This window comes from Ochotona curzoniae, unplaced genomic scaffold (genome assembly GCF_017591425.1).
Source record: "Ochotona curzoniae isolate NIBS_2020 unplaced genomic scaffold, NIBS_Ocur_1.0 scaffold_2587, whole genome shotgun sequence".
NCBI lineage: Eukaryota > Metazoa > Chordata > Mammalia > Lagomorpha > Ochotonidae > Ochotona > Ochotona curzoniae.
The window spans coordinates 29,056,073-29,127,822 of record NW_024467096.1 but is presented as its reverse complement, the minus strand read 5'-3'; the positions used below and the strand labels follow the sequence as shown (position 1 = coordinate 29,127,822).

Below are 71,750 nucleotides of genomic sequence, written 5' to 3'. Positions count from 1 at the left end.
CTTTTTAAAAGTCTAGGTGTATGTTTATTTAACTATTTATATAAATGTACCACTGTAACAAAATATGTACAAAAGATTAAGAGACTAAAATAAAATAGCATTAAGCATTTTTATTTATTTTGCTTACTAATGATACAAACTCTTCAGTCATCCTATATTTATCATAGTACTTTATTCAGAGCAATGAGTTTCAACCCATTTCATTGTTTATATCTAGGATAAAAACATTCCAGACTCTGATTCCAGCTAATTTTATTTGTTTGGTTTATTGACCCTTGGGGCTCAAAAAAATATGTGAACACATAGGAGAAAGATAGCACTACATCATTGTACTGCTGGTCAACCTTCTCCACCATTCTCCCAGAAGGTTTGGTGAGAGGTTATCCATCTGCTTTCCTTGATGTTTCTTAATTATTTTTGCACACTAACCAGAAAATGCTACGTAGATTCCTAAAGCTTTATTTGTTTCCTCTTGTTGATTTAAAGGGGGAGACAGAGGAAGAGAGAGGGACAGTTATTTCCCATGTGCTGGTTCATTCCCCAAATGCTTGCAATAGTCCATTCTGGGCCAGGTGAAGCTGGGGATGTAAAGCTCAATGATCCAAGCATCCCAAGCGGGTGAGAGGAATCTGCGTACTTGAACCTCCACCTGCAGCCTGGAAGGGTGAACATTAACAGCAAGCTGAATTCAGGAGCAGAGCCAGGACTCTAAGCCAGTCACTTCAACATGGGGTGTGGGTATCCTAACCACTAGGCTAGATGCTGTCCCCAAGAGGGCAGCTTCTATCAATGGTGTCTGCTTGGGGAGAGGTGCTAGGATGCCCCCTTAATTTATTGTTTAGGAAGTGTCAAATATCTGAAAAGTCTGTATGTCTAAGGAACTAAAGGTTAATTACATTATATTTCTGATCTGAAATGTATATTATGCTTTGAAGAATATCTGAAAAATCGAACAAAGCTTATGGAAGATAATGCAGAACTATCCAAGTCAGATTTCTCAGGAGTAATCATGCAGACGACAATCTATTCGTCTCCCTCTAGGGATTGTTCTATGTCGTAATAAGACACATGCATTTTGAAAATTAAAGTCATGTATTATTTTTTGCATCCTACTTAAAAATTAACATAATCATTAAAATTATTCATATCATTAAGCATCTTTTAAAAGAGTTGTTTATTTTTCATTTGAGATGCTGAGTTGCAGAGATCTTCCATCCACAAGCTTATTTTAGATAAGAGATATTAGTGGCTTTTGATATCTACAGGAGATATTGGAACAAATTCCCTGGGGAAGGAATTCCCTGTAAGGAAGGCTGTATTGAGTGCTTTTTTTTTTTTAATGTGTACTGTAATTAATTTAAACAGGTTCCGATTTTAGGCATTATGTGGGTAACAACATGTGATGTAAACTTTTGATTCTATTTTGGATTATTTTCTTTCTTAGGATCAATCAATTTCTCTTTGTAAAAGAATTTATTTTATTTTTATTTGAAAGGCAGATTTACAGAGAGAAGGAGAGAAAGAGAGAAGCAACTTATATCCTCTGGTTCATCCTTTAATGGCTGCAATTGCCAGAGCTGTGCTGATCTGAAAGTAGGAGCCAGGAGTTCCTTCTAGGTCTCCCACGCAGGTGCAGGGTCCCAAGGCTTTTGGGCTGTCCTCGACTGCTTTCCCAGGACACAAGCAAGGAACTGAATGGGAAGCAGAGCAGCTGGGACACGAACTGACAGCCACAGTGGGATGTAAGGTGGAGGATTAGTTTACTGAGCCATTATGCTGAGTCAATTTTTAAAGGTGATTTAACGAATCTGGAATCTGTCAGAGAGGTGAACAATTCAATATTGATGTAAAGAAACTGAAACTGAGATTTAATTTCTGTTCATTCTCTTCAACAAATGCTGTGGTTTTTTTTGCTTGTTTGTTATTATTTTATTCTATTTTTAACGTTATTAACATAGTTGAGAGGGATGTATGTCCATGTGGGTCTCCAACTGCGTAGGGAGAGTTGATGTATAGAGGAAGGTGAGTGGGAAAAATGTTTCAATTTTTTTTCTCCTGTGTCTGCCACTCCTTGCTGTGAAATTGCATCAGCACCTGGGGATGGGGAGCAGTCATTTGAAGATGCCTTAGAGACCCTGATGTGGGAAAGAGTGTCCCAAGCGTGTTACTTGAGTGGTTTTGATGGTTATAAGACATGTTTGGCTTCGCTGTATTGGGGTTGGGAAGATCTGCTAAGTCCACCTTAGTGTATTGACCAGGACACTTGTCAAGTTCTGCTTCCTATCCTCTGATGAGGCATCCCCTGCTGGCCTAGATGAGCTGGCTGACGTCCCCCATGTGCATCGGGACGTGCTGTCCACTGCACAGGCATCAGTAACTGAGGAGGCCCAGTCCCGACACATGGCATTCAAAGGTCAGACTACATATCCTGTAAGTTTTCCTGTGACCAGGATCTGAGTCTTGTTGGGGAGTTCCCCAAGAAACATCATCTAGGATGACCTCAGACTTGGCTCCTGTGGCCGCCAGCCAGTGCAAGGTCATGTTTGGTCTGTCACCTGTTTCAGCCAGTGCATGTACTGGTGGATATGGCTGCTTGGTCAGTTCTGCCCTAGCCCCATACCTCACATGTACCAATGGTACTGCTGCCCAGACCATCCAGCCCACCACAGACCTAATCCTCACCCATACCGGGGGTGTCATGGCCGACTTGAGGTAACCCCCAATAACCCTCAGCAGGTCTGCCCCCAGCCCTGGTTTTTGCACATACATGCCTCTGCTTCTGTTTAGCGCAGTCTGTCCTGCATCACGTCTGGCTTTTGTACACACCCGTGGGTGCTGCAGCTTAGTTTAGCCCAACCTGCCTGCAGACCCAGCCCACACATATGCCAACGGGTGCTGCTGCCTTGACCAGCCTGGTCCATCAACTGTGGATCTACAGCCTAGCAGAGGAATGCCCAGTTTCCTTACCAGATCTGCTCCCAGAGCTGGATCTGTGCTTGCCTGAAGGTACTGTATTCTAGTCTGGCATGACTTTCATTCAGTTTGGGACTTCCCAGCAGGTGCTGCGATGTAGCCCAGCTGGTCCATACCCATTCTAGCTTTTTTGTACTCCTAGCCTGCCTCCAGACTGGCCTGCAGTCTAGCTCTCCTATTCAACAGTGGAAGCAGGGGTCCAGCAAAGGTGTCCTCAAAGTTCCTCTACCTGATCCACTCCTAGCCCCTGGTACTGCAATGTCTAGCATTGGTAGTAGGTCCAATAGCCCAGCTCAGCCCAGCCTGCCTCCAGTCCACTCTTGCTAGTGAGTGCAGCAGCCTAGCCCAGCCTGACCCATTCCGAACACCATCATTTTTTGTGAACTAGTGGGTGATCTGTCCAAGTTGGCCTGATCTATGCCTCATCTTTGTTCTCGTTTGGACCAGTGTGTGCTGTGGACTGGCTCAGCCCGGCCTGCCCCCAGAGCCAGCTCACACATATGCTGACCCTAGTCCCGGCTATCACACTTCCTAGTGGGAGTTGCAGTCCAGGAGGGGAGTCCCCAAAGTCTTCCTATTAGGCCTGCTCACAGTTTCAGATTTTGTGCATGCTGGCAGGTGCTTCAACTAAGCCTAGCATGGCCCACTTGCAGTGTCAGCTCTTGCTGGTGGGTGTTGCAGCCCAGCCCAGCCCAGCCAGGCTCTCCTGCATGCCAGCAGGAGCTGAAACCTGGCCCAGCCTGGCTTTCTCCCAGCCCCAGCTCCTGCAAGTATCAGGTGGGTTCCTGTCAGGTGAGTTCCATGGTTCAGCCTGGCTTGGCCTGTCACCATCTCTGGGTGTCCATGCAAACTGGTGGGTGCTGCATTCCCATTAAGGTAAGCATATAAGCTCCCTGCAGAATCTGCCCCACATTTGGTTCTCTCGTGTTCTGGTGGGTGTTGCTGCACAGCCTGACATGAACGCCCCATGGTATGATACTCACAGGTAGGTATTGCAGCCTAGCCCAGCTAGGCATACCTCCTCAGCCCCAGCTTTTGCATGTACCAGTGAGTGGTGAGCAATGCTATTTAGCCCAGCCCAGGTCTTACATGTGAGTGGGTGCTGTGGCCTGATCCAGACATGCCCTCTGCTTTCCCACCTCCAAACCACTCTATCTCAGCTTCTTTGCGTACCTGCAAGTGTGGTGACTAGGCCCATGGAAGCCCACAGAAATCATTCCTCCCCTGTAAAACATACTCTCAGCAGCTCCCAGTCTAACACATCCCCATACCCTCCTCCCAGGTGATCTGCAATCCTTTCTCCTGGGACCTGGGTGGTGCATCCCAGCCTGGCATTCATCACCTTCCCCATATATATTTTAAAAAGAAAAATAGAATGGAATAGCAACTCTGCTGGCACACTAGTATGGTTAATACAGATTTGATATTATCCAGGCTTAGAATGTCTGCCAGCTACTGGCTGCTTTTCTCCCAGCTGTGTAGGTACAAGGCAACCTAGGTAGTTGCTATAGCTGGGGTTCAACAAATGTGTACTGCATGCCTTTCATATCCCAGGCTCTATACCTGGTGTGAGTGCACACTGGCAGCCAGGGAGGGTGCACACCACCTTCCTGGCAATAGCCTGGGAAGTTAAAGATCGTGTGACACTTGCTTATTTCCAGATGAGAAACAGGAAGTGGCTTGCTTGTGCTGACATAGCCAGCTGCGGAGCCCGGTCTCTCTTGCAGTCTTTGGGGCTTCCCTTCAGGAGTCCTCCCTTCTCAGGCAGTCAGGGACCTTATCACCTTTGCCCACGGTGTGTGAAAACTCATTTTCTGGGAAGCAGCCCATGACATCAGTCTTTCAGATCTCAGCACTGGGGAGTGAAGATGTAGCATTTCTCTGTGCAAGGGGGTTAAGTGTGATGGCAGCTGAAGCTCCCCTTTCTGCTGGGGAAATGCCAGCATCAGTGGCCAGTGAAGGAGCTGCAGCATCAGGTAGCACACCAGGCAGAGCTGCTTCCTTCCGCTGGTGCCCGAGGCTCACAGCTGCCCTGGCCTTGTGGGAGAATCCTGTGTAGAATGCCTCCTCCTTGCCTTTCTCTCTTTAGCCCAGTCTCCACATTCTGATAGTTGATACAAGAGTACAAAGAACAAGGTTAGGGGAGGTACAAGACAGGGTAAGGAAGTTGAAAGCATTGGATCCATACCTTGAACCAACTGAATCCCCATACATGCAAGGGGCTGCTTTGGAAATAAAACTTCATAGGCCTGGGAAACCCCATTGCCAGGCAACCGCCTTCCTCATCCCACCCTGTTAGGGGTGTCTGTACTCAGGAAATTCAATCACAGTCTCTCAGCCACCAGAATTGAATTTGGATGGGCTGTTTCCTTTTTGGATTCTGTTCCAAATTGCATTCCTGTTGCTGTGTTTGAAGTTAATTAGACTCACAAATCATTTGTAGTTCCCTTCTCTGAAGGAAAGGCTGCCCCATTACTTATCTCATGAGTTAATTGACTTACAGAAGGCTCATTCTTTCCCGAAAACACTCTAACGGTCTCTGACGGTAAGCAGCAGGCTTACAAAAATTTGGTAGGAAAGCTTGGAGAATCTGAACTTCTATACCAAGAAATTGGGATTTATGGTTTTCTCTCTGAGTCTCATGGCGATCATTTAAAAAAATTTTTTATTTTGATTATTATTATTACGATTGTATTTGAAAGATGTGAGAGACTGGGAGAGAGTGAGAGAGCTCTCATGGGGCTACAGGGGCCCAAGAAGAATTACGGCATCTGCTGCCACTTTCCCAGGCCACAAGCAGGGTGTTGGTTGGGAAGTGGAGCCAATGTCCATTTGGGTTGCTGGCATTGCAGGCAGAAGCTTAGCCTACTAAGTCACAGAGCCAACCCTACTACATTTTGCTGCCCTGCACACGAAAGAAACCAACACGAGACTGGAAGGATCAATTCCAGGTCGTTCCCAGGTGAAGCATGTGGGCAAAGCACTGGAAGGGAATTGGGCTCAGAAAGGATCTGCCTGTAGAACCAGAGTGAACTATTGCTAGGTGGGGCCCTACTGCTGCAGAGCTGTTGGTTGGATGTGCAGTTGTATGGGGATCCCTCACATTTCTCACGGAGTTCTTCATTTTACAATGGTTTGAAGTTAGGGCCCAAGAGGAAGATGACTCTACAGCAGCTCTGATCCCCAAATAACCCCGACGCAGCTTGTCATTATGACGTGGTCTGCTCCAAGTACTTCCTGTAGAATAATTCCTGTGGAATTACACAATGTTACTGTTTTTGTGACTGGGTAACTTTCATCTAATGTAATTTCCTCATAGTTCACCGGCACTGTAGTCCATGCACAGTGTCCTCTCCTTGAAGGCCGAGCACTCTGTCGTATAGACTCTAGCTTGCTTATCCGTTCATCTGCTGACAGATACTTGGGCTGCATCCATGGTTTAGCTGTTGTGAAATGCTGCAAAGACCTGGGATGTACATACATCTCTTCGAAACCTTGCTTTTAATTCTGTCTGAACACACAGAAGTGAGATTGCTGGATCCTATAGTCATTTCCTCTGGAGTATTTTGAGAAACTGCCAAACATTTTTTTTTAATAGCAGCTATAATATACATTCCCATCAAACAGTCTACAAGTGTTCAAATTTCTTCAGATCCTCTCCAATGCTTATTATTGATTGAATTTTTAATTCTTTGGTTTGTATAAGGGGGAATGTATTTTGGGAAATTGATCCATATATTTTTGACTCTGATAATCGCTAGTTCCAGACTGTCCTATGATTCCTCTTGGTCACCAACTGTAGTGCCTTGATGATGCTGCAATCCTCAAGAGGAAGGATGACATGTAGCAGGTGTCTCTGTCAGAAAGTGGAGTGCAAATCTAGCCCCTTCTGTTTTTGCAAAATGATGCACAGAGGAAGAGAAATAGAAATATGTTAGAAGGGAAAAACGTTTGTTCAGGCTTTTCCCTCTCCGGGTAGCGGTGTGGAAGGAGTGAGAGTCTACAAAAACTGGGTGGGTTAATGATGCACTGACATCACAGCGGGCAGGAGCAGTGAGTGATGTGCTTGTGAAGGTTTAGAGTGAGCTCCCCTGATTTTGTACCATCTGCCAGTTTCCCACCAAGACTGAGTTTCAGCATGAACTTAGTATAATTGATGTTGAGAGATGTGCAGTGATTCATAATCACATAATGTTTCTCCCATTTTAATGTAATAGTTGTGAATAACCTCAAAGGCAGATAAAATAGTAAAATGTAGTATAACCGTTAGTTTTGAGTATTGCTTACCTTTGTTTTCAGTAGAGTTAAAGGTAGGTGTGTAGAATCTAAGTTTAATAATGGTTTGCTGAGTTTGCAAATATATTTAATGAAATAATCAAGGAAAATTTCCCTCATCTAGAGAAAGAATTGGGAAACAACATCCAGGAGGGGCACAGAACTCCCAACAGGCTTGACCAAAAACGATCTTCACCAAGAACATGATTGTCAAGCTCTCCTCAATCGAACATAAGGAAAAGAAACTTAAATGTGCACGTGAAAAAAATCAATTGACATATAAAGGAATGTTAATTAAACTCACAGGAGATCTCTCATCCGAAACTCTACAGGCAAGAAGAGAATGGAGTGACATATTCCAGATTCTAACAGCAAAAAATTGTCGGCCTAGGACAACATATCCAGCAAAGCTTGGTTTTTTCTTTGAAAATGAAGTAAAACTCTTCCACAGTAAAGAAAAGTTAAAAGAATTTGCCTCTTTCAAACCTGCCCTACAAATGATATTTCAAGATGTTCTCTTGACAGAGAAGAGGAATAGCACCTACCAAAACCAAAGGCAAACGGGAAGAACATCCCAGTAAAATGACAACAGAAGACTAACCAATGAACAACCCATTCCTAAAATGACAGGACCAAAGTATCACCCATACATGTTAAACTCTGAATGTAAATGCTTAAGCTCAGTCAAATGTCATAGATTAGTAGACTGGATTAAAAACAAAACCCATCTATTTATTGTCTAGAAGAGACAAACTTCACCAACAAAAATCAGCGGAAACTATATCGCATGGGTTTTGTTGTTTTCTGTTAGTTTCATCTCTCCAAAACACTTTCTTCTGATTAAATCATTCAATGACTCGTAGATCATACAGCAGCATCATTTTCTTCAAGAAGGTTCTTGATTTTCATCTCTTCAGCTACACGTTAGGCATTTTGTAACATGTTATTTAACTTCATGGTGTTGTTAATTTCTTTTTTCTCCCTGACATTGATTTTGTTTTGTGGCTTTTCATTGAAGAGGATGTATAGTAACTGTGTCATGGAGATTGTCATATCTAGTAACATGTCATTTAACTTCATGGCATTGTAAATTTCTATTTTTCTTTTTATTGTCAATTTTTTATTATAATTTTTCATTTAAGGGGATGTACAGTAGCTGTAAAATGGAGACTAACATCCAGATGTAAGGATACAATATAGTATGTATTTCTACTTCCAGACAAAGATGGACTTGCAATGAAACTGTGTACTATATCTTGACAATAGGATGCTGGACTCGCTGCCATTGTCCATGGACGCAATGATGGACATATGACTGTGTATGAAGAACTGTATGTTAGTAATGATATAGAGGAACTAGGTGAGGGAGGAAGAAATCGGGGAGGGGGTAAGGAAAATCCCAGGGGCCTATGGAACTGTATCATAAAATGATAATAATGATAGTGAAATGTCAGAAAAAAGAACATATATAAACTACTTTGGCAACAAAATTCTGATCAAATTAAAAAGCAACTTTGAACTTCAGTTAGAATCTAATGTACTATGTAGATGAATTCATAAATAGAGATCACGTTAAAAAAAATAATGGTTATGTTTAGCAATGAACACTCCAGATTCCCATGAAGTTCATGGTCTTTCTCACCAGCAGGCTGCCACAATGGCTCTAGGCTTCAAAGAGGAAAGCTTCCAAGTGGCAATGCTGGAATCGTAAAGGACATGCCTGGATACTCAAACCTCAGGTTGTGGTTTCCCAGTTTAGGGGCCATGTACAACAGGTTCTGAAGTGACCAGTAAAGACCAGTAGGAACCACACAAGTTCAATGCCAGATCCACATGGCGGAATGGACAAGTCCCTATTCGCGGGTCACTAGTCCTGGGATTCGACAGGAGCCTCTGTTTAAGGGCCAGACCCCCCCCCCCAGGTCTTAAGTGTTCTCCTTCCTCACCCCACGTGTGAGCTCAGAGTTGCAAGCGGCCTGTTTCTAGGTGCTCGTTTTGGGAAGCAGTGAGATGGAGGGAGGGTAGACTGGGAAGGCTGAGAATTTATCCCAAAGAAATCCAGTCATCTGTAAGAGGTGACACAGGAAGAAGACTGTGATATGTGAGTTAATACATTTGAGGTTCTCCTCCCTGGAGCCCAGGCAGGTGGACCTTTGGTAAGCAGATCAGTGAGGCAGAGGGAATGAAGCTGCCGCTGGTCCTTTGAGTCTCACATGCGTGTGTCAGCCTGCCACACCCCCTCTGCCTCTTGTCTGGATGTCCTTATCTGGATCATCAGAAAATCATAAGTCACCACTAATGCTGTGTAATTAGGTTTGGACCTGCAAGCAGGTAACATTCCATCAATCTATCCTGAAAGTGAATGAAGGCAACCCATGGGATGTTCCCCATTAAATGCAGGATGGTACTGAGGGTGGAGGGCGCTATGGTTGGCGTAGTGGTCCTGGTGGGAGGGGCTGATTGGAGCAGTGGTGTGCTACACAGGCACCAGCAACAACCCTGTATCTTCCCAAAGAAAATGGTATGTGGGAGATGGAAACACTTGTGTTTTCCTGGGTTTACCCAAGTGGAATTTTTATGCTCACCTCAGGGAAATCAAATGCTTTTTAAAAAGGTGGGATGGCACTGACTTCCTTCAAGCTTCAATGTTATTAGTCGACTAGCTGTAAGTTTTAAAATAGTTTTTATTCTGAAAATGAATTTTCCACAATAATGCAGTTAGTTTCAAAATGAGCTCATTTTTCTGGCTTGTCTACAAACGAAGATTGGAACACTTAAGGCAAGATTCACTTGGTCAGCTCCATTTTAGAATGGAAACAAAGTTAACAGACTTCAGGTACTGGTTAAGGGTAACAGAATGTGGGAACCCTCCCCACTTTTTTCTTGCTTTCTCTTCCTTGATAGTCTTCTGGAGGCTATCTTGTTTAGTTTTACATCACTATGTATATTTTATAGTAAGACACAGTTGTTACTTTCTTTATAAGCCCATTTTAAAATTTAAAGGCACACAATAAAGCTTTATGCATTTATTAAAATATACACATTTTGGTAAATTTAGAATTTTCCTTTAGTATCTTGATAAATTAATATATTGTCAACATCACAGTCATTTGAAAATAAAGCACACTCCATAACATATCTGCATATTATTTCTTTCCTCATGATACACTACAACACCCCATTGTACAGTGCACCAATGGGGATTAATAACCACAAAACGAAGAAACTTCAACAAATACAGCAATTTCATACCAAAAAAAAAAAATAGCAGAGAACGACACCAGAAATTACCATCTTAAGATGCAAGTTGTACTTTTCAAGGACCAAACAGAAACGAAATACGTTAGGAAAGTGTACAAGCTGTATATTTATAACTTTGGGTAGGACATACACAGTAGCATTTCTTTTCCACAGTGAGAAAAGCTAGAGTCCTGGTGTCAGAGGGTGTGACTACATGGAATGAGACATAGCTGCTCTCTTAGGAACCTGCAGCCCCTTCTCTCAGTCCAGACAGTTGAGGTATTTATGCGCTATCATAACAATAACAGTGCCTTTGCTTTGGAAAGTGTGGGTTTATGATGTCCAGTGTAAATTCTCAACTTTGGAACTGTGCATCAGTAACTGCCAAGACCGACAAAGGGATGTTCAGGGAGCAATCCCGTTATCCCCGCATCCGAATGAACACAATCCTTCAACGTCTGCACTTGCAGAGAAATGCATGTGACCCACAACTTCTGTTAACCAATGCCACCATTGTCAATGTCAGGGAAGTTTCAGAGAAAAAACATTTACAAAGCACAGAGGAACATAACATAAAAATTCAGGCTATCCCTGTTTCCTGGTTCGAAAACAAGCCATCTCCATTCCTTATGTGAACCAAACATGCACTAATGCTCTCAAAGAGGAAGGGATCAGGGGCAGCCAACGGGCGGAGGACTTGAAGCCCCCAAGCCAATTTTGTGAAAGTCCTGTCCGGGTTTTGTAATTCCATGCATGTGGAGTGCTGCTTGGTGATGTCTAACACTATTCTAGTTGATGCTGTAGAACACATGTTCACTTTTGATGAGCTTCAGAGCTCCCACTAATCCTAAAGAGAGGAACATTTTCCCTTCTTTAGCAAAAACGTTTTGGCAAAAGGCAGCTGCTGAGGTGGTTCAGAAAGGGTGATTGCAACTGAAGCCGAGTGAAAGAGAACGTGGGCGAAAGGAAGTTGCTCCTGACCGGAAAGGCCAACAGCCTCTCCGCTGGACAGTTCTGTGTGGAGAAGTGCTTTTTAAAATCACTCACACCATTGCAACTGAGAACTAAAATGTAGCATGCCCTGGGCACAGCATTGTGGTGATGTTGCTGTTCGGGAGGCTTCCTCTTGTGTTTAATTACAAGCACTGGCTCTTGCATGGCCAGCCATCAAGGTTGACCTCTCTCTCCTGGAGTTATCCAAAGGGCTCTGGGGACAGGTGGTCTCTAGTGCTAGGCAGCACAGAAACTCTATGCTAAGTTAGGATAGACAACCACTTTGACAAGTCTTGTTCCAGATGGGCTGCAGTCACCAGCGGTCATTTTAGGAGTGGGTTTCCTCTGCTCTCTTCCACCCCGTCTCACAAGAAGGAAATGAAGGCCATCTCTGAATGGACCTGAGGCTTCATTCTGAGTGGATTACTCCTTGCTACTGGGGCTCCTTGAGCAAAGCCTGGCTCTGGCTTTGGACCCCGTTCCTAATTTCTGACTTCCTATTTTCTGATCTGAGATTCAAAATTAAGCGAATCTGTGGCTGATTTGCTGCGGTTTTCTCACTGACTCCGTGCCCCTGACTTAAGCAGTGAGTGGGAAGAGGGGCAGCCGTTGCCTGTCTTCCAGGTGAATTCTCAAACAGATGCAGTTTCTGTTTCTGCTGCAGTGGAGGTATTCCTTGGCACGGTGGACTTCCACCAAGCACGATTTAAAAGCTGCCAGGTTGATCAACTCTTGTCACTAGAATTAACACATTTCTTAAAAGGAGTTTGTGTTTTTATTACCAATAAATTCCTGGGCTTATACGGATATATCCTCTCTGATCTTTATCTTCTGGAGACGGATGGAATGCTAAATTCAATACTTTTTGCTCCCTGTTTAATTAGATAGCTTACTATAACCACTATGTAGGCAGGAATTTGATTCAGCTGTTGTAAGAATTTTGGTTATTTTCTTAATTCTATCTATCAGCTCCTTTTGCTAGCCCAAGGGGCCCAACCTGACTAAAACCCAGAGCAGAGGTTTTACTGTGTAAATTGCACAGATAGAAAAGTTGAGAAGTTTGGGTGTCTGTGAATAACTGAGTGCCTATTCAGATGTTAGATGCGTCCGTTTCTCCTAGGCTGGTGGTGGAACCCCACATAGAAGAATCAGACACTGCTTTCCATGTGAGCTTTCTCTCCCTTTTGTTTGTTATATCAGCCCGAGCATGTGATTTGCTAAGTCTTTGAATATGCACATACAATATGCTGCCTCAGTTTCCTTAAAGTCCAAATGGCCCTCCTTTCTACTGTCATCATGTCCCCAAATCTTATCCCACCCAAGGAAAGCTAGCTAGCTCAGTCTGACATTCAAGTCTGTGAGTGAACCCAAGGTTGCTTTCCTCATATTTCTCATTGTTCCACATACAAATCATGTATAAATCATTAATTCCAGTCTAGCTAGCTTTTTGGGTTCCCTTGAAGGAGGCAAAATGCAATCACCAGTCAGGGGATGGCTGTCAGTCACAGTGGTCCCCAGACTCACCAGGACCCTCTACTGGGTAGATCTCTCTCCCATTCCTAGCTGGAAAGGCCCTGCCCGTTCTGTCTGCTCATTCCATACAACACAAGTGCCGCATCCTTCATGAGCTCCCCAGTGGAAGCAGCCCTTGTCCAAATCTGAACTGTACCCCACAGTGCAATGCCTTCATCTCACAGGAACCCTCACTGCTGATTCTTGCTCTAATTCTGAAGGGCTGGGTTTCTATCTTTCTATCATGATTGATCTCTAAACAATTCATTGTCCTTCCCACTTACTTTTCCTCCAGCCATTAGGTACTGATTGAGTAACCACTATATGCCAGGCATGTAGCACTAGGAAATCCTAGCTCAGAGCTCAGCTGTGGAGTTTAGTGATCTATTCAATTCTCTGTTCTCATGGAAAAAGATTTATTTCTTCATATTGGAAGAGTACTTCTTGTTTTTACTACCAGTTCTTGATTTTTTTAGGTGCTTCCTCATTGGCAAATTCAGCAATGCATAGCTTATATCCAGGGATATATTTCACGGGCCAGGCACTATACCTTTAGTTTAAATAAAACACAGCATTGTCAAACACTACATTAATACGACAAAATGACTTTGGGAAACCACATCTTAAACAAATATGGAGGATGAAAAAAGATGTAGAAAATTTCAGTTAGAATTAAATGGTATGCACTGGTTATGTATATAATACGTGATTTATTTAAAAGCATATATATTTTTTAAAAAACTAGACGTAATCAATCTTTGTGTGTTGTATTAAAGCCAAGGGCATCAGTCAGGAGAACTGGTCAAGTTTGATTGTTTTACCTGCATTTGTCAATCTACACTGCTCCTCAGTGGGTCCCAAGAGGAGAGGCAACACATTTTTCTTTTCCGTCACTGAGAAGTTGATATTTTCTCAATCAGTGTTTGGTGAATAATAATAATAATAATAATTAAAGATCTTGGTTTCCTCTGCAGAATATAATACATGCCAAGATGGCATGGGTATAAGGTCTAAGAAGGATAGACTTGAATGTCATGGGTGTGTTCTGGAAGTTTCTGGCATAAATGGAAATCAGTAGAGAAGAGGGAAGGCAAGGAATGTGCTATTTTGTCTCCCAATATTTCAGCTTAACCCATATTGTCCCTTCACATCCACGTGTCCGTGTTTCCGGTCAGCCACAGGTATCCCTTGGAGAATTCCCAGGCCATGTGCTTTTTTTTCTGGCAGCAAATTCTTATCCATCTTGTTTCTTTGAAAACCCTTTTAAAAACCTTTGTATAGATCAAATCTAGACCTTACCAGATAGATCTTTCTTCAAGCTTCAGTAGAACTGCTCTGGGAGATCACAGAAAAAAAAAAAAAAAAAAAAAGACTCCTTCAAGTGAGCAACCCCAGAGGAGAAAGGCGCAGAAGTGAAATGGGATCTTGAGGAATGCAATTACCTAAGCAGCTGTGCTTCAAAGATTTTTTGTTTGGTTTTGCTTTCAGAGTAGCACCCATCAATCAAGGGGTTGCGTATCTCTAAAAGCGACCCAATTTATGACTTTAGAAATATGGATTAGGATTTGCAACGTGATCTCTGAGGCTAGGTCACCTTGCCTAGTGGAGATTTTTATCTGGGTAGAGAACAAACAACCCACTGCTTCCAGCATACTGGGGCCATGAAATCATGCACCATTGACTTCTATCATCGAATCAGTGGGCCTTTAGAGTCTGGCTGCAGAGAAGGCCTGACCGGGGCTTAATTTTTACCCATGCCCTTCCGGCCTTCACTGCCAGAGAGGCCTGTTGAGCCTTTCCTGGGCATTGAGGTCGGCTTGTTCCTTACCAAGTGTGGGACAGCATGACTATCCATCACACCTTGTAGGATGTGGTCTCAGAGTGGCAGACCTTTAGTGGATCTTGCAATTATAATTTGGAGACAATGAGAACACTGGTGAGTAAAAAGCAGAGTCGTGTATCTTCACATGACCTTTGTTGTGGGTGACCTATCAGGACAAAGCGTGGCTCACTGAGGAATTACCAGCAGCCACTTGCCCAGCGGGGCCCGGAGGAGGCGCACTCCAGCCTGCCAACGCTCAGAACAGGACTTTACCCCGGGGGGTCTCAGCTGGCTGAGGTGCCACGTGAGCCACACCCACCTGTTTGGCACTGCTGCCTCAGTGGGGTCCAACAAGGGTAGTCCTTCCTTAGGGTCTCAATGACAGCCCCGAAGAAGCAACCATCAAAATGTTTGCCAGCATCAGCTCTGATGGTTGCACTTTAAGTGGAATTTTCACGTTGCCTCCTATTTAGTATATTATTATTATTATTATCAAACCAGAGGATCAGCTATGGAACCTGGGTGAAACCTTGCAACAGAACAATCCCAAACAGTAAACAGTAGCAAATGACAGGCTATGACTGGGGACCGATTTCGGGAGAGGCTGGGTTTGTGAAATGAGAGCCAAAAAAAGTTTTCGCCTTCAAAGCCCACAGGTTAAGTTACTACAAAACAACCACCATCATTTCCACCCTCGTGTGTGTTTCCCCTCATTCTGGAGAGTAATCTAACTCGTCATTTGCAATCAGGGCCTCTGAGTTCTGTTTGTGCTTGCTTTTGCTCTTCGCTTTGCTACTGGTCCGGCTGCTGGCCTTCGCATCTGACATCTGTTGGTAATAGAAGCCTTTGTCCTCGGTCGGCCCTCCCCAGTCCTCCTGGCTCTCACCCTCTGTGGCATAGGAGAACCCCTCCTCCACGGAGAAGGGATCATCCACGGCGTAGCTGTGGTACGTGCTTTGGTGCAGGGCCTCTTCTCGCGCGCTGATCTCCAAGGTGCTGTTCCAGATGCCATACCCAAAATAGATGAGCATACCTGCGGTGGGAGAAGGATTGTGGGAGGGAGGAAGAGCAGGTGAATGAGCAGTTGCTTTGGAGTTCAGGAGACCCGTGGGGGGACTAGATGATGTGTTTGGAAAAACAATGGTTAACATGCTATTTGAAAGCCCTAGGGGATCCTCCAAGCAGTAACCTATAGTTACAACTTTTCCTGCACACTCCGTCTATGGCAGTGTTTGGCTGTGGGTGAGACTGAGCTGAGGATGGGCTCTGCTGGCCACCGCCATGCTCACGTTCCCTGCAGGCATCCAGGGTGTTATTTGCACAGCCATCAGTCAGTACTGCACATTTTTCTACCCTGAGTTAAATGCTTACTGACCACTGACAAAGGACCACTCCCAACCTTTTTGTAACATTTTGTGACACCCTGCCTCTACTGAGGAGCTCAAGCTGTGGGTTCACCATGTAGCAACAGGCCTGCATTATTCCATGATTCATACTGTCATTCTTTGCTCACCAAGGGTACCCCATGTTGTTGCCCCTGAGCTGCCTGCTGTCTTCCCTGGGTCCTCAGAGTGTCTGCAGTGTGCATTGTTACGGCCCTTGGAGCACCTGCCATGTGATCATCTGCACAGGGTGGCTATAGAGAGCTGCAGAAAGCTGCGTGGTGGCTTGGGGAGGGCATGCCGATTCCACATGAACATGAAATGTCCACTGCAACCTCCCTGTGTCGAGGTCCTTTGTAACCAAGGGAAAGAAATTTATCTCCCCAAGTCGCAGGAATACACAGCATTAAAAAGGGCTAATATTTAATTTCTATGGCTATTTTTTGGTTTGAGAGGGGCTGGCACAATGGCTTAATTGGATAATCCTCTGCTGCAAGTGCTGGCATCTCATATGGGTGCCAGTTCATGTCCTGGCTGTTTCACTTCTCATCCAGCTCCCTGCCTGTGGGCTGGGAAAAACATTACAGGATGGTCAAAAACCTTGAGACCCTGCACCCACATGGAAGACCCAGAAGAAGCTATTGGCTTTGGATCAACTCAGCTCTGACCATTGTGGCCATTTGGGGAGTGAACCAGTGCATGGAAGATCTTTCCTTCTCTCTGTAAATCTGCCTCTCCAATAAAAATAAGTAGTGAATCTTGAAAAACAAAATAAATTTGAGAGAGAGATTCCATCTACCTGCTCATTCTTACAATGCCTGCAACAGGCTTGGGTGGGACTGAAGCAGTGCAGCACGAAGCAAAGGAACTTAATCCATGTCCTCAGTACGGGTGGCAAGGATTCAGCCATTCAGCTTGCTACCTGCTGTCTCCCAGTGTACACACTAGTAGGGATTCAGAACTTAGAGTGGAGCCAGATCTTCAGTGCAGACAGCCTAACACAGAATGTGGGTATCCCAACTGGTGCCTTAGCCACTATGTCAACCATCTGTCTCTTTATGAATTTTTGAATAACACATGAAAATTGTTTGAGAGTTGGGTCCACTGGTATAGTAGGCTAATCCTCTACCTGTGACAGTGGCATCTCAAATGGTTTGTGTCCTAGCCACTCTGCTTCCCATCCAGTTTCCTGCTAATGTGCCTAAGAAAGCAGTAGATGATGGCCCAAGTCTATGCACCTCTGCACCCATGTGGGAGATCTGGAAGAAGCTTCTGGCTCCTGGCTTCAGATTGGCCCAGCTCTGGCCTTTGTGGCTATTTGGGGAATGAAACAGCAGGTGGAAAATCTCTTTCTCTTGTTCCCTCTGTCTTATCCCCTTTCTCTGTAACTCTGACTTTCAAAGTAAAGCAAAAACAAACAAACAAACAAACAAACAAACAAAAAAACCCTTAAACAAACAGCTAGTGTGAGAGTCTTAATTTCTTAGTCTGGAGAACACTCAAACAACTCAAAATCTGCATACCATATGACCCAGCAATAGCACTCCTAGGAATATATCCAAAACACCCGTTTCACAACAAACCAACATGCATCCCTATGTTCACAGCAGCACAATCAGTAATTGCAAAAACATGGAAGCAACCGAAATGCCCATCAGCAGAAGATTGGATAAGAAAGCTTTGGTTCATCTACTCCATGGAATACTACTCAGCTATTAAAAAAAACAAAATGCAGTTCTTTGTGGCTAAATGGGCCCAACTGGAAACTATAATGCTAAGGGAAATGAGCGAATCCCAAAAGGTTAGATACCACATGTTTGCCTTGATTTAACCTGTAATTTTTGTTTGGTTGTTTGTTATTTTTTGAACCTGTCATTGATACTGTCTCAACCCAGATGTTTTGAAGAATTGAACTTGCATTATTTTTAACATATTGTTTACTCAATACTATGTCAATTAATTCCATAACGTTGTATATTGATGCTGATGCTTTGTTGGGGATTTTAACTGACCGGAACTTTACTCTGTTAGCTCTACCTTCAGACCAGAGAAGGTCTCCCCAAGGGGCCACTGAACTTATCTGGACAATAAGATGCTGGACTTTATGCTAGGTATATGCTTCATGGTATATATATACCATGAAGGAATCTCAACTGAACTTGAACTGTGGTTATGCAGCAAGGTGGAGGAATCCACTATGGGGGAAGGGGTGTCGGAGGGGTGGGGGGAATCCTCAGTGCCTATAAAACTGTATCACATAATACAATGTTAATAACAATAAAAAAAAAAAGTCTGTGAAAGCTCAGGGCCTGGAAAGGTGAGAACTGTAGTCTTGGAGTCATGGGGTATGATGAGCAGGACTATGGGCCCTGAGTCCGAATCTTGTCTCTGGCACTTGTAGCAGTTCAACCTTTATATCTTACTTAGCTTCTCTGAGAGTGAGAACACTTCTGAAACATGTGGAAGCCTAACAATGAAGTAAGCGATAGTTCTTGAACTTGGTTGCACTTAGGAATTACCTGACATGCTGTACTCCCATCCCTGGATTGCTCCTTAACTGTTGGAAGCTGGGAGATGGGAGCTCAACCTGGGTCTCCCCCATGGGTGGCAGGGCTGCTGTCTCCCCCATGGGTGGCAGGGCTGCCTTTCAGACAGACTAGGAAGGGATGCAAATTTGGGAATGGAGCTAAGATACTCTGAGGTGGTATGCCTGTGTCTAAACCCCTGGGCTACTTACCCACCCCACCATGGGCCACTGGTGCCCAGGCTCCAGTCATGAAGTCTCTGATTTAATAAGTCAGCAATGTGACTCAAGCTTAGAGATGCCATTTAAACCTTCACAGGCAGTTGCAATGATCCACCAAAATGGAGGCTCTCCTGAGATAAGGAACTGTGTCAGATCTAGCAGTTCTCTGCCTAGTGAGGCCGTGCCAGGGCCAGGTCACTGGGCTCTTCCTTCTGGGTCCCTAGCCTTTGTCTTTGCTGATGCTATGGGCATTTGTGCAGCTTGCAGCTCCTCTGTTGTACCTGTTTGCTTGGAGCTGCAAGTCAAGCTTGCTCCTCTGCTGCCTGAATAATCCTGCTCACTTTTGAACTTGAAGTGTGTGTCTTTTTAAACTTGGGTTTCTCCCCCCTTGTCTCAAATGACTTTCTCTCCTTCCCTCTTCAAGGACTCCCTCCTGCCACCACTCCCCCATGAAATCAACTCAGGAGCCAAAGTAAGCAGAGATTTACAGTTCTAATTGGTCATGAATGTTTGAGAAAATCATTTGCAGATGTAGCCATTGCTTCTCAAATAGCAACCTTATCCTTTCCAGTGTAAGTTTTTACTCTTTCTTGACGGGCAGCAGGGGGTGGTCATGGAGGGGAGAGTACCCTCATGGTGAACAGCACACCCCTATAAGGCTTCCTCTGAAAGGACCACCGTGCTGACCCTGTTTGGAGCTTCTTTGGAATTTGATCCATGCTGATCCTGTTGGGAGCTTTTTTGGGACTTGAGTAGGAACCTCAGGTGACAAAGCACACACTTTCCTTTGCTCAGAGTTACTCTTTAGAAAGTCTTTGTCCTAAACATCCAGGCAGGTGTCAATCATGCTGCCTGCTCCTGCACTGTGTCTACTAACCCAGTTCTTTCCTTTCTGATCCCCTTCTCTGACTATTCATAGCGAGTCATTTCCTCACTGAAGAGAGCATTCCTCTTTGTTTTCCTCGGGTCCCTAACTTCTCTCTCTTGCCACTAACCACTAACAAGGCCATTGTTTGAACACTGGATTGATTTCAATTCTTAAAATGTATTTTTAATTTATATATTCCTTTGAAAGCCATAGTCATAGTCACACACACACACACACACACACACACACACACACACACACACGGAAAGAGAGGAAAAAAAAGAGAGAGACCTTCCACCTGCTGATTTACTTGTCAAATGGCTACAATGGCCAGATTTCTGTTTGGCTGAAACCTGGAGCCACCTTGTGGGTGGCAGGAGCCTAATCACTTGGAGCCATCTTTTACTGCCTTCCAGGTGCATTAGCAGGAAGCTAGATCAGAAGCAGAGCAGTGGGGACTCACATCAGTGCTCCATGATGGGATGCTGTTGTTGAAAGCCGTGGCTAAATCCATTGTACCACCGTGCAAGCTCCTGACTTATTCCAACAGAATTTGCCCTATTCTTGCCAAACCATTTGGGTATTTTCCAGATATCCCCTTATCTTAAGGGGAATTTTCTAAAATCCTGGTTTGACTGATCATAGAATCATAAATATATAAAGCTGGCAAAGGCTCAGGAGGTTATCTGTCTGTGTGTTCGAATAGCTACCTCTTTCAGAAGAAGAAATCAAGGCTGGGAAAGACAGAGGGCTCTTGTGCAGTGGGAGCAGTGTTGTCTCTGGGTAGCAAAGTCTGGCAAACTCAGTCCTCCACAGCCTGGTTTATCAGCAATATTTAGTGCAGCAAATAGTCAGAGGCTAGATCCACAGCTGTTTTTTTTGGGAGTGGCCAGTCTGACAAGGAGCATGTGTGTGTGTGTGTGTGTGTGTGTGTGTGTGTGTGTGTGTGTGTGTGTGTGTGTTGCGTTGCATACTGACTATGCTTATTTTGGAAAAGCACTCATGAATACCCAACACACACTGGAGAGTGGTGGTCATGGGCTAAAGCACTGTCCCAGTCCTGGCCTGCCGTCTGCCTTCATGCTTGCTGTCCCTCAAAAGACAGTTCAGGAATAGCTGCTTGGGGGGGGGTGTGGAGGAGGGGACAAAGAAACAGAGAGGAACAAATGAATGGTGGGAGGGAAGGAGGGAGAGAGAAGAGGAGAGAAGCACGCACCATCTGCCGCACATAACGAGGGCTTTGTGTCGCGGGCGTAAACAGAGCCCCAGCTAAGCAGGGCGTTTGTTTCTGCTCCCGTTTAGCCTTTGCTGCAGTTGGCGGGGAGAAGCGAACATGAGGTAGTTGCCGGGAACTCTGGGGATGTCTGGGAATGTGGATCCACCTGGATCCGACTGCCCTCGACTCCTGCAGGAGGAGGTCTTGTGATAAAGTGTCACTTCTGTTGTACTTTGCAACCAATGAGCATAGCACATCACACGCATACTGTCTTGATTACAGCCCATGGAGCCTGTTCGCTAGTGTGTGTACCATAGAATGGAAAAACTTCCTTTCAATGCAAAAATAGTGGAAATTTCTGCAAATTTTTTCATTACGTGTATTTTCATGAACTATCTTGAAGACTCTTTGTACATACAGATTTCAAAAATTTTTGTACTCAAATACACTTATTTTTGATTCTACATTTCCATGGGTGTTTTGATGCACTCATGTAGCTCCTGCACTTGTGTGTGTGTGGTGGGAAGATTGTGCATTTCACAGACAGAAAGGAAGCAGCTCAGAGAAAGGCAGGGATCATTTACAACAAGCAGCAAGTGGGCAGAGCCCTCTACACCAATGAGCATCGAGGCTGCTGCTCACTCTCGTATGTCTCCCGTCCATCAGGAGTTGGCTATGAGGTGTGACTAGATGGATAGCAATTCATTTTATCCTTTTCTTTTGAAGAATCTCAGACATATCCAAAAATGGAGTGAACTGCAAAATGGAGTCTGAGAGCCTGTTACTAGCTCCCTCTGCACTTCCCAGCCACTGCCCTTTCAATTTTTTTGAAGGAAATCTCTCCTATTGAAGGTTTCATTTGTTAATATCCTGTGGGATTTTTTTCTAAAGTAGAATCCTCTGAAAACTACACTCAATGTCTTTATCAGGGGTAAACATTAATAATTTCTTGCATTTTACTTGATAGTTGATGACACTAAAATTTTCCTATATTTTTATATACCTGTAGAGAAGGAACACTCCACCTTATGAGTTTGTACATTGATTCTGATGCTGATATCATTGCTTGAAATAGTCTTGGGTCATTGTTATTTAGCATTGTCACTGGGACCGGCATCATGTTCTTTTGGAAGCCATTATGGCAACGTTTCATCTTTGGTGGTGGGTTTGACTTCGGCACAAGCCAGATGTCATTTGGAACAAAGCAATAAGAATAAAATGACTAATTAATACATATTATGATTCATTCCAGTTGGACATGTAATTCTGTTGTTTATTTTAAAACACTTGAACTATTGCTCTGTAGTTCCACATGTTATGTCTGTAATAGACTAATTAATTAAGGACACGATGAAAGTGAAGGCAGTGCTTGGGCTGCAGCAGGATTTAGGAGGCTGCCCTGCGGGGTGGGAGCTGTTTCTTGGTTGCTAGGTCGTGGTGGGGCTGTATGGTGTGGCCAGGGCAGGGCCCGCCAATTGTCAGCCAGAAGTGTATTGGTGTTTTAATAAGAGCCACAGCTGTAACAGGACAGCTGCGCTGAATGCCAGGCCCGGTCAGAGGTGAAAGTCTGTTCATGGCAAAGGAAGATTTGGCTTCTTTTACGACAGAGCTCCCTGGTGGAAAACTTGGCCGGTTAGACTAGACAAGAGGAAGAACCATGCTCCTAGTCACTGAATTGCTTTCCTTCCGGAATCAAGCACTTTGTAACAAGAAAGCCTTTTAGGAAAAAAAAAAATATCTAAACCTGTCATTTCAGAGAAGTTAAGACTGCACAATAAACCAGGAACTGAAATAGAACTGGAGAGCTGGCAGGACGTGGGAAGGCCAAGTCCACTTCCAGGTGCACAGCACCTTCAGCATCAATGCCAGAGCACCTACTCGCCTGCTTCTATCCTGGCAAGAAGATGACCTTCTATACCAATGAAGGGGACAGGAGAGACAAGTCTCCATCTCACGGGAGAAAACTTAAAACAGAAACCCAGCTCTGCAAAGGCAATGAGCGCCATGGGCAGAGGCAGCTGGCTTCCTGCTCTGAGGGCACCAAGGTGGGCTGAAGAGGAGAGCCCTGGTCCGCAGAGCCCCCAGAGCTCTGGCTTCTCTGGCTTCTCAGGCCGGCCGGGGCTGCTCTTTTGAGTGTACTTTGAGGCAGGAAGCCCTGCCCACTGCCCAAAAGGGTTTTGATTTTGACTGCTCTGAGATGAACTTTGCAAAACAGCAAGCCTGGTGGAGACGGTGTCTTCCCGATCCACTGCTGTCCCCACCAACTGCCATTCGTCCCCCCACACCTTTTTTTAAAAATATCATCCAGAGTTCACAATCACAAAGAGGTTGTTTCAGTATGGTGTGGCCAGGAAGGGTGGGTTTAAGATACAGCCATGTTCTCTGCTTGGCTCTGATCTAATGTGAAGTTGGGTTACTTTATGCTTCAGGTTCCCATGTGCAAGTGGTGACGAGGACTGTTATCTTTCCTTTTTTAAAGTAAATTTTATTTTTTAAAATAATGATTACATGGTTGGTCAGGGTGGGAAGGATTGAGGTTTAGGGAAAACTGGGTGAATCCATTGCTTCCAAATTTGCTATTTCTTCTTGTTGTTCCTGGGGGAAGCGGAGAAACAAAGGGGGAAACCACTCATAACTTTCCACCGTCCCAGTACCCAGGGATGAGGAACTGACAGCTCATATCAACCCAGAGTCTCAATGTATACATGCTCTGAGGGTTGAGGACCATTATTCTATGTAAGATGCATAATGGCCATAACAGGTAATGCCAATATGTTGCACAATATGAAAACAACCCCAGTCATGTGAGCCAGCACTTCAAGTTGGACTCAACAGCAGCCTAACAGAAATGTGTCCATATGTCCCACAGAATCACACCCAAGAATATTCACAGCAGCTCTGTCCATAACAACACAGATACTGAACAGATACTGGACAGGACAGACACGTTGTGGTGCAGGACATAGTGAGGGGTGGACAGTGAGGAGAATGAATGAGCTAAAACAGTGAGCAGATCTTACAGACATGGTGTTGTGGCAAAAAGAAGCCCAGTGCCCTGTCCCAGCTGGCTAGCTGGCTGTGGCAGCTTCACGGTATACCCCAGCCCAGGCTTCCTACCTCAGCTGTGATCCTCTCTCCATTCTTGTGATGCATAAGAGATCTTGCATTCCCTGGCTGCTTCTATGGCTGCCCTGCTCCTTCCTTCCTGTGTTTCTGCTGTGCCTCTTGGGGCACCCTTTGCCAGCAGGCAGCCTGGGCTGCTATGCGCCTCTGCTCCACACTCACTCTGGGAACCACAGCAATGCTGTTACCGTGCTCAGTCTGTCTCTCCTGATGTGTTTAACTTTTCTGAGCACGCTCTTGATGTTGAAAGGACCAACTGTTTTCTCCTCTGCCTCCCGTAGAACCTCAAATCCTAATTTATGGGATATAGCATCACGAATTTTGGGACCCTTTCCAGTCCCACTTCATGACCCTTTTCCTTGCCTCTTCTTCCCTGCCTGGCGTTTAATAGGATTTCAGGTGACGTTCAGGTTAAGACCATAGGGTGTGTCTGCCCCTGGGTATGTTCATAATTTGGTATAGATTCACAAGGTCCACTTCCAATAGCGCAAATCTTATCTGTTCTCTAAACCGAGACAATTCCAAATGAACATTGGGTAGTTGCCAGGCTAAGGCGGAGGGGGCAGCGAGGTAGTCTACCAACTGATTATTTGTAATCCAGGCCCACAAAGAACAGTAGCCTGAAAGATGCCCTGGAAGTTGCCAATGGGTGTTGTTGTCCTGGAGCACCTGCTGGTTTCATGTTTCTGGAGACAGAGCCAACCCCTGGAGATGTTCCCTTAAGAAAACTGTGTCAGCCACGAGAGAAGGAACACAAAGGCAGCTGTTTTACCTCGTTGTGATTTATGATCATCGATTGCTTTTATTATCTGCTTATCTGAAGGAGGAACACGTGCTGGGTCATCTCCTTGGAGCTTTTGCCTCATTTCTTCTTTGAGTTATATTATTTTCAAGGTCATAAGCTTAGCAAAACACAGTTACAAAAAGGCTGTAAGGAAGATTCATTTAGAGATGGCTGGGTAAAAATGTATCTAGGAAGATTGTGAAGTTATGACTCAGACTAACCTTGCAACTCTTTGAAAAGTAGCTGACGTTTCCCAAAAAGTTTCATTTTCAAACATCTTAACTGTTCTTCCCAGGGGGAGTGAAGCCAGCCACAGAGATTAGGAAGAAACATCTGATGGAGGTGAAAGATTTGTCCAAGAAGAACATGAAGTTTGTTATTAGCCAATTTGGGCTTGTGACGAGGGCATATTTTACATACGCTTTTGGAAAATGGAATTTTTGTAATCCCATCCCATGTCCTGCTTGATAATCTTTTCTCCTTTTCTCAAGAGCAGTGGTTGGCAAACCTGAACCTGTCTGAGAATCCCTTAGAAGGCTTGTTGAACCCTGCATTGCTTTCATTGCCTTCTGAGACTCCGACTGCTAACGGCTCGGATGCTGAGGATCTGAGAACCACTGGTTTAGAACAGTAGAAACCCAGCTGAGCATTGAAATGGCCCTTGTGATTGTTAAGCAATTCTCAGTGCCCAGCCATGTCAGACAACCAGATCAGAAACATCTCGGTGGGGGGAGGGAAAATTCCCAAACCACATAAGTTGGTACTAATGCTCAGCCACGGACTGACAATCCTTGCTGTGGGTGAACCTGCATTGCATGGCAGCTAGCCTTCAGCAGTCCTTATCCTGGTGTGGCTAGAAGCAGGTGCCCACCTGGTGGGTAGGAACTGTGTGTGGTTATTACCAGGGACTTTCCTGACCCACAGATGTCTGTGTTCTCTGGGTGGCATCCTCCCAAGTGAGGGTGCACCCGTTTCTCGAGATGGTGCTCCCAACAAGATTACAACATGTTCTTAGGGAGTTCTCTGCCTGATAATCACGAGTGAGCGCAGGCTCACAGTGTACTTTGGGATGGTAGCTATGCAGGCCATGCTGAGGCACACTGTAGTACTTTTTTTTCCCCAAAGGCAGGAAATAAATATTCCTTACTGCTTTCCCTGATGTTTTCTTCCTTAAGTTCCCAAGAGCAGCCAGTTCAATGCTGACATAACTACTTGATTTTTTCAGATGAGTCGGCTGAGGCTACAAGGAGATAACTGAGTTTCCCAGAGTCACAAGCCAAGGAGTGGCAAACTGTGATGTCAACTTTCTGTTGTTTGGTTCCAAAAGCAAGGGCTCTTACAGCTTATAGTTTTGTGCAAAAATGCCTCTTGTGGTGTTGGGTGTAATTAGCTAGAAAATGCACTGAGCTTCAGTGAAAACAGGAGCTTTCTTATTCAGCAAGTACTAAGGGTTCAACAGAACATTGAGCCATGCCTGGGACCTAGTGCTGAGATTCTGTGCCCAAGCAGCTGGTTCTAACTTCTGTGTTAGTTAATCCCCACCAAGTATTCTGATCTGATGAGAAAGACTCTGCAAGGCACCCTGGGGATGTGGTGGGAGCCCTTGACCTGAGCATGGGTGTACTGAATAGTTCTTTAAGGAGCTTGGTTTCGACCTTGAGCACATAGTTTAATTTTTTGGAGGTTTAGGCTATATCTCTGTAGAACAGAGAGGGAGAGGTGTGGAGTTGATGAACTATGTTATCATTCCTATCTCCAGCTCTTTACGTGCCGTTATGTTTGGTGGAGTGGTTACCACTGAGGACTCTGGAATCACGCTCTTTTGAGTTTCAAGCTTGGCTCTGTTATATGCTAGCTCAGGGAGTGGAGCCAAATGCCTCTGATTCCTCATCTGTAAATTGGAGATGGTTTTGAGGATTAAATAAGCAAATAAGTAAAGCTTTGAGAATAATGACTGATATGTACCAAGTACAGTAGAAGCATTATGTATCATCATAGTCAAATTACACTTTTACTATACTAGTGCTTCTTCTTTGATATGACTAACTTTTAAAATAGAAAACTGCAGTCTTCAATAGTATTTATGAAGTCACCTGATTCATGTGCATGGCTAGGGTTTCTTATAATGCACAAAAATGTAAGACAACTAAAAAATATAAAACAACTATAAAGTATTTTTTTTAAAGTGTGCCCATATGCTCTCTCAAATCAGTTGAAACATTAGCAACGAAATGGGCCCCATGCCATGAACAACAACGTATGAGCTACTAAAGGCCCCCTCAATCTTTAATAGTCCATGGATGAATAAAGTTCACACATGTTTATGTCTAAACCTTCGTTCATTTGACAAATGCATGACTAAAACAACTCTACTCACTTCAATTACATCCACCCAGAACAGATTCTCTCTACTGGTTAGCTGTATGATCCAGTGGAACAAGTCTAAACAGAGATGGTGAGAGATTATGAATAAATATTATTGAGTCAGTGGAGCCCGCTCAAAAAATCCTCATAAAATCTAAAACGTGGCAAGGCTTAGAATAGAAAATTGGGACAGCACCCTCACCAAGGAATCTGCTGGAAACCAGATGCCCTTTCCTTTGAGGCTCGTTTCCCCTTCTCTCCATCTGAATCTTACCTTACTGTCCAGTTGACATTCCACCTCCTCAAAACCTTTTCTGATTAGCTGGCTGCAAGTTTTCTTTCTGCTTCTAGAAGAGGACTTAGTCACGACTTAAGAAGTATTGCCTGAGCACACACTGTGGGTTCTTTGTTGCAGGCACAGAGGACATGCCTTGAATACCCATGCTCTTGACCTTGAGTAGACAGACTACTCATCAGTAAAAGTCTTGGTCCTCTCAGCCGCTTGGTCCAGGGATAGCTGTCTTGCCTCTCCTTTAAGCAGGAGTCACTTGTTATATTACTTTTCTATTTGTCAAACCTTGGCAAGATACTCCTTAGCTATGTATTTAATGCCAGGGACCCTAGGGTTTGCCAAGCTGGGAGACATAAAGATAATCACTATGAAACTTTAAAATTAGTCTTCACTTAAACATACCTCTCAGGCTATCACTAGCCTCAATCTCCAGCCATCTTGTAAACACTGGTAATTGTATGATAAGCCTATCATACAGATGCAAGATAAGTTGACCACAAAGTAAAATTAGAAAGGTATAGGATTCCTTAAAGTCAATGGGAATGAGTTTGGAGAGAACAACTTGAATGGCCACCCAAAGTTCTGGACACTATAGGATCTAATGGAGTGACACTGGCTATTGACAACAGAAGAAAGCAAATCCCAAAGAGAATGGCTATTTTCAGAGAAAATGATTAGAACAAAAAGGATGACGAAAGGCCTTTGAGATGAAGAGCCGTTGTGTATGTCACAAAAGTCTGTATGAAAAGTGGGATGTTAAATGATGCCATGATTTGATTTTAAGAGAAAAATAACGCCAATAAATCCATATTTAATTATGAAAAACTTGGCATACTTAAAAAGTTAGAACATGATTATTATTTTAATTTTGTCGTATGTAAGAGTTCGTATGAATAATTCTTGCTTTACAGGTTTTAGTTCTAAGATAAACTCAACCTATCCCTCTCTTTTATGACGATACTTCTGTCCTTTCTTAAAAAACGGATTCACTTTTAATGGGCATTTCCTTGCATTGATTACCCTCTTATAAGAACTGTGAAGTGATGGTTTGACTAGTATCTTCCTGAACCACAACAGTAGAAAGGGGACACTGGCTTTACCAACTCTAACGCACAGATCAAGCTGGATTTCATGAGAGATGAAAATGCCTAGCCCAGTGGGGAGGTCATTTTTGGACAAACCTTTTCAAGCCCTTAAAAGGGAGCTCCCGAGGCTCCAGAGGAGGCTACTTACCCACAAAGCACCAGACTGCAAACCGGATCCATGTGATAGTGGAGAGCTTTAGCATGAGATAGATGTTCACCAGCATGGCAAAGGCAGGCACGAAGGGCAGGCACGGGGCCATGTAGGGCAACTTCTTGGGGTTCTCTGGCTGCTGCAGTATCACAAACACCAGGGCGCTGATCAGTAGCACCATCAGAACAACCAGAAGGATGGCCCACCAGCTCTGCTCTGCAATGTAGTCAGAACCAAAGATGATGAAGGAGCAGAAGATGAACATGAGGATGAAGAGCAGGAGCACGCAGATGGTGACCGTGTGCCCTGTGGCGGCCGTGGGCCGGTCCATTTTGCCTGGAAGGCCCAGTCGAATTCTCATGGTATAGTAACGGGGCCCAATCAGCTTCTTCAATTTGATCAAATAAATGTTTTCCGATTCATCAGCTTCTATGCCTGTGGTCATGTCCACAGTACCGTAATTGGGGTGGTTGACATTATAGGTTGACTTGTCTGATTTCCCTATGAGCATTTCATTGTCTCCCAAGGATGGTAAGTTCTTGGCCCCACACGTGTTGGTGGCTGGGCCAGAAAACTCATCCCCTTCACTCATAGGAGAACATACTTCCTTCTCACATTCAGCCAGAACACCCTCCTTCTTCTTGGTGTGCTCCTGAGACAGGAACTTGACAAAACCATCAATATCACTCTCAGGTTGGTATCGGAGGAGCAAGACACATACAGAAACCAGCGTGTAGGCGAGGAGTGTGCCAATGGACATCATCTCTATCAGATCCCTCAGGCTGACCAACAGCGAGAGCAGAGCTGCCAGGAACCCCGACACGATGCAGGCCACCACGGGAGTCTCTGTGTAGGAGCTGACATGAGCCAGGAACCTGAAGGACAGGTGCAAACAGAGTAATGGTGAGCTGCCAATGTTTCCTGCATCAATATGGTCAAAGTAGGAACTAGAAATGTCAGCTGATAGGTTTATATGGTTAACTCCTAATCATCCTGACTCCCAATTAACTTTGTATTGGTTGCTTTTATTTTATGTTTTTCTTCTTTTTTAAATAATTATTTTTTAAAATTCATGAGTTCATGGTTTTAATGGAGCATGTCCATCCTCTGGAAAACAGAGAATTGTATTGAATTCTTCCCTATTGAGAGAGAGACAAATGTTCCTATCTGCTGGTTCACATTATTCTGCCTTTTATTTTTTAAAAAAATTGCTTGTTTATTTAAAAGGCAGAGTTGCAGAAAGATGGGGTGGGAGAGGGGAGAGAGAAAGGAAGAGAGTGATTCAAAGCTAGGAATCAGAAGCTTCTTCCAGTTCTCCCATGTGGGTGCAAAGGTCCAAGTACCTGTGCCATCATGCAGGGCTTTCCCAGGCTATTAGTAGGGAGGTGAATCAGAAGTGGAATAGCTGGGACTTGAACTGGCACCCATATGAGATGCTGGTAAGCTACAGTGCTGGCCACTTGTTGGTTTATATTCTAACTACTTGTGATGGGCCTGGGATGGGCTGAAGCCAGGAGCTAGTGCCTTACTTCAGCTCTCCCACGTGGTTGGCATAAACCCAATCACTTGAACCATAATTTAAAGAGAACTGATTTGAATTCTTGGTACTAAGGAAAGCTTTATTGTTTCTGACTTGTTTATGTCACAGAAAGAGCTGACTGACTGTAGGTCTTTGAGAAAGGTCTGAGTTGAGGTCCAGGCCTCACTGTGAAAAGAAGACAATTGGAGGAAGTCATGGGTTGCTCGGGCTGTAGACCTGTGGATTACCAGCATCACAGCATGTCAGAGGCAGTTCAGGATTTCACCCAAGATCTGCATCTCAATCAGGGTGGGGTGGATAGGGCTCAGCAGACTGAGCTTCAACAGATCTCCAGAGGATTCTGGTGTGTGCTAAAACCCAAGCAACACTGCCTGACAACAAAGGTCCAGGGCAAAAGAGTTGGTAAAATAGGTAACAATCAAGGGCCCAGTCCAACCTGCTGCTAGAACCTCCCAGGGCAGCTACATTGGACCAGCTGTTTAATCCCCCAGTGGCCACAATGGTCAGAGCTGGGCTGGAGCCAAGCTGGGAGCTGGGATCTCAATCAAGGTCTCCCAGGTGGGAGGCTGAAATCCAATGACTAGAGCCATTAGCGTTGCTTCACAAGGTCTGTATTGACGGGAAGCTGGAGTCACGAATTGAATCCATGAACTGAACCCAGGCACTCTGATGCAAGAAGTGCCACCTGAAGTGCTGAGTTCAATGTACATTCCCAGATCAACTGTTACAGATGCCATACCTGAGTGAGATCACATAGCATATATTCCTCTTAATCTTTCTTTCGCAACCTTTAGATGAATGTGTTTATCATGCCTCCCTCACCATAGCCCCTTCTTGATCAGTTCAGCACTCCAAACATAGCACCCATGATATGGAAATGGCTTCAGGGGGTTGCAGAGGAAATGCGAAGATGACAGCTGACAGGGAGACAAAATCCCTGAGCTAGTTCCCTCTGCAGCGCCAAGAGTTGGCATGGGGTCGTGTGGTGGGCAATGCGAGCCAAGAGTTGGGGCCACCTTCTTTCTGCGGGCTGCTTCATGGTCAATGCAGAGGGTGAGGATTAACAATATACTGACTGAAAGTCTGATTCGGGCAGTCAGTTCTGCTCTCAAATTCTAGACCCCAGCAGTAGGGGGTTAGAAGCAAGCTTTTTCCCAACCTCCTTTCAAATCCTGACCTGTTCTCATTTGTGAAAGAAAGTAACTATGAGGGCCGAATGGGCCACTAACCACAAAGCACCAGCTACGCAAATGTTCAATAAATGGCAGTTTTTGTTGCTACAGTTATTAGGTTCTGTGCAGAGGTCTTGTCCTTTCTTTGCCAATTTTAATTTTTTTTTCAGCCTCAGAGTGGCTGTGGAGAGAGGTGGGAGCAGGCTGGCCTAAGGTGTCCTTCCTCCTGACACCTGCTGTCTTCACAAAAGAGCATCCAAAATCAAGCAGGTTTGGGGGAAGGAGCTGGGGAACACAACAGTTTTTACTGAATTCACTGGTTTCAGGGACCCGGGGAGCCTGAGCTCTCTTCACTTGATCTCCTCTCCAGGATGTGGCATGGTCCATAGTCCTCGGGAAAAGTGCTCATATCCAGTTTATGGTCAGAGTGACAGCAGAGGACATCCTCCATGGACAGGGCAGAGTAGGATAAGTCTCATGGCGCACAGCCCCTACCTGAAAAGGAGTCCATCACCAGCCATGGCATAAATGACCCTGGGCATAGGAAAGAGGGAGCCCAGTAGGCTGACCGTCAGTCCTGCAACCGACCCAATGGCCACCACGAATTTCGCAGCGTAGAAACCATGAGCCACAAACATCTCCATGAGTGGGGACTCCGTGTCAATGGCATAATACGGCACCATCAGTGTTAGGATCATGCTCACCTGTTCAAACAAGAGAAGACATGGCCAGCCATTAGAGGGGACTGAGGACATGGAAGGATGCTTCATTGGAGAGGAAAGTGAACTGGACCTGCGGGCAGAGGTCCATGCAGTAGTCTGAAAATGCCATTTCCCAGCATATGGTTTTATTTAGGCCAGTCATTTGGCCTCTACAGCTCTGGGTTTTCATATTTCTCCTCTCATGTGAATATAGTAGATTCAGCCAGAAGGTCTCCTGGTGGTCGTTTCAGATGTGAGGTCTACAGGTATCTTAGCTCTATGTACAATTTACAGTGACAATTTAATGGGAGGGAGGGGCAGATCCTACCAGATGAAAGGAGCTGTAGCTCCTGGCATTGAAGCCATGGCCTGGCAGTGACCGTGAGCACTTTCTTGATGTGGACAAGGCTCTTACTTCTTTTATACTTTCAGGGTCTCGAACACAAGAGATCAAAATATCACAGGTAGCTGTTTAGGAAATCCATGGTCAATTCCTTAATGGGACCCAAACAAAACTCATATTTCTACTTTCTACCACTGGCTTTATCCCCCAAGCCAGGCAGGCCAGCAAACAAATGATGGCATCTAAACAAAAATCAGTATGCCTCTTGAGTCAGGAGTCAGCTGGCTGGTCACCAGGACCAGGCTTCTTCCACATGTCATAGATCTGCCACACATCCCTCCTTTCAACGTTGGTCAGCTGGCTGGAGACAGGGCTCCCAGGTGTGCGGAAGCCAATCAAGGAAAGGAGAGGTGGTCAGATGCAGAGCTCTGCTTTGTTATTCTTCATGAACCAGATCCTGCAATGAAGCTTTGGGCACTGGGCAGGATGTGCCACCACAGCTCAGCACCTGGCCCCTCACATGGTAGTGGAGTGGCAGTCTGCTGACGACATGAGAGCAAATAGCCCAGCTGTCCACACAGCCTAACAAAGAGTGTGTGCCAGGATCATGAGCACTGGCAGCACCCACTGTTGGGATGGGGTGGGGCTGGCTGGAAGAGAGGGAACCAATTCTTAGGGAAGCACACAGGGAGGCTTCCGGCCCCAGTGGATGAGATGGTTATGAAGTTGGTGGATGCACGGAAGCAAGCCACAGCCTATAAGGCGCTTTCAGAGGGAGGGAGGCCACGATGATTGACTTTGCTGTGTGGGGGCCCAGGAGCTGTCCCTGGATGAAGGGAGATGTGAGAGAAGAGTTGGTGGAGAAACTGAGCAGTGTGTCTGCTGCCCCCATCCCTCGTCTGTCTCCCTCAACTTGTTGCCCACAGGGATAACTGGGTAAGGATAGGATGCATCCACATGCAGCTGTGCACATAATGGGAGATGACAAAACACCTGACTTTCTAGAAACCACACCCACAGCTACTGGCTGTGTTGCTCTGGCTTTCAGGGCAAGCCTCTTCTGTAGCTTGTCTTGGCTGTCAGGTGGTATGGATTCCTTAGAGAGATGTTAGAGAAACCTTTTTGGTAAAGACAGACAACCGGGCTGACAGGCTTTACCCACAGCTGGTCTCTCCTAATGGGATGAGCCAAGGAAGCAGGGCCTTTAGTACCTGGGAATGTTTTTGTAGCCACACCTGATAGCCTGCCAGCTGGGCAGGGTCTGCTGGGGAACAACAGCTGTTGGATGTAGGTGAGCAGTCTCTGTGCTCTGACTGCTGGAACAGGGACTGAGAGATGGTAAGTGTGAGGGGATGCTTGAGTATGACCCTGAGCAGACATGGATGAAGGCTTTCTTCTGAGGCCTGTCCTGGACAGGGAAACCCAGAGGCTGGGTTGGAGTTGAGAGTAAAACAAGGGAGCCACAGCTGAGTGAGAGGCTGCCTCTTCCTGCCTGGATGCAGAGGAAAGCAAGTCTCTCGAGGACAATGTCTTCTGTCTCCTCGCTCCGCCTAGCCTCTTTGCTGCCGGGAAGCTCCCAGAAGACAGAAGAGCAATTGACAGATGTGCACAGAGACCCACAATGCCTGTGCTTGCACACGCCCGTTACTGCCAGCCTATGACCTGAGCTGCTTGGACGGCGGCCCATTCCCTGCACACCATGCCCTGGGGTGGGGGCAGGCACCCCTGGCCTGTGCACAGGGAGCAGTGAAGATGGAGACTCAGAGACTGAGGCCAGAGTCATGGCTTGGGGCTTCTCTTCTTCTCCACTTTGGGTCCCAACTTCTTCCTTGAAATGGGTTTATGGGTTATACGGCAATCCCAACACTAAGAAAGCACAGATAGGGCTCCTTTGTGATGGAGAAGGGAACAAAGTGCCAGAGCCACATTTTAAGGACAAGCATCAACAGGACACCAGCATTTGATACTTACAGACACATAAGCTGTCAGACAGATGACCAGGGAGGCTGTGATTGCATAAGGAATAGACGTGTTGGGATTCTTGGCTTCCTCTCCAGTGGTGGCGATGATATCAAAGCCAATGAAAGCGTAGAAACACGTGGCTGCTCCCTGCAGCACCTGTATGGATGATGGCATTTGTCAGAAGCAGAAGGACAAGGCAGTACCTGGGTGTTAAGTTCGGTACCCACAAGTGCCCCACATCCTGCAGGCAGTACAGAGTGGAAATGTGCTAGAGCTACTGCTGAACACCTGAGATCACTGAGTGACACTGGCTAATTATGTCAGCTATCACATGGAGAGAAGAATTATATCCAGGGATGGTTACTGTGACACAGCGAGTTAAGTTCCCATCCTGTATGGGAGCGCTTGGATTGAGTCCTGACTATCCTGTGCTTCTGAGTCAGCTTCCTGCTAATACACCTGGGAGGCAGCGGATTATGGTCACCCACGTGGGAGAGCTGGATGGAGTTCCTGGTCCCTGACTTCAGGGGGGCCTAGCACTAGCCATATCTTTTGTACAAAGAATTACTCTTTCCAAAGTAGTGTTAGTGGCCCCTCAGATCACCTCTGTTGATTGGAAACAATATTAAAAATGTTTAGAAGGTCAGATAGTCCACCGATTTCATCAGGGAGAGAGGTGACGGTTTGCTTTTAGGCTCCTCTTGGAAGCAGGTGTGACCTTGTTAGCTGAGGTAGGAGGGCAGAGGGAAGCTGGGGAGGTGGCGCCCAGGAACGTCTTGGACAGCCGTCTGACAGATCCCAGGAGCACCAGGAACAACAGGGACTTCCTAAGCTGAGATGTGACGGTCAGCCTTTCGTGGACCCACGTGCTACCTTCTTCTGGAGAATTTATTGCAGTTTACACGGAGTTTGTCATTTTAGGAAAAAGTAAGAGGTTTTTTTTTTTTTTTTTTTTTTTGACTTACATGTATGGTTGAGGGAACAAATGCAAACTCTAACTTAAGGGCCTTTTCCCCTTTCCCTATATTCAGTTTATATGATGGAGTTCAAAGTATGTGCCAAGGAGACACTTGTTCAAAACTCTAACTCTTATCTTCCCCATGGACTTCTCATCAAGAAGACACAATACAGAATGTTAGAACCTGTAGAGTTGGAGATCTTCCCAAACTTATACAAGGAACCTTTGCTCCTCTGTGGCAATGGTTTGTCCCATCCAGCTCCTTCCCAGCTGGAACTCTCAGGTTTCAATTCCCAAACCTAAGGCTTCTCGGCCTGGGGCCTACGGATTTCAGGGGCTTTGGGAATTTTACTGGCAAAAATGACGCGTTCACATTCACTGACTGCTAGCTGTATGTTAGTATCTCGTTTGATGTTGAATGCAGTTGACAAACAGGACCTATGACTGTCACCAAGAGGGATTTTAAATGATATAATAAAAATTTCAGAGAGCTTGACATATTACCTATCAGTACTTCAAAATTATAACTATTAGATATATTAATATTTAAAGGACTAATATATCATCATTGAAATATTTATGACTATATTTTAGTATCCTTGGTATTTCTGAATTCCAGTATAATTAGATTATTCATTAAAAGTGTAATTCTTAAAAGGGGTCACAGGCTTCATTAGACTTGCAAGCAGTATGTGGTACAAAAAAAACTTGAGACATTCCTGGTCCACTCTAGTAAGACTTTCTCCAGCATAAGCAGTTCTCATTGGGAAGGGCTACTTTCTGGGAGAGGAGAGAATTCCTGCTTGCCCTCCAACAAAGTCCTTTATCCGATGGAAAGCATCCTTGGCCTCCATACAGGAAGAGAAAACAGTCCTCAAGCCTGGAACACAGGCTTGAAAATGTGCTTAATTTCCCATTTCCAGCAAATGTTACTGGCCTCCTCGCATAAACAGATGTTGGGTGACGCGCTTGCTAAGCAGCCCTGGTCAAGGTAAACACACTTCCTACTGTCTCCCCCTTTATCTTATTTCTCCTCTTGAACACACACACACACACACACAACATCTCCCTATATATACACACTTGTGCATATACACAATACAATAACACAATACATAGTCATACAGGCACATACACATGGTACACATGTGTGTATACACAGGCATGGATATACCCCAAACCACAAATACACACATGCACACACCTCACTTGTAAATCATACAGTGAGCTGAGGTGACAACCAGGCAGATTCAGGGCAATCAGCTGTCAGGAAAAGTAGCAGGCTGGGCACCACACGGTGCGGGTGAGTGAGGCGTGATGGGGGCCTGGGCATGTCCACCTTGTAGAACAGAATCTCCAGGGGAGATGCAGAGGATACTGCCAGCATCTGAAGGGCAGGGAGCAAAGCTGCTGCGACAGTGGACACTGTGTCCTTGGGAGAGCACCTCAGAGCTACACACGGTGCCAGGGCTGGGCTTGTTGGCGTGCTGACTTCGTAGGCTGTCAGATCTGACTTTTCTGTCTTAGGTTGGTGAGCTAGGGTGAATCCCTGATGTATCACTTAAGTAGAGACAATCAGAACTTTCAGCTCACCAGGTTGTCCTAAGAACTAATTGAGACAGGATAGTAAACTGCGGTGCTAAAATACAACAGGCGCTCTACAAACAACAGCTCTTACCTCCAGCAGTACGATTGTTAAGTTTCCTACAGCAACTGAAACCCAAGGGCACACACTCCCCTTGCTCTACCTTCTTTTCATCTCCTTCTTTTATAACTTGATAATTCATATGAAGTGCTACCTTATACAAGACACTGTGCTTGGTGCTAAGATGTAGTCACAAGGAAAAAAACTACCCTGAGCTTGACCTTGGGAAGCACAGAGGCTAACATATGCTACAAGAACTCAAAAGCAACCATGTTTGTGGTAACAGATGAAGCAAGATTAATAAATGTCTGTGTTATTTGTAGTGACATAAATACTATGATTTTCCAAATGAACGAAAGAATGGATGCAATCATTGATAATGACTAGCTCCCAGAAAAGTAACAATGATCACATTGGGAAGGGATGGTGCGAATTTGCAAAGCAGAAAGCTGTTATCCTGAATTTGCAAATGTGGGGTGCCAGTGCTTACAGGCAGAGGATTCATCAGTTGAGCCGTTGTGCTAGCCCCAAAGTCATCATAATTGATGAAAGATTCTCCAAGCCAAAGGATGTGTGAAGTTCCTACTGCATTGAACAGTCCAAAGAATTTAACTCAGATGAAATAATTTCAATATAGGCAGGTATGGGCAGGTATGTAAGGCTTGGGATTGTGAAGCCTTGGGGAGGGGGGATGACATTAAGAAGTGCTGCCATACCTAGATCATGGGCCAGGGGAGGACTGGCACTCCTAGAGTCCAGTGTAAAGTTACTTCCATCAAATGTGATGCTGCGGCTGGGAGGAGTGGGGAAGAAACACTGTGGTTGTGCTCTCCTCCACCTGTGGAGCCACTGGCTTAGTACAGTGAAGAAGCAATCAGTAAGGGGGTCTTCTGGCACACAGAATAGACCATGAAGGATAGCGATTGGGGCTGGGAAGTGGAGCTACATGAAGAAAGACAAGCTCGCTCACTAGGGTCAAAAAGGCCTGCATGGGCCCGGTGGGATAGCCTAGTGGCTAAAGTCTTAACCTGACCTGCGCTGGGATCCCATATGAGCACTGGTGGTGTCTCAGATGCTTCACTTCCCACCCAGCTCCCTGCTTGTGGCCTGGGAAAGCAGTAGAGGGTGGCCCGAAGCCCACTTGGGACACCTAGAAGAAGTCCCCGGCTCCTGGCTTTGGATCAGCTCAGCTCCGGCCATTGTAGCCACTTGGGGAGTGAACCAATGGATGGAAGATCTGTCTCTCTCTCTCTCCCTCTTTTGCCTTCTCTCTGTAAATCTGCCTTCCCAATAAAAATAAATAAACCTTAAACTTTCCCTTTTCACTCAAGTTAGTTTGTACAAATTTTTCTTTCTCCAGCAAATGGCCCTTGATCGGGTACATATGAGAGTCATGAAGTGAAATGGTGTGTGGACGTGTCTCTACCCAGATGATCAGAGAAACTTTTTTCTGCTTCATTTGATCTAGACCTCAGATGTGGCTACTGAGGCTGATGAGTAAGGATTCCCTTCCCTGCATGAAAGAATGTGTGTGTACCCAGGGGTGAGCATCCGTGAGTAAAATGGGTAGCTAAATGTGTGTGTGTGTTTCTGGGTTCACTGCTATGGTATCCCTAATCTTTCTTTTAATGTTTCAAATCATGAAAAATAAAAACAAAACAGGACTGACTTACATTTGATGACAGAGCTGAAACCGTTTTCCCAAGTCAGCCTTGAGCTAACGTTCAGCCAGACGCTCCAGAATGGGCTCAGCCCTCCTCAGAGCTTTGCAGGGAAGCAGCTTGTGCCTCAGCTGCTAGAGGACCGCCCTTTCACGAGTTGTCAAAAGCAATGTCATTAGTGGCCTGCTGCCCAGTGTGTGGAGTCCCTAAATCTCCCCCACCCCCAGCTTGATAATGTTTGACAGGCATTAGGATGAGGCAGTCTTCCCACATTCTGCCATGGTCAGTCTGCCAGATGTTAGGAGATCATTAGACATCTTTATGTAATTCACTTCCAAGGTAATGAGACAAAACTCTAACTTTAATAGCATTGTCTACCACTCTCATGCCCCTGGCTCTATTAGCAGCCTGTCCCTAGTGACAGTGGAATGTCCTAATTGGTTCCAACAAATGGATTCAGATACGGAGATCAGGAAAAGCAGCTTTTTCTTTGCGGGCTGTCAGAATTCCCCACCACTGCTTGTTCTGGGCCATTTTCCTAGAAGCTGTTTGTGTTTGTAGAGTCTCCCATTCGGCATAAGAAAAGCTTTAAGATAGCATCAAGAACAAATAACATAAAGGGAACACACATCCGACACTGGGGGCTGAAGAACTGCAGCTGGAAGCAGGGGTTCAGCTGAAGGCTAAAGTTACTTGATATAGGGGAAAATGTTTGTTGTTCTTAAGCTCTTCAAGACCACAGAAGCATTTGACCCTGTGAGTGAGTAAACCGTTCCTGAAGCTATTTTCTTTGGAAGAAAGTGGCAGGAGCAGGAGAATGGAGGCTGCAGAGGGTCCATGGCCAGAAGACGGATTGTCCATTAACCCTTTCAAAGTCCTTGGGGGTTGTGTTTCAAGGCACACTTGCTTACAAAGCATTCCCTCCACAGTGGCTTCCCCCCATCCTGTCCACCCACAGTGATTGGAAAATAAAGAGGGCTGGAACCCTCCCCTAACCCCTATTCAGTGATTGGGCCACAGATTCCCCAAGGAAAGAAGGTCAGGTAGTTGGCAAGCTACACTTTTGCTGAGTCTTGTTGGGTGAGAGTGGGAGACATGTTGCTTACCATGACGATAATATGCACCCGAAAGCATATCAAGTCTTAAAAGGTGGAATCTACATTCAGAACAGCTTGGCTGGACTGGAAAAATGATGTGGAACCAAAGTTGATGAGGAAGACTAGGGCAGGTCTGTTCTCTAGTGAGGAAGCTGGCTGTTCTTTGTGCTCACTGATACTTACAACACATATTTGAGGTTTTCTTTCAGGGGCAATGGTCTTGTAGCTAGCAAAAATCCAAAATGCCAGCCAAGGTTTTTTGTTGGTCAATGAAAAAAACCCAGGAGAATAGGTTTGCATTGGCATGAGCTTAGTGGGCAAGATGACTGGTTCCACGGGCCTGAACTTGGGGGCAAAGGAGTCAACTCAGCCAGGATGCAATTGAATTTATGGCTTCTATCTATGGCTTTACCTTTCCAACCTTCAATCCTCTTATAACAAAAGTGGCAATCATTGTACTTATTTGCAGGGCTGTTGTAAGGAGTAAACAAAATTTTCGTCTAAAAGAGTTTGTTACAAGGAAATGTGAAGTAACACTCTTCCTTTCCCTTTTATGCTTGACTTGAGATATTGTCACAAAAACTGATGAAAACCTAGGATGTGCAAAAGGCTGGCTCCACTATTACTCCTGTGGTTTCTCCGGCTCCTAACCAAGGAAGAATGTGGAACATCTGATGAGAGAAGAGGAGCCCCCCAAGAGAGAAGACCCTAGGACAAAGCACAGGGTTTGTCTTCTTCAAGAGCGAGTACAGGGCAGAATAAAGAAACACTTCTGAAAGGCTTAGATGGGATGTTTTAATAAACAGTATACTCTTGGCCTGGTTTAACAATACCCCATCTGAAGATAAGAAACTAGACTGTTCTTGCAGTTCCATAATCCTATGACTTAGTGAAGGTTTGAAGGAAATGTAACATGCTAGGTTCGTTATCTTATTAGTACCTTATTTAAGAGCTTTCAATATAGAGCAAGAACAAGACAGAGAGAGACTCACATCTCTGGCTTGTGCTCCAGATGCCCACAATGACTGCGGCTGGGCCTGGCTGAAGCCAGGAACTGGAAACGCAACCCAGGTCTCTCATGTGGGAGACAGGAACACAGCTACTGGAGCCATCACTGTTGTCTTCAGGTCTGCATTGGCAGAAAGCTAAATTCAGCAGCTGGGGCTGGGACTCCAACTCAAGAGATTCTGATCTGAGTGTCTTTATTTAAGCCAAGCACCTGCTCTGTATTACTTCTTACAGAGAGACTCCTGCAGGATACATATACTCGGAAGTCTAGAAAAAGCTTGGGATCACTCAGAGCTGGGTGGCAATATTAGCCTGGCCTTGAGGAACAGGTGAGTTAGCCAGCTTCTCACACTTTGTACTCTTGATGTATAAGTTGGAGATAACAGTATCTGCTCTAGAGTTCTAAGAGTAAGATGCTACCTACAGAGCACAATGCCGGGCCACTCTCAGGGAGTCCTTCTCCCGCCATTCTAACTGCTGTAAATCCATTACAGTGTACACATGAAACACTGAATGTTTTGTTCTGCTTTATACATATCTGTAACAGTTTTTCCACTTGATAGATTTGAAAACCTTCAAACACAGAAGTTAATGGATGGGCAAAATCTTATCAGTAAGTTCATGTTCCAGTAACTTCTTAGATTCTTTAAAACAAATGATGAGAATATTTTCCTGTGCTTTGATGAAAATGCAACTGAGTTCAAGGAAAACATTCTTTTCACTCCTCTAATTTGTTGTTTCTCTTATGTGATAGGAATGGAACAATCTGTATCCTAAGAAAATACAGACTTGGGGTTCCAGAATGGAGCCAACAGTATTTCTTTGTCTCTTTGTCTGGTTTCATCCAGTTTCAGCATCTATCCCTTCCAAGAAAAGGACGCACTTTGTGCTTCTGTGGAATTCTTACGGATAAGTAGATGATGACAAGTCTGGGCTGACGCTGCCTTCTTGCTTGTTCCTTTGCATTGAACAGCATAGCGTGATTCAGAGTAAACAGAAGCCATTTTGGGTGTTCTCCAGGACAGATTTCTCAACCCTAGATATTCTGGAGAGAAACCAGCCCCGGCAGAAGCTACGAAAGCAAAGCAGGCGGAATCTTGCACTTGCTTTCTGCCTTTAGTATTAGGCAGACCTGCATCTCTTGGCCTCAGTTCATTTACCTTCTAAGTGAGGGGACAAGATCAGAGTGCCTCCAACCCCCTTGCCAGCCCTCAAGTTTAGGCTGGCATTAAAAGGAATGGGTTGGTTTCATGTTTTTAACCATAAAAACCTAAAATAAGCATCCTTCGTTATATTAGAGAGAAGCCAGGCACAATTTAGAACCATTTGTCAGCATAACAAACCTGCCACTCTGACATTCTCATATCCTATACCACCCAAGTCACAGAGACCAGTTTGGGAAACGTGCTTTTGGCCCAGTCCACTCTCTTACCAACCCCTGTACTATATACTCTGTCAATTTCTTTGCCAGGAACTACACCTGTGCCGTGGGAGTTATAACCAGCACTCAGGCAGCACACCAAAGCCCCATCACATCGCTCCCTCCATGGGGATTGGATTACTCATCTGCTTCTCTTTCCCTGGGCTCCTTTACTGCCTTGTCTATGTGTCTCCATCAGTCTCTCTTAGCCTGTAGAAAGGAGTTGTTCTCCCACAGGTTTTGGAGTCCAACAGTCCTGGCTTTGAGTTCTTGATCTGCCACTTGTACTCTGACAGTTTAACAAGTAACTTGACCCTCTGAGTGTGAGTTCTTTTCCTCTTCAAGATCTGAATGTCACTGTTTTCTTCCCAAGATCATTGGGATGATTAAATGAGATACTATACTCAAAGTGCTTAGCACAGTCTCTGCATATCGGAAGTGACTTAACAGTGAATATGTTATTGTTACTTGTATAAAATATAATCTCAATGGATGCCCATGAAACAAATAAACATTTAGAAAAGACTCCCTTCTTCAGAAAATTAGAATGAGATTCAGGTTTAACAGTGTTGAAGGGTGTCCCTGGAGAGGTGGGACACAGAAATATTTTCTTGTTTCTCTATGCTAGGTTGGTCGCATGGTGGAGGCAGAGTGTGTGACAGGTACATCAGGCCTTGAGGAAGAACTCACCCCTGACCAGCCATGGGGCAAGAACTGGCCCTCGGCCCAGTACTTCCCGTTGATGAAGAAGAGGCCTGCGATCATGATGAACACCCACACTGCTAGGTTCAGCACATTGAGGACGTTGTTGAAGCCCACGGAGTTCTTCACGCCCAGACCCACGATGATGGTCACGATGACCGCGATCACCAGAGCCAGAAGGTCCGGGTAGGATTCCTCCCCTTTCCCTGGAGGGCAAAGACAGGTGTTAGTGTTGTCCAGAGGGCAGAAGGGTCCCACCCCAGGGCCTCTGCACTCAGCTCTGGAAGGTTGGGATGTGTGAATGGACAATTACAGCAGCACCTACGCAATCCAAGAAGGCTTGGGATCAGGATGAGCTCAACAAGTTTAAGGACTCTCCACAGGTCTAAATATTGCTTGAAACTGATATTATTGTTAATTTTATTACATGCACAGTTCCTATGTTATTCCAGCAGCCATTTTCCCCCTAATTGGAACATTTAAGAAACGTGCTTCACTGACAGTAACTGTAGAGGGGTTTTCTTCCTGTGTGTGATTACAGAGAGAAAATGACCAGGGCTCATACCCAGCCTGCTTGATTGTGCCAGTCGGCTGGTGCAGTGGACTCCTGCCCTCTGTGGAGTGCAAGAGGCAACAGCACAGCTAGCAGGGGTCCTGACTTCCAGCTGTGCTGTTACCAGCAGCCAGCTGTGCAACCTCGCACCAAAGTTGCCTTCTCTTTCTGGATGTCATCTGTTAATTGAAAGAGCTGGGTGACATGATTCTTGAGGATTCTTCCAGACATGAAGTTCCGGCTATCAGGACAGGGAACAGATACGGCCTTTATATCCATATATATCTATCCGTCGTGGTATCTGAATGTTCTGCATTCTTGCCGGTTTTGCTGAGCTAGGGGCACTGCAGTCAAAGGACTTCAAATCATGCTTTGGAGTTTCCCAGGCAAGATGCCAAAGCTTGCTCTGTGCTTGTTTAGCTTCTGGTGGGCGTGAAAGGATAGAGTTGAATATTGGGATGGAAGGTGGAGGGCAGGTGATGGAGCCAGGGCTCACTGTGCTTACTGGGTGAGCTTCTGATCTTTCAGCATTCACTCAGTTACTACCCTTCCTTGACTTCTGTGAGTCTGGAACCCATTTTGTTTCTTTAGTATTTTTTTTAAATACAAATGTTTTGAAACTTCAACTATGTTTATTTGTCAAAATTGGAAAACATCGTCTTGATGAAAACACCAGGCAGATTCCTTGTAGTCCCCCCCCGCCCTTTTTTCCTGGAACTGATGGCATTTTATTTATTGACATGGTACATGTGTGGTTTATACCCTTTGGCAGTATAAGAGTTTTCACAGAAACCTTTTAAGCTGCCATCACCTAATACAAGTCCAAAACTTACTTAACTGTTCCACGGTTGAATATTTAGGCTGTTTCTAAGCTTTTTTTTTTTTTTAAATATATGGTAATATGGCTGTGATGAACACCTTTTGGTATAATGATTTTATGGACAATAGGATAGTTTCTTCAAAATGGTTAGATTCATGGAGCAAGGGTTATTTGATGAAAAATAAGATATTTAATGCCCTGGATGCATTTTGCCAAATTGTGTCGTAGGGGAGGAAGCCAGTTCTCCGGCTTAGTAGGGCTGCATATTGAGGGAGGTGATGTGCAGGCTCACCCAGACCATTGAGAGTTCCCACAGTGTCCACCATCCAGCGGCTAATGGTGTGGTTCGCTAGGGAGTCAAACATGCTGCTCAGAGCGCTGGCGCCAGCTGCTGTGCCAATCAGGTACTCCAGGATCAGGTTCCAGCCAATGAAGAAGGCCACAAATTCCCCCACAGTGACATAGCTGTAGGTGTAGGCTGATCCCGTGGTCTTGGGGACCCGGACTCCAAATTCTGCATAGCAGACACCTGCAAGGGGCAAATACAGGCAATGGACTTAGGGAGATTAGCCAGTCCCTTGGTGGTTGGTTAGTGAGTACAGGCCCAAAATTACAGGGAATTTCTGGAACCACAGGACCCACACACAAAACTCGTGTCTATGAATTGCTTCAAGATCAATTCTATTCTCTTTCAGCTTCACTTCTAGAAAACTCTTTAAGCTGAATGCCTGGGAAGGCAAACAGAACTGATTCTGCTGAACTATTGGAAACTAATCTTTATGTAGAAAAATTTCCATTTGCTTTGTGTGTCTGTTGTGTTCCTTTGGGATCAGATACTCTGAGAGGAAATGCCTGATTCTATATGCCCCTCATCCTTGACAGCACCAGGGTTATATTATATAACAACCATCTTTCTCTTGAGTTTGTATGTATTACAGAAGGTGCTCCCTGTTTGAGAATGATGATGCTAGCAGTCTGAAAACGCTGCACTGTTACCTAGGGACTTATATAGCAATGCAGTTATAAATAAAGCACTAGTTATTAACAAAGGCATTTAACACGTACAGAAGGTAATTTAACAAACATTTTAAATTGGCTGGCAGAGTACTAAGTGCTTGCAATGAGAAAGACAAACGACACAGCCCAGCCTCAAGATGGGCCAGGAAATCAGCCCATGTGGGAGGCTGTACAAACTCAGTCAGCCATGTATGAGAGCAGTAGTAGAGACAAAAGACATGCTCAGCTCCTTGTATCAGGAGGAACTAATTGGACTAAGAAGGTGGGACAGGAGGCAGAGACATGGTGGAGAGAGACAGGATGAGGGTCCGGGTGGAAAGGTGTGTGCATGGATGTGCGAGAGGACATCAGGCAAGCAGCAGCATTGCATTTTCCATAGTAGGTCCAAGGCCTGCAGCCAGCAGAACCAACTATTGAATCCTGGCTTCAGGAGGTGGGAAGCAGGATGGTGAATTTTAACAAGTGACCCAGGTAATGTTTATGGTCACTTACATCCAGAAAGCACTGGAAGATGGCCTCATTCTTTGATGCAATGAGAGATGAAACTAGGAAGGCACTGAGAATACACCAAACTTCTGGGAGCTGAAAAAATGTCCTATTTTGTACCAGGCATTCTGTGTGTGGGACCAGTGGGTGGGACAGCCAGTTGGAGGACAGACATAGCACAGCTTGGAGAGGACATACCAGGAGTGGGTTGTAGGAGGAGGTAGGAGGGAACTCAAATAACTTAACCTTCAGTCTCAATTTTGTTAAGGGCCAACCCTGAGGTTCTCTCATCACAAACCTGGGAACAACAGTTCACTCTTTCGTGAATAAAGAGAGCAGCTTTCTTCTCGTTTTGTAGGGGGTGAATCAATGCAAGGAAGCCAAAACAGAGATGTCAAAGCAATGACACAATTAATAACTCAAGGTGATGTCTTCTCGTCTCACCCTCAGTGGCATCAGCAAGCAGAATGGATCACTGGACCCATGGGGCTGGGTTCCTGCCTCAAACCCACCCCTGGGTATTCAGCTTCCTTATTTAAGAAACATCTTGAACTGCCTCAAGGAATTCCTAGTTCTGGCACTAGAGGACACTACCTGTTGTATTGAATTTTGCTGGCAAATGTATTGAGCGTAAGCGTAACTCTATGGAAATTGCCGTGTTGTGCTGCATTCTGGAGCTGTAGTCAGAGAACGGGTGAAGCCTGTCAGATGACCCAGGCTACTGTTGACTTGGAGTTCCAGTAGGAGTCTCCTTCCCCGACTTTGCAGGAGTTTTCTGTTTCCTCCCTTGATGTGGGCTGTTACCTCCCCTGGCTCTCACCAGGCTTGCTTCCCTCGGGTCCTGAAGACCATCTCTTTTGTAAATTGCTGCTTCTAACCCTGGATGTTTAAACTGTTAGAGTGAGTCTACAATTAAGAGGAAATTGTCTCCGCACTAAGGCGGGAAGAATCCCTGGGTGAAGAGAGTACAGGCTGTCAGCACGGAGGAGGAGGACCTGTTGCTGCATCTTTGGAGGCCTGGAGGACTTCTGTATTCTGAGTTGGCTCGGACCTGGGTGCTCTTTTAGTGCGGTGTGAGGAAGGATTAGGTGGCCATAGCCTTCTTTTTGGTGTAGGCCCCGTGGCTTCCTCCAGTAATTTCTGGGTCTTCTGAGCTTACCCTCTCCACTTATCTCTACTCCCTGATACAAGGTTTACAAGTGGAATTTTCCCCAGTGAGGTTTTTGGAGCAGGCATGCGTCTGATTGCAACTGTAATTGGGAGAGCCGATACTGTGGAATTTGCGCAATCAAATGTTCCCCCTGTGATATTTCATCTGCCAAATTCAATTTAAAAATACCGAACTCACCCTTGGAGCTCAGTAGCTAAGGGTAATTAGGGAATGGCCACGTCTGTGCTGCTGCTGTGAAGGGACAGGCCTCTGGCTGTCTGGAGTGTGAAGAAGTAGCCCTGTCTGTGCCTGGTGTCAAAGGCTTTGAGAAACTCAGAATTCATATCCCAGGGTCCTCGAAGGGGGTCTTGATGATGGCAATTTAGGGAGAACAGAAGGGAAGTCAGTTAGCCAGTAACAGCTTAAGACAAGTTCTGTCCCAAGAAATCGCTCTTTTGGATCCATTATAAGGAATTTTGCAGACTTTTCAAATCCTTCTGATTTGTTTGCATACAGGCCTAGATATTATCTAAGCTGGCATTATCTAAGCCCAATGCTGAAGGTTGTTTAGAATCACAATATCCTAGAAGAAACTGGAAAATGTCATCCAGTCACTGAACTATTTTGAAATACCTGGTGTGTAAGTGAGATATGTCTAAGGGTAGCTTTCTTTCTTTTCTCTTTTTAAAAAAGATTTATTTATTTTTATTGGAAAGTCAGATTTACAAAGAGAAGGAGAGACAGAAAGATCTGTCTGCTGCTTCACCTCCTAAGTGGCCACAATGGCTGGAGCTGAGCTGATCGCAAGCCAGGAGCCAGGAGCCAGGAGCCAGGAGCTTCTTTGTGGTCTCCCATGCAGGTGCAGAGTCTCAAGGCCTTGGCCTGTCCTTGACTGCTTTCCCAGGCCACTTGCAGGAAGCTGAATGGGAAATGAAGCAGCCAGGATATGAACCAGCACCTGCAAGGTGAGGACTTTAGCCACTCGGCTATTTCTCCAAGCCCCAAAGTAATTTTTAAATTTCCACGAGAAATAAAAAGCACAGGAGGGGAAACCTAGGGTTTGATATAGATTATGCAGGATCTGAGTGTCCAAGAGCAAGTCACTTACCCTCATTGGGCGAAATAGAAAAATTGAGTGACTGGAAAGGTAACATGAGCTCTGGTTTTCATTGTTAACTAGTAAAGGATGCAATCCAAAGGATTTACCAAAAATGGATCGGTGTGAAGCTTAGAGAATCACCGTTTTAAAAGAGGGATCAGTGTCTAAATAATCTTTACTTAATTTGATAATCCATTTAAAGAAAGTTTTGCCCAAGGCTTACCACTTGATCACACTTGCCTTGTGCTATTTTACCAAAGTGATTTAGCATTTCTTGGTTACCCGTCAAAGTGATTAGAGAGGCCGTGATTTCAAAAGTATAATGAAGCAGCTGGAGAAAATCACTAGCATACAACATTAACATGTAGGTGGCCATCAGTGAGTCACTGTGTGCTGCCACCGCAGGATGAAAATGTTCTCCTTGTAGTGGTGCAGAGATGGGAAACCCAGGCCCTCGAGAAGCAGGGATATTTATTTCAGGGGGGCTAGAGGAAAGAGTGGAGACAGCTCACCGACTGCAACTCTGAGGCCCTTTCCAATCAGTCACCCTCTAAAATGCATTCTAAACGTATCCTTATTCATGCCTGCCATATTTCTGGGGTTTTACTCCTAAATCCACAACTCTGTGGTGGAATGGACCAACATTCCGCAGTTAAACCTGGAGTGCTCTTGACACTGAAAAGAGGCCCGGGACAAAACACCTGGCGATCCTCTGATCCGAAATAAGCTCTATGTCCTAGGTGATGTATGACTTTGAGAAACAGGGAAAGCATGACCTTCATCAATGTGAATTTCTTTCCAAGTCAGAGGTCTGGGTTCTACGGGCCCTGAGATTCCACATACCACATTCAGGTTTCAAACAATAGCAAAGACAACCAATGCAGGCTCCTCTTCTGATCCCAGCATCCACAGCCGGGCCTGGCCTCTGGCGGGCCGAGCAGAAGGGACTTCTGAAGGAGCTGAGTGAGTCAGAAGATAAGCAAGCTTATCACAAGTCAAGAACACATGGTAACCTTGGAACACCAAGCAACAGACTGAGTCCCAGTGCTCTCTCTCCTTCTTCTCTCCCTCTAGCCATAAACAACAGAAGAAAGCACCCCTAGCCTAATGTTATCTTTACCAAGGACAAGTAGACACTGTCATCCAGATATGTTTGGAATGCTGAGTCTGCAGGGAAGGTCAACACCTTTCATGATGACACGTCACAAGCATGTGCTACAACCTTCCCTAATCCCCTACATCCAAGGTGTATAAAAGCCCAGTGCTGTATACCCTGTGCAGCCATTTCCCTATGGGTCACCCTGCAAAATGGAAGTGGTCCCTGGCTGTTTCCCACTGAGGGAGCAGTTCATCAGACTCTTTCCCACAGCCATCTTTCTCAGCACAAATAAAGACCTCCGGTGTGACTTGCTGCATCTGGTATATGGCTTTGTGGCAAAAATTCCTAACACTTTGTCACTCCCACAGTACCCAGAGGTAAAGATGGTGTACCCAGAGCAGGTGTGGAGAAGAAAAATCCACCTGCCAGTTGGCAAAAGGCAGAGAAGGGCTTCTCAACTTACGAGCGGGGCTCCTGTTTCTTTCCTACCCCATCAAAGAAAGCCAGTAGGTAAGTAATGCTTCTAAATGTTTAGCTTGCTTCCACCTGGAGCATTAAATCTGGTGGTTATTCACTCTCAAATTCCAGTGACTGCTCACAGAGAGGTTTGTTATTAGCATGTAGCTTAACTTACTTCAAATTCCCTAACCTATTTGTCAATTAACTTAGCAATTTGCCGAATCTTTTCTGACTTCCTAATTTTCTTCCTTTCTGTGACATACACACCACGAAGTGCCTACTAAATCAGGTACTGCAGTGAAACCAGAGAAAGGAGCACTCGGTAACAGATTTCCTGATGGGGAAGCTCCTATATTCTAATCAAGGGGTTCCATCAACAGCTGATTCCGCACAGCTGAGCCACTCCAGGTGTTCTCCCAGCCCCATGAAGGCTAAAGGTGAAAAGGCAGGGAGCCTGGTTCTTTTTAACTGAAGTGAGGAGGAGGCAAGGGAGTCTGGGGCTTTGAAGTTGTGTCTAGGAAGGATAAGGATGAACAAGGCAGAGGGACCGGAGCGTGAATTTTCCACTATGACAATGAATTGCAGCAGTAGGTAAGAAAGCAACCCCGTCACTGCAGGTTGTCCAATGTCAAGAAAACCTCCGCAAGCCCTGACTGTCCTTGGCCCCATGCTTATGGTTAGCCAAGGAAATTGTGGGTTTCTGTTTCTGGGAGTTGCCTGCCAGGTTCCCTCTCCCTCCCTCCTTGCCTCTACTGTGTTTTCCATCTGAATGAACTTGGTCACTCTGTCACTTGTCAGGAAAGCCCAGGCAGCTTTGAAAAATGTGTCTGGGAGAAAAGTGATGCGTCTGTGTATACCTGCTTCTTTGTGTCTACCCTGAGACTTCAGATTTCTCTGCCAGACCAGTCCCGTCCCCAGCCCAGAGAACTGGAGCAGCCTGTGTCTAGGGGAGGGGCTGCATCTCTGGTCAAGGGTAGATGGCACCATGAGCCACTGAACCCGAGAGGGCTCTAGCTGAAGTCGGGTGGGAAACAGGGAGCCCTTAAATCCCCTAGCCTTGGCACCAATATATCAACATGGAAACAGGAAGGGGAGAAGCTCCTTTTATAGCCAGGGATGTGACCCCCAAAGAGGTCAAGGGACTTTGGTGGCTTATTGGCTAAATGTAACTAGCCAATTTATTTATCCTCTGCCCCAGATCTCCCTCTATGGAAAGATTTTAGGGTTATTGAAGAAACAGCTTCCACACAATGGTCAACTCAAGCATGTGGTCCTGCAATTGCTGGTTTGCAAATTTATTTGTTTAGCTTATCTGAAAGCCAGAGAGAGAGAGAGAGAGAGAGAAAGAAAGAAAGAGAGAGAGCTATCTTCTATCCACATGTTCATTCCGCAAATGCCCTGAACTGTTGAGCTGGGCCACGCAGAAGCCAGGAACCCAGTTCTCACTCAAGATGTCCCACATGGGTGGCAGGGACTCAACTCTTTGAGCCATCATCTGCTGCTTCCCAGGCTGCACATGAGCAAAAAGCCTGAATCAGAAGTGGAGATGGGAGTGCCAGCTTAACCTCCTGCATCCACACACTGCCTCCTTCCACCCCCTGAACTTTCTTAAGTACCCTAAGGATATGTAATGTAAATGTATAGACCTTATGAACTTTTCAGGCATGTTCTAGTATTTATTTTGGAATAAATTTGTATGTTCTATTGTATGTTCTATTATTTATTTAGTCTTTAGCTAGATTTATCTTGTGACTGTTTATAAAATGCCCAGCTTATACTTTCTTGAACTTTCAAGAAAAATAAACAATATAATGAATTTTGCTTATGTGTGAAGTGTAGACCCACATGCCTGCTCTTTGGAAAACATTGCTAAGGATGCGTTAGTGACAAGAGCCTTCTTATGACTGAATGGCATAAATATGACCAAGAGTACATGATGTTTTTCTCGGCAGCAATGCCTCTTTGCAGAAGCCACTGACAGATATGACAGTCTTTGTTCTGTCCTCTGCCACGTCCCTTGTACGAAATTCAGCTGAAAGCTGCCCATGGCTATTGCATTCATTAGGGGCTTCCTGGCTCCTTCACAGGACTAGGGAGGCGGGGCCACTAGGAAGAACAGCGGCCCTAACTCATCTGCTGTGTACAGGAAGGTTCCCCAGTGCTCTGTGCCAAGTACATCCCACCCACCAATCCTCCCAGCCCAGCAGCTGCTAACATCCACTTTGTAAAACACAAATTCGATTTTTACATCCCAGAGGAGGCCTAACCCTTCCAGAGTTCTAAGGGAAGAGGGTAGGGAAGGAGGTGATTGGTGTTTGTGTCAAAGAAAGGAGAAGAGGCCGAAGCATCCCCTGTTCCCAAAAGATTCTCTCCTGAGACACCTCAATGCAGGTCACTGCTCTGCTCTCCTCACCCTGCCCAAGCTGGAAAGCATCAATAGCAGCCTTCTCTTAAGCATCTCGCATGTCTTTGTGAAGACCCAAAGAGTCCCTGGGTCTCCTCCTCCCTGGGCATCCATTGATGGTGCACTCACTCTGTGACCCGCCCCCTTCTTGCCTGCTCGTCAGTGGGCACCTTGGTTCTCTCAGCACTCAGCTATTCCACATGTGTTTGGCTTCTCCAAGCTTGGCAGGCCAAGCTCTTTGTCTCTCTTATGAGTTCTTCCCTGTGTTCTATAGAAGGAGCTCCTGCCATACTGAGCCCAGAGCAGGTGGCCAATCCCTACCCTCCACATCTCTGTCAGGTGCCCTCAGCATGCACCGTCCATTTAACCAGGTGTGGCGGATGTAGAAGCAGCCCAGATTTTTTCCCAAGTCTGTTGAAGCTAACCAGTTTGCACTACCAGCGGTTTAGAGAAACTCACAGATTTTTATTAAAATGAGCTCACCTTCTCTGAACAGGTAACTGACATCCTTCCTACAGGGCTGACAACAGATGGAAGAGCTGCATGAACTTCACAACCTTTTCTCTTCTCTGGTGACAGGTGACACCAAGACAAGGCTTAGAAATCGTGTTCATGACCCAATTTGCAGAAGTTTTGATCTAGGAAAGTGTTGTCCTAATCAATTGAATAGGATGAGAAATAGGCTCTGTTGGACTCTCATTGCAAGTGAAGGTTTTTCTGGAATCCTTTCATTCTCTTCGGTGAGTTTTAAAATTTTGGGTCTGTGTGTGTGGGGTGGGGGGGAGCATGTCTGTAGGAAGAGGTGCAGGGCAACACTGGATTAGGCCCACACTTTGCATTGACTACACAGACAAATCACGTAACCTGCCTGAGCCTTGGTTTTGTCATCCGTAAAGGTGAAGATAACCATTGCCTGTGTGTGGCAGAATTTGCAAGGACTGAGTGACTGGGGTTCGGCAGGTGCCAGACACCCGTGAAGCCCTGAGGAGCGTGTGTAGTTGTCATGGTGACTCAGAACACAGGACACTCGTGTCCACCCGACAGGGGACTGAGGGCTACATGAGGTGCTGGGTCCACAGTGCGTGGTGCACAGTGTTGGCTAGTCATAATAATACATAACAACAGTAAAAACGAGCAATTATTGAGTGCTTGCTGAATCATATCTGGAAGATTAAAAAACAACAGCAGAAGTGGCTGTTCTTGTTATGAAAATTCTCAAGCTGAGCTGTGTATTTGGATAGTGTTTGGGAAAGCAAGTTTTCCGGAGGTCTGAAGAATGGAGTGGCTTTTTTTTCCTTCATCTTTTCAATTCCTCCTCACTCTCTTGATATTTCTGGCTCTTCCACTCCGTGGTGCGGCTAAGGGCAGGGCAGTTCTCTGGGGTATTCCAGGGAACAAAGAAACGCAAGCTTGCGGAAGGAGTGAGTGATCTTTGATCACCAACAGGGGTGACCAAGGACTGAGCCTCCTGCTTCACCTCCCAAGTCTTGCTTCAATAAGCTGAGGAAGGAAAAGGGTTTGTTGTTCCAAAAAACAAAACAAGGGAACTTGTCAGACAATATAATTTTGGATCATTTATGGGTTTTTCTTTGGCCATGCACAGCTAAGCCGAGATGAAGTGTGGGCTGGGGAGCCTGTGTCTGAGCTTGGAGAAGGCCTGCTGAGACAGCCAGCCCTGCACGGCTCTGGAGACTCTCCTGCTCCTGGGAAAGGTGCTGACTCAACAAAACCCTGGGCCCCTTGCCACCTCACCAGGAGCTCTGCTGTACTGGGCTCACCAGTGGGCACATGAGGATGGCAGCAGACACAGAAGAGAAACCCCAAAGCTAATAAACCATGAAAACCAGAAGGAATACTACTCTGTGGAATGGTTCTACACTGCTATTTAGACACAATCAATGAGAATTGATTGAAATTTTTAATCTACATCTAATGAGTAAGACTTTAGGTTCCAAGGCCTGTGAGAACCGCTTTGCTGAGATGGAAGGATGTGAGTACTGGCTTCCTGCAGTCCCAGATTTGAGTTCCAGCCCTGCCTGGGGCAGCTAGTGGGGCCTCCAGCAAGTCCCCAGCCTCTGGCCCGCTGGTCCTTATTTGCAGCACAAAGATAAAGTCACTTCCCTCTGCTGGGGAAGAGGCACTGGGTGAAAGCACCTTTTGCAGGCACAGGTGGTTTCATAGCCCTCGTGTTGGTCTGGGTTGGTCTGCTTTGCCACCTTCCTGTTTCTACTCCTCTCCCCTCCTTTTTAAGGTCATAGGAAGTGCTGTGTGAAATTCAGTATCCTAATCACACTGCTGTTTCCAAAGCCCTCTCATTTGATGCATCGGTGTCATCCTGGCCTTTGCACCCATGGAGGAAGCGTCTGGCTTTGGCTTGACTATCTTGGCCGATGTGGCCATCTTGGGGAATGAACTTGCAGATGGGAGACTCTCTCTTTTTCTCTCTGTTACTTCTCCTCTCTCTGAAACTCCATCTTTCAAAAAAAAAAAAAAAGAGCTGAAACAGAGGGAGAGAGATTTTCTATCTGCTGGTTTACTACCCAATTAGATGCAATAGTTAGGGCTGGGCCAGGCTGAACCCAGGAGTCAGAAGCCTGGAACTCTGCAATGGTCTCTGCATTGGTGGCAGGAACCGTACTTGAACCATCTTCCGCTGCCTATCCAGCTTATCAGCAAGAAACTATCAGAAGGTGAGCAGCTGGGACTTGAACTGGTGCTCTGATGTAGGATGCAGCAACTCAGATGGCAGCTTCAGCCACTGTACCACAATGATGGCTCCATCACTGAACCTTTATAAAACGATACCTAAACTTCATGGCTTTGCCCCCAAGTCCCTCTCCTAAGAAACATCTCTGTTAAGTAAATTATCTTGAAATACTTTGGTTGGGGGAAGATCATCATTGGAGAACGGCCAGGATGAATCTGGAGGGTGATAAAAAAGGGTCAGTAAACTGCAAGGGTGAGATACAGACATATTGTGGAACTTGACAGTAGACTAGGATGAAGGAGAGCGTGAAGGAAAAAGACTGTCCGGGCCCGGCGCGGTGGCGCAAGTGGTTAAGGTCCTCGCCTTGCACGCCTGGGATCCCATATGGGTGCCGGTTCTATTCCGGCAGCCCCGCTTCCCTTCCAGCTCTCTGCCTGTGGCCTGGGAAAGCAGTAGAGGACGGCCCAAAGCTTTGGGAACCTGCACCCGCGTGTGAGACCCGGAAGAGGCTCTTGGCTTCAGATCGGCATAGTATCGGCCGTTGCGCTCACTTGGGGAGTGAATCATCGGACGGAAGATCTTCCTCTCTGTCTCTCCTCTTCCTCTCTGTATATCTGCCTTTCCAATAAAAAAATAATAAAAATAAATCTTTAAAAAAAAAAAAGAAAGAAAAAGACTGTCCACTAGCGTTGATGGGGGCTGGAGCCAAGAGGAGATGGTTGGTGGCCATCTCCTGAAGGCAGAGAATTAGAGTGTCCCATACTCAGGTGTAGGCGTGTTGTCTGCTGGGACTGAGTTATGGAGCCTCTCTCTGGCCCAAACTTTCTGAAAGATCCCTGCTCACATAACCTTGCCTTTCTTATGCCTTGAGGAGAGAGAGGAGAGGGTGGTATCTAATGTTCTGAAGAGCTAAAGAGAAGGAGGCTACTGGCAGTGAATGTAAAGTGAAGACAGAGAGGCCGTGGGAGCAGAGTATGAGCTGGGAGAGCTAAAAGGTGGCGAGCTGTGACACTCCCCGCATCTACACAGAGACGCTTCACTTTGCCAGTAGCACATTGCCTGGGGAACACAGAGCTCCCAGAACTTCTGGTCCAGGAGTACTGGAAGGCTTAGGGTTTCTACATCCGTCACAGATGTGACAGTGAGCGCTGGCTTGTTCTTTATTTCCTATCAAGAGACTCTCGTGATACTGGGGTCGGCCACATACTCGTGGTAAGACGACATTTCTCAGCCTCCATAGCTGCAGCCAGGTGTCCAAATGTTGGTTAATGTAAGAGGCAGTCATAGGGAAGGATTCCCGAGAAAGCTCCTTAAAAGGGCATAGAAAGGTGGGGAATGACCTGCTTCAACATTCCCCTTGTCTTCCTGTCTTCATTCGAACATGCCAACAAGTGCCTGGGCAGCCATGCTGAATTTTGATACCCTGCTGTAGCTGCAAGCCAGGTCAGGAACCCGGACAGGGAAGCAGAGAATAAAAAGGCTGGAACCCCCGATATGGAGCCACACTGACAGTCTTCCTTCTGATTTCTTTTCTATCTAACTTCTAACTATGAAGTTATTGCTTCGTTTTTGGATTCTGGTAGTCTGTAGTTGAATTCTCAATTTCTGATTCTGTAGCAGATTAACAAACTGATTGAGAAGTGAGCTCTGGAGTCAGACTCCTATTCTGTCAATGCCTGACTCTATCATCTATTGAACAGGAACCTTAAGTAAGTTACCAAACCTTTTAGTAATCCCGGTTTTCTCACTTGCATGAGGAGGGAGCTGTAGCAAGTATGTGTAAAATGTGTAATATGTAAAGATGCATGGATTTCAACAACTTTTTTGTACTGAAGGTGTCTTCCCTTTGAATTCAATTTTTATGAATGTGTTGAACTTCCTTTGTGATGAGTGATGTTACAAAACAGTGTTGTCAGGATTAAGTAAAAAAGTGTGTTAAGCACTTGTAGCTGTGGCTGCAACTGTTACTGTTATTATTAATTTTATTGCTGTATTTACTTATTGGGTTTTTATTTTTTTTATCTTCATTAATAAGTAGTAGTATCCTTTAATAGAGGCAATTTCTCATGTATTTGTGTTACTGCTCTAGGGTCTGATACATGGTGAGAACCGAATACATTGTTACTGAACTATATCCTATTACATTTTTGCCAACCACTTGGTAGGGATTAGCAGTGTTCCTGTGTACCGTCTTTTAATCTTTGACGAAGCCACTGGGATAGGAGCTTGTGGGGTTTCTGTAGAAAGCATATGAGCTTTGAGCCATTCAGACCTATACTCCATGGATAGTTTCTCTGATTAATAGTAAAAAAGGACTGGACATAAATTTAGGAAAAAGTCAAACCTGCTCTTCTTCTATCACTCAAGTGTGTCAAGGCCTCCTGGGACTTTGGATGGTTGAAATGTCCTTGGAATGATGGTTTTGCTCTATTACACTGCCAGCCAGCTAAGTAAGAGACCCTCTGTGAACCATGCTGCCTCCAGCTTAGAGGCAGAAATCAGAAAGAAAAGCTATTTCCTGTATGTGAAATCTGTGTGTAATCTACAAAAAGTTTTTGTTTATTTACTTTGTTTCATGTTTGCATGTGTGTGGGGTCAGGTTGTGCCTCATTAAGTTACTCAGAGTCGATCAAACCTTCAGAATAAAAGATAAAGATGGGAACACGTTTCTCTGTGCTGGTGACAGGGCTGTGGGCAATTACAGCATTGGAACAGAATTGTCAGGTAGATCTTAGAAAGTTACTATAACCTTGCACAGAAATCAAATCTTTTAGGGGTTGGGACTGAGGGGAAGAGGACAAGAACAAAGAATAAGTATGAGGGAATTATTTGGGGCATGATGGAACTCTTCTGTCTGCTGATTGTGTTCAAGGTTATATGACATGTTTGCCGAAACTCATGCAAGTGCATACAAAAAAGGGTGGATTTTACTATTTGTCTCATACTTTAATAAAACTGACCTCAAATCCACTGTTTCAGAGAAAAATAAATCTCTCAAGTGATTTAAGTTCCTAAACTGTGTTCCTAACAGATTTAAATCTAAGCTCTGTCATTTAAACTTTAGTTTCTACATATGTGAAATTGGAGATAATAACATCTATCTTGAAGAGAAATTTTGACTTTTGACCTCATGTAGAGTTTGTTATAGAGCAAAGTATCATGTATTTAGCGCCATGTGCTGGACATTGTACCCGGCACTTGACAGGCATCCCACCCAGTCGTCCTCACCTCTCCCTGATTCAGGCCTTATTATGTCACTATTTTCCAAGGAGAGAACCTGAGGTTCCAAGAAATCATGGAATTTATTTGAGTACTTCCAGCTAGTGAGGGGCTGACCCAGGTTCCAAGTCTGAACTTCACCTTGTTGACATGTGTTTCACTTCTGAAGTCGGTGTTTCAGTCATCTCACTTTCCAGCTGCCCTTTCCCAGGCTTCTAGCTCAGTTTCAAAGTAGTATGATTTCTTTTTTCCCTAAATTCACTAAAGTTTTCCCATCTCCATTGATCCCACCACTTCCCAGGAACCGTCACTCTCCAGGTTTTTACTTTCCGGCTTTTTCAGCCTACGTCGTGAGGTTCAGCATGGTTTATTCTCCCCCTGGAAACACTCTGAATCCCACAGCTCTACTCTCCTTCAGCTTGGAAAAAAAAACCATGTCTAGTTACTTCCAATTTTCTTTTTTACTCCATCCTTGTACCAAGCAACAATTATACCAGACAAATGTACGACTGTGGAGACTGGACAACCAGCAGGTGAGTCAGGATTTCACTAAGCCCAGAAGGAGACGAGTTATCACACACTCAAAAGGGTGAGGATGTAGGGGAGCCAGATCATTGCAGTATGGAGAAGCAGTGCAGCAGTTTTCAAGCGGAAGATGATGTGAAGATGACAGTGTGGGCGTGGCCAGAAAGGCAGTGGACGGAAATCTTCCTCTAGCTTAGTGATCAAAAATTGCAGGTCAGAGAGGCCTGGTGGAGACAATCTGCTAGAAATCTGTTAACGTTGGTGCTAGTTATTTGGTCCTGACTCCAGCTGGAGGCTCTGGGAGGATTCAGGCTGGCTTTAGGGCAGATGTAAGTCAAGCACACAATATAAAGAAATGTTATGGATGGGGTCATTTGTGAAAAAGGTGATCCCAACTAGGATAGTGGCTATGGTTTCCCTTTTGGTCCTTGTGTGGGTACCAGTTATTCAGCAGTAGCCTGCAGGGTGGGGTGTTTGGTGGGGTGGGTCCATGGTGTGCTGGTAAATGTGTAACAACTGGTTCTCTGAACAATAACAGTGGTCATATAGACCTACCATAGCTGGTTTCAAATGGCAGCTGACTTCTCTGAGTATAAGACTGGAAATGGATATGAAAAGTCAGAACTCTCAGCAGCTGGCCTGGACAATCTTAGGCTCTCCATTTCAGCAGTGCAGTAGTCCACATCATATGATGCCCAGGAGCCTGGAAAGGGCAAGGCTCCCAGAATGCAACTGGATCATGTTCAGGGTTTTTAGATGCAATGTAGCACTGCAAAAGATTAGGTGCAGGCAATTTGCTGATGGGCATGATCGTGATCTGGGGACTGGGATGGAGAGAAAACTGAGTAGTCTTCATTAATTACAAAGGAAACTTGGGCATCTGCATATGCGCTCTGTGGGGCTCCCTGTTTTATGTTTGCGTTTTGTCCTACTATCTACATTCTGTTCTGTATGACACACTTCAAGATGTGCAGATTTTTAGTGGGTTAGTTTCTGTTTTCAGAAAGTTTAGAAATGATTGCAGTCAGACAGAACTTCAAATATACGCAGAAATTCATGGAGTATTTTATTTTCGTCTATAATTGAGTGAAATCCTCTATTCTACCGGGTCCTCCATTATTAAGGCAATGATGCCTATGAAAAGGTGACTACCTAGGAAAAGGGGATGGTGGTAAAACCGGCAGAGAAGAGAAGTCCTCACAGGAGATTAGCAAGCGTAATGTGAAAATATTTTCCTTATCAATAAAAAAAATTGTCAAGTGCAAACAGCACCATTTCTGGTTGTGTGTTACCACCTGCCTCCGTGTCCTACAGAAGTGAGGACTCTTTACTCTGCATGTTTGGCAACAATGCAGTACTTTTTTGGCTATGCATCGGCTTGGCACACAGTACTCCTGACCCGAGTAACAACTCCTACTTCTTCTGAAACATTTGGAGAGACTGAGACATTCACCACCTGTCATAGCACAAAGTCGCATGATCTGCCACCCCCCAAACGCAGCAAAGTCTCCTGCTTTTGTGATATAACCGTAAGAATGAGCAAGTTTTTGTTTCCTGTTGTCCATTGGCTGACTCTGTTCATTCTGGGAATCACAATGTAATAAAAGAAGAGGGAAGAGTTGGAGGAAGAAGGAGTACTTCTCTACAAGTGGTCAGCATTTTATTTTTAAATAATGAGCTTTAAGACTCTTGGGGTTGGGGGGCAGAAGGAACGAGGTGACCTGCCTTCACAGGGTATCAACTTGCTAGAGGGATTAGGCAGACATGGCTGTATGAGTCTCATGGTGGCATCTCCCCATCCTTTTGGGTACAGTATCATTTCGACAGTTTTTACATTTCAATGATATCAGATTTATTAATTTGTGATTTCACTACTTTTTGAACCCTTTGTGTATTATTTACATTTTAGCTGTGACCTCCTCCAAAGGAAGTGGCCTACCTTCTTCTAATGGATAAGTTAACAATAAAAATAGATCCATTAAACCACGACAGGCCATGAGAGTTTGGGAAAGGACTTGCCACCAGAATAGTTGTTGGTTTGGAAAAAAAAATCAAAGAAAAAAGAAGTTAACTACATTTGAGTCGAAACCTAGCCCTGCTCTCCCTGGCTGTCAAGGCAAAAGCGGGAAGCATGATGTACGACTTCTCAGCTGCTTCATCTATCTTACCACTAAGGACTCCAGAGAAGTGGGATGAGCAGGAACTGGGCTGGCAGGCAGGCTCCCCACAGGCTTTCCCCGTACCCAGACACTTACCTGACAGTATGGATGCCACAGCGGCAATGATGAAAGACACGATGACTCCGGGTCCTGCCATTTCCTTGGCCACCAGGCCAGACACCACGTACATGCCGGTGCCCACACAGCTGCCGACGCCCAGGGAGATGAGGTCCATGGTGGTGAGCACCTGGGCTAGCTTGGTGCCATGTGCTGTAGTGCCCCCAGTCCCCTCCAGCATGGACTCCACTGGTTTGGTGCGCAGGATCCTGGAGTGCATGGCATGCCAGGCAGCTCCCCACTGCACCCGCCGGGGGTCCAGGGAGGCCAGAAAGCCACTCATCTTGTATGATTAGGGCTGCGGTGAAGGTTAGCTGATGAATGAGAGCCTTACTGAATGGTTCTGGAACTCATCTAGTGAACAGGGATCTCCCTTTCAGGAAAGGTCCCGAGGGACCCAAAGCAGCCTTCTTCTGAGCATGAACATCTGCAGGAAAAATACACAAGAAAGAGAAGATGAGACTGAGTGAGAGGCAAACGATGACTTAGAGGCGGGGCTGGAGGCGAAGGTCCTGAACCGGTAGAAGTGGTCTCTCCTGGGTGTCTATAACATCAGAGGGTTCATGTCCCCTGCCAGTACTAAATCACAACCTGCAGCTGTGGTTTGAGTCAGAGCTCCATCATTTGGCACTCCGGGTCTCATCTGTCCACAGGAAATAAAGTCTTCCTTGTAGAGTGAATGCGAAGAGTAGATGGACACGTATAAATAAGGAGTTAAGACAATGCCTGGTCCATGGGAGCTGCTCATAGGACTGGACTCTAAGTACTTCTTACCTGGCTCTGCCTGGGTCCTCAGCTTGTGCAGAGCTAAGTCCCAACATTATAGGTTGTTGGGATTCACATAGTAGAGGCTTAATGAAATGATAGTGTCTGAAGGCGGGGCCTTTGAGAAGGATTTCATTTGGATGATATTGTAAGAAGCAAGTCCATGATTGGAGCATGGTGGTACATAAGGGGAGACCACATGGAAGAGGATGTGTGTGCTCTCTGCTTCCCCCTGCTTCCTAGTTTACTGTGCACTCCTTCCCCTGCAGGTATTCTGCCATCCATCACCCTCATCAGACACCAGATCAATGGGGCTGCCCAGTCTTGGGCTGTGAGACCTTCACAATCATGAGCAGAAATGAACCTTCTTTCAGGTATTTGTTAGTGATGTAAAGGCCACTAACAGCCTTGACCTATGATTCTTCAGCATGTTCTTTGGGACAAAGTATCTTTTAAAAATGAATTACAGGGGGAATCCTAGTGTATATGAAATTGTACCATGTCAGTCAAAAATTCAAAATAAAAATATATATTAAAAGATGAATCACGTAAGAGGGTAACATTATATTTCATAATTCTCAGGAGGAGAGCCTTGCTATCTGTGGGATTGTTTGAGGTCTTACTTCTCAAACAAAATGAAGAATGTTTGGAGCTTTTATTTTTTTGTCTTCTGAAGACGGGTGTGGAAGGGAATGCCCCTGGCACATGCTGGGAGGGCAACCTGACTCTTCCACATAGAAATGCACAGATATTTTGTATAGTTTTAACATACAAGCACATGGACTTTCCCAGGGATGCAACTATAGAATAAATCCAAGCATGGCTATAAAGCACTTAGTTTGGAACTTAAGAGAAGTTGTTCACCATCTCAGAACACCCAGGACTGTGATGGCATGCTGTGTTCCCTGGAATCACGCACGGTGCCCATGACACAGCCCTTTGGAACTGGCACTTCTGCAGGATTCTTCATGAAGTGCAAGCATTTAACAACCTCATTGGGACATGCCTGACTATTCACATACTGAAATATGTTTGACTTAGACAGATTATCTGCAAGTTTCATCCATAAAGAGGTGTAGCAAAAAAATATTTATTATTATTAAAAGGGCTATTGGGTCTGATAAAGTTGTGAACTCTGATATTTGGAGATTGTTAAAGTTTTGCTGGGGTGGGAATTTGGAGCAGTGGGTAAGATGCTGCTTGGGACTGCAGTATTCTGCATCTGAGTTCCTGGGTTCTAGTCCCGGTTGGGTTCCTGACCCCAGCTTCCTTCCAGTGGCCACCCTGGGAGGAAACAGATGGTGGCTGAAGTGGTTCAGTCAGTTACCCACGTAAGAGATCTGAATTGGATTTCAGGTTTCTGGGTCCAATCCTAGCTGTTTGGGGAGGCCTTTTGGAGAGTAAACCAAGGGATGGGAGCTTTCTGTTCATCTGTCTGCCTTGCTTTGCTGTCTACCTTTTCAAATAAAATACTTTCTAAAAATATATTTTTGCCAAAATTGATGATGCAAATGTCATCTTTTTTTTATTGGAAACTATAAAATTCTATAAAGAAGTTTCAAATTATGGCCAAATATTGATTGCAAATGCTGCACTAACACTTGTGGGTATGGTTACATACATTTTAAGTCCCTGGCTAAATAATCGACAAACATTGCTAACACTACTGAGATTCTAATGTAGCACTTCTCTGCTTCTAGAGACTTTGCAAATACCTACAATAATTAGAAGAATCATTAGACATGTGGCAGATTGGGTCACAGGAGTTAGGTAATAACTCCCCGATTTAATTTCCTCCTAAATCTGACAGGGTTGCTTCATGCTGTTTTTATTCTTGACAATGGCTTCACTATCCCTGTGGCTGGATAGTTCTACTGTATACAGGGAAGCTGTTTAAAAGCTGGAGTGTCTCACTCATCTTCTGCTGGGAGCTGTGAGTCCACCGGCACTTCCTGCTGCCTGGCCCAGATGGACAGCTGGCGCTCTTGACGGCACCTCTCTACAGGCAAAGACGCTGGATGCTTGCCTTCGTGAGCCCTTCAACAGGCACCGTCAGTGAGCAGTCAACCAGGCTTAGAAGGGAGGAGGTGACAGCTTCTCTTTGCACTGTGTGTAACTAGAAGCCATGCTGAAAACACGGAGAATCAGCAAGGACTGAAGGTGACAAGAATTCCTTCAAATGATCGCTTCTTGTGTTTCCCAGCAGAGTGGGTGGATGAAGGTGCACAACCACGCATTATTAGATGCTGATGGAGGAACTGAAGGGAGGAGCTGGTGGGCTCCAGGCAGCAAGGATAGATAAGGAAATGGAAAAGCTAGTTATATTAATGATCTGATGTGATCAAATTGTCCTGCAATGTTACACTGTACTCCATAAAAATGTACAAGTGTTACATAAGAAGTTTCCTTCCTAGCTCTGTTCTCTCCCTGTAATTCCTCTGAGTGCTTATTTCATTGATGCAAACAGGGACTTGGGTCATTTCCTTCCATGGTAGGAAATTCACTGGAGAGGACAAAATGTACAAAAGAAAACGTGCTTCTAGGTGACTATTGACAACATCCATATTCATTAACCTCAGATTATGGTAATCAAAGATGGTTTTGGAAGCTCATGGCTGTTGTCTTTTCCAAGATGAGTAATAGATGCGTGTTGTGCTTTCCCTAGCGCTTTAATTTCAGTTTCTCAAAATACTTCTTGGCTCTAACTAAGGAAGGCTTCTGGGGCCTCAGGGAGAAGAGAGCCATCATTGTGGTGTTGGCAGTGTGCTGGGGGCGCTTAGTGGGCTCCGAGGGTGAGGACGGTAAAGACAGTTTCCTTTGCAGATGGACATAATTACAGTCTAACAATTCACTGACTAGGTAGGATTGCAGAATGAGGGTGGAAGGCCGCCTTTGGAGGTGAGGAGAAGAAGGAAAAGAAGGTTAACCAAAACAGCAAACAGCCAAAAGTCCTTCCTGTGTGATTTTGTAAACACATGAAGGGAGTACTGAGATCTCTCCGTTGCCCAGGACATGTTGTCCTTCCTGCTGGGGACCTCCAGGGTAATGGGAAACTGGGGCTAAGAGAAATGGCTCCTCTGTATGGTTGGTCAGTTATGAATGGTATAAAAGATCTCTAACCCACGTGCCTAAGGAACATGAGTTACAGTGAGAATTACTTGCTTGCTTTGGTGAGACCTGTCCAGTGAGGTAGGGTAGGCTGCAGCCTTGCCATCCTGCCTCCCAGAGCTGTAACCTGTCATCAGCCTCATTCTTCTCCCCCAGGAGGGTCTGGCTCACACTTAAGGACACCAGTTCAGGGGCCAGGTGCTCTGGGCTTCTATTCTGGCTCTGCCTTTGCCAAGTGACCAGGCACAAAGACTCTCTTGCTTCAGCTTTGCCATCTATAAGATGGGACCACAGTGGCACCAGCTACCAAGATGTGGTGAGGAGTGGAGTCATTCATACCGTCGGAGCCCTGGGAGGAGCCTTAGCCCACGTTGCAGCACTTTGGGCCCCAACCTGGTCTTTTCAATGTCTATTGTTCATATGCCTCTCACCACCTCCACCTCCTGGGGGCAGCTTCCAGAGTGTGCTGCCTGCAGCTCGCCCCTTACCCAGGGCTTTGCTGTGCTAAAATCCTAGAGGGCTCCTCCCAGTGGCAGATGGTACAACCTGCCCCTTTGCACCAAGGGGCTCTTGCTTACCTTTCTAAGACAATAGGGAAAGGCTTACTTCCTCCTTGCTTTCCTGTCTGAGGGGGCTCCTCAGCAGACTTACTTGCTTTGACCCGGATTGTTTTCACCTCCTGTAATTCCTCCATGCCCTCGATGTTCCCCCCAAAGAGGCACACACACCACAGGGTGTCTGGGACACAGTGACTTTATCTACAGGCACCATTGTATTTCTGAAAATGTGGTCCCCTTCTGCCCTTCAGGCCAGCGGCTGTCTCTGGCTCACTCAGCCAGTCTTTGCTGGTGGCCCCTCTCCTTGGACTCCTTGGTTCTGCTGCTCTTCTGTTCCTTCACAGCTTCCCAGATTCATCTTACGTATCTGTGGCTTATGTATCTGTGGCTGTGGCTTTATGCTGAGGGGCCAGGCACAGGGCTGCTGGATCTGAATCTCAGGGTCGACTCTGTCCTAACAGAACACTCTAGAACGTTAGATTGGGAGATGTGTCCTAATAACACTCTATTGTCTGCCGTTTGGGTCTCAGCAACCATAGAGATTAGGGTTAATCTGTTTATGGAATAACTCATTCAGATTTTGAAGGCAACTAATGTTTTTTATGGAGCGGTATCTTCTCTTGGCTAAACACCATTAATTTCTTCCATGGTCAATGGTGCTTCATATGAGACAGCTTCTAGAACAGTCACATTCTGATTCATTTTCTCAGGCAGGATGCACTCTATTATAGTTGACAGTATTTAAATGATGTGAGAGCAGGGAGGAAATTGTTTTTGGTCAGAGTGGTTGTGTGTGTGTGTGTGCGCGCGCGTGCACGTGCAGGTGACTGAGTATGCACCTCCTAAATCAAATAATGGTGGCCTCTGGAAGGATCATTCTGACCATCAATTGACTTAAAAAAAAAAAACCAGAATTCCTGCTTTTCAGATTGCTAAACTCACCAGTTTTAAATATTTTCGATCAGCTGTGCTACTGATCAACAATGCACTGGCCTGTTTGTGTTGTATAAGGAAGCTCAGACACAGCTGACTTCCTTTTGCTTGGAGTGTTTTTAAAGCAGGGCTTGGTGCCATGGCTCCACAGGCTAATCCTTCACCTTCAAGCACCAGCATCCCATATGGGTGCCTGTTCTAGACCCAGCTGTTCCACTTCCCACCCAGCTCCTTGCTTGTGGTCTGGGAAAGCAGTTGAGAATGGCCCAAAGCTTTGGGGCCAGGCCACATATACCTGGGAGACTCAGAAGAAGCTCCTGGCTCCTGGCTTCAGATTGACTCAGCTCCAGCTGCTGTGGCTATTCAAGGAGTGAATCAGCAGATGAAGATCTTTGTCTCTCTCTGTCCTTCTCTCTGTAAATCTGCCTTTCTAATAAAAACAAATAAATCCTATAGAAAGAGGGGAGTTGAATCCATAACAGCTACACCTGTTGGACATGCCAAAATGATGGTACGAATTCGGCTTCCTTTCAAAGTTCACTGTTGCTCTCACTGGTTCTGAAAAGGCTCTTGAGTACATGAATCAGCTTTTGCTACAGTGGCAAACAGCCCCAGATTTCCACCTGTCACAATAGTGTCATTGATCTCTTGTGGCTCTGCTTCCAGCTGTGGCTCGGCTGCAGGCTGGCTCGTGGGTCCACTCCACCTGTTTCCTCACCGTGTGCTGCTCTGTGCCATTCCCGTCTGACATGTGCTGTTCTCTTGTGGCACAGGCCAAGGCCAAGGCACCAGAGAACTGTGAAATGTCCTTCCTGCTTCTGGCGAAACTAACATTTCCTTAGACCCTCTGTTGGACCACATCAAGCCCAAAGTTTGTGGGATGGGAGGCATCCTTCTGCAGGCAGCAAGTGAGTCACGCTGGCAACAGGTAAGTTTGTGCACTTTGTTTAGAAGATGGTATGTGACCAGTGGTGGTGATACCATCTTGTAAATCCCACCACACACAGGCAAGGCGACTGCGTGTCTCTTTTGAGGTTGTTTTAATCTGAGAGGGGCAAAAGTTCATCCTTCTGAGATCTGGACTTAAGGAGACTCTACTTTTTTTATTCCTGCCTGCCCCCAATGAATTCGTTAAAGGTGTAACCACCGATTTCCTTTAATGACCAATATAAAGTTAAAATTCATCTGTCTTTCACATCAAGCAGAGCAAAATAAGCAGAAATGAGTTTAACTTTGTTTGAACCAGATTGAAAAAAAAAAAAAACCCAAAAACCAAACCTGAGGAGGACAATTGATCATCACCTGGTCTGGGACATTTCCACTTAAAAACGTTGGTTTGGAGCTCAGTGTGATAGCCTAGCAGCTAAAGTCCTCGCCTTGAATGTACCAGGATCCCATATGTGCGCCGGTACTAATCCTCATGGCCCCGCTTCCTGTCCAGCTCCCTGCTTGTGGCCTGGGAAAAGCAGTCGAGGACATCTTATAGCCTTGGGACCTTACACCCACGTGGGAGACCCGGAAGAGTCTCCTGACTCCTGGCTTTGGAATGGCTCATCTCTGGCCGTTGTGGCTGCTTGGGAAGTGAACCATCAGAGAGAAGATCTTTCTCTGTCTTTCCTCCTCTCTGTATATCTGACTTTGCAATAAAAATAAATAAATCTTAAAAACAAAACAAAAAAAAAAAACAAAAAGCAATTGGTTTGCCATTCGGCTCTGGCTTGCCAGTGCTCCACGCCCTGAGACCGTTATCCACATTAGGTATGCATTCACATTAGGCAGAAAATTTCCCAAGACAATGTCTGGCATCTACTTAGAGGGAGGAGTCTAGGGAAGCTGGTGCTGGGTTGTGGTCATTCAGCATTGGGTCACCTCCTTTCTCCAACTCCTTGGCCGGGGTGGCGTTACAGGCTGCCACCATCATTTACTCTGCTAGCCTATGGTCACCAGCTCTGGGGCTTTAAGTCTTTGCTTGAGGCCATGTGCCCTTGCAGATGTGGCCACAGATTGAGGTCACTTTCCACCCCCAATGGCCCCAGGTCCAGTTTCCCAGGTCTCCGCTTGGTGTCATGTGTGACTCATGGCGTAGAATAAGAGCAAAAAAAAAGCCAGAGTCCAGGATGTGTAACAAAGCTGTCCATTAATCAGGTTTCATTGGGAAATTCTTGTTTTAGAAGGCAAAAAAATCACTCCCAAATAACATATGCTTTCAATGTTGCCATAAAAGATGTAAAAAAAAATATATTGAGTTAATCATTGTAAGTGTCTTCGCTGAGTTCCTACCACTTACTTAGCCCAGCAGTAACAGATCCTCTCACCAGCCACTAGCTTGGTCCATCCTGAACTGTACATTGGAGTCCCATGTCCTCTGGCTGGGTTGGTCAGTAAGAGGTGCCAACAAGTGATGAGGGGGAAAAGAGACAGTGAGGTCATTATCCCCAGCTCAGCTAGCCACTGGGTGCTTGCTGTGCCCACTCAATAGAAACCACGGCTCCTGCCACATGGCCTTTCCCCAAAGACCTCTCTCTCTGGCCCTGGTAGCTCCTTTTAGGCACAGGGTGGTACCCATGTTTCTAGTCCCCCAACACTGCCCCCATGGTCTCTGTATCACTGTGCATCTCTTTGCAGTCTCAGGTCTTTTCCTGAACTCTCCGGAGTATGCTGAACACTTCCTGCTGGGTTCTGTCACGAGTTTCATTCCAACAGAGACAGAGGACAAGCAACCCTCCTCTCTAGTGTACAGAGCTAATGAATGGGTTTGAAATCAGATCCCCCATGCCTGGACTCTGACCCTGCCCTGAGACCTTGGTTGAGTCTCCGAGCTGCTCATTTCTCATCTGAGAGATGGGAGTGCTAAGAGTTATGTGTAAAGTTGTCATGAAGATTTAATAAGATGATGCTTGTGGATAAGGTTGGGAAACCACAAAGCAGCCAATCATTGTAGGCATTGAAATGATGACGAATGCCTCTAAATGCTGGTGGAGACATAGTAAGGCACTTGGTAGTTAACCAAAGTAGACTTAAATTATTTGTGATGCTTCTCTTACCAAAGTAGGAGAGTAGGCCATGAAATTCTAGGAAATTTTGGAATGAAAGGCAGAGAGATTTTTTTTTTTCTGGTACACATTTGGCTTAACCAGAAAAGCTAATTGGCTAGAACATACTTCCCAAGTATTCCAGGTATGCTGCTTGCAAAAGTTATTGGGAAATATGATGAGCCCCTTGATCATTATGAAACACAAGGAGATCATTAAAGTTATTGTTTTGCAAGGTGAGGGGGCACTATCACACGACAAGCGCAGAACCATGAATCAGGAGACCTGAGGCTGGCCCCAGCCCTGTGGGACGGGCTGTGAGATCTTAAATAAGCCACAGCTCACCAAGGGTCCTGTTTTTGTCATTTGGAAGTGATCATAATGACCTACTTTGCAACACCACAGGCTGAAAAGCACAGTTATAGATAACAAACAATGTGTCTTTTTGGTATCCAAACTCTGATCTCACGCCAAACATGATTGAGGCCACTCTGAAACAATGATGTCATTGGATATTAGTGCACGGTATCATCCAGAAAGGCACCTTCGGGCCATGCTTAACCTCCGTGTTGCTGAGTCCCCAGACATCAAACTGTATTATTTTGGCTGCATGCCCAGCTCACGTGTCCTCACGCCAAAGACAGACAGCAAAGACACTGGGAGGAAAGAGGCCTTTACTGAATTTTTTGTGGCATGAAATGCTACTTCATGTCTCACCCAACTCCCATTTGTATTAAGACTGCTGTAACAGGGCCCAGCGGCGTGGCCTAGTGGCTAAAGTCCTCGCCTTGAATGCGCCAGGATCCCATATGGGCACTGGTTCTAATCCCGGTAGCTCCACTTCCCATCCAGCTCCCTGTTTGTGGCCTGGGAAAGCAGTCAAGGATGGCCCAGAGCTTTGGGACCCTGCACCCGTGTGGGATACCCAGAAGAAGTTCCTGGATCCTGGCTTCGGATCGGCATTGCATCGGCCATTGCGCTCACTTGGGGAGTGAATCATCGGTTGGAAGATCTTCCTCTCTGTCTCTCCTCCTCTCTCTATATGTGACTTTCCAATAAATAATTAAATCTTAAAAAAAATAAAAAGACTGCTGTAACAAACGGCCACACATTTAGTGACCCGGAACAATGCAGATGTATCGTTTTACAGCTCTCATTCTGCCAGGCTGTCTACTTTCTAGAGGCTCTAGAGAACAATGTATTTTCTTGGCTTTTCCTGCTTCTAGAATTTACACAGCACCCATAGTCCCTGCTTGGTGAGGTCCCTCTCTGCATCTCCAAAGACAGCAACATCTCATGTCCTCTCTTTTCTGACCTCCTGCCTTCTTTCAGGAACTTTGAGAGTATTGCGGGCCTATCATTTACCCTAGGATAGTATCTCCAATGTCCCCATCTTAAACTCTATGGTTTCACCACCCTGCAAAGTCCCCTTTGTCATGTAAACTAACAGTCACAACCGTTAGATTAGGTCCTGCATGTTTTCCAAGAAGCATTCTTACATTATACATACCTCTCGTCATGGTTCCACGCTTTGGCAAACTGACATTTTGTCTTCTTTCTTCCCTTGAAAAAAACTTGGTTCAGCATTTGTACACTTTTTCCAAAAATTCTGTCCCTAATTAAAATGAATACTTAGCTGGCTGGCATTGGGGTGAAGCAGGTCAAGCTGCAACCTGCCACTCTGGCATCCCATATGGGTACCAACTTGAGTCTTGTCTGCTCCATGTCTAAGCTGGGCTCCTGCGAATGGCCTGAGAAAAAGGAGTGGTGCATGGCCCAAATGTTTGGGGTTCTTTCACACACATCGGAGACCCGGATGAAATGCTGCAGCCCTGGCCATTGAGGCCATAAGGTAGAAAGTCTTTCTTTTTCTCCCTCTTTCTGTGTCACTCCGCCTTTCAAATAAATAAGTAAATAAATATATAAAATATTATTTAAAATTTCCTCCATTTGATAAATATTAAAACTTCACCCAAACCACACGCACCTATTGTCTCTCAAGGATGCCTTTGGTAGAGTCAGCTACTTTCAGAGGAGCATTTGTGAAAGCAGAGTACTTAAAGAGCCTTGGGCACACCCACAAGCCAACTTAAGACAGCTCTCCTGGCTTCCAAACCCATGTTTCCCCTGCTGTTTCACATTTAGGAAAGTGAAGAGGGGCCTGGGTCTCCTGGTCCAGGTCACCAAGCCCACTTGCATAGTGGGGGCCGGGTCCATGAGCCCCAGGGTTGCAGGATCTGGTGGATCCTGGGTCGCATGGCTTGAGCCATGTGCCTGCCTGTGGGTTGGTTGCTGTATCCATGAGCCCCAAGGATGGGGGGTCCAGCATGGCCCAGGTTGCCTGGCTCAGGTCCATGAGCCCACAAAAGAGAGCTTGTCCTCTTCAGTGTAGTGGATGGATTGTTGGATTGTGGACTAAGGTGCACATGGAGAACATGGTAGCTCATTGGGGCCTGCAGAGGACATCTGGTACCGTACCAGAGAATGAAGAACAGAACATATGAAC

The 71,750-nt window shown here is 45.5% G+C and overlaps 1 protein-coding gene across 1 annotated transcript; it reads right to left on the bottom strand.

Annotated features, from left to right (window-relative positions):
• Window positions 1–15,233: 15,233 nt before the first annotated feature.
• SLC7A14 (solute carrier family 7 member 14) lies at window positions 15,234–61,279 on the bottom strand. Its single transcript, XM_041002894.1, has 7 exons — window positions 60,829–61,279; window positions 44,701–44,937; window positions 43,024–43,241; window positions 34,554–34,700; window positions 32,034–32,242; window positions 28,824–29,701; window positions 15,234–15,848 (listed from the first exon to the last, which is right to left on the bottom strand). Exons 1-7 carry the CDS (start codon window positions 61,130–61,132, stop codon window positions 15,526–15,528), a joined length of 2,316 nt encoding a protein of 771 aa, XP_040858828.1. The 5' UTR covers window positions 61,133–61,279; the 3' UTR covers window positions 15,234–15,525.
• Between the last annotated feature and the right edge of the window lie 10,471 nt (window positions 61,280–71,750).

Coding starts and splice junctions, on each gene's coding strand:
- SLC7A14 (XM_041002894.1), bottom strand. CDS start 61,132: ATGAGTGGCTTTCTGGCCTCCCTGGACCCCCGGCGGGTGCAGTGGGGA. Junction 34,701..43,023: donor TGCCCCATGGCTGGTCAGGG/GTGAGTTCTTCC, acceptor TCATCCATACAG/GTGCTGCAGGGAGCAGCCAC. Junction 32,243..34,553: donor GTCTGACAGCTTATGTGTCT/GTAAGTATCAAA, acceptor TTGTTTGAACAG/GTGAGCATGATCCTAACACT.